General features: G+C 42.4%; 2 protein-coding genes across 2 annotated transcripts; one reads left to right on the forward strand and one right to left on the reverse strand.

The window, feature by feature from the left end:
• Window positions 1–356: 356 nt before the first annotated feature.
• UTS2B (urotensin 2B) lies at window positions 357–7899 on the forward strand. Its single transcript, XM_032192838.1, has 5 exons — window positions 357–489; window positions 2501–2602; window positions 5096–5133; window positions 6096–6189; window positions 7843–7899. Exons 1-5 carry the CDS (start codon window positions 357–359, stop codon window positions 7866–7868), a joined length of 393 nt encoding a protein of 130 aa, XP_032048729.1. The 3' UTR covers window positions 7869–7899.
• A 4870-nt stretch (window positions 7900–12769) lies between these two features.
• On the reverse strand, window positions 12770–18132 carry OSTN (osteocrin). Its single transcript, XM_032192867.1, has 3 exons — window positions 18034–18132; window positions 15612–15829; window positions 12770–12854 (listed from the first exon to the last, which is right to left on the reverse strand). Exons 1-3 carry the CDS (start codon window positions 18130–18132, stop codon window positions 12770–12772), a joined length of 402 nt encoding a protein of 133 aa, XP_032048758.1.
• Window positions 18133–72089: the final 53957 nt, after the last annotated feature.

The following is a 72089-nucleotide window of genomic DNA, read 5'->3' on the forward strand; positions in this document are numbered from 1 at the left end:
TAACACTAAAGCCACGAAAAAATATTTTTAATGTATGTACGTATGGAACGTATATCAACGTGCATGGACAGTGCATGCCTGTGGGAACATCAAAATTCATTAGATCAGTCTGATATGAGATATATTGAACAGGTTCCATCTGACGTCTGTTACTGGGTCGTTCTGTCCACTCCCAAAGGAGTGAATCATATTGACAGGTTGAATTATATCTCAAGAGATATTTTTCTCCCCTCCTCCAAAGGCCATTTGCAATCACGGCACATCCACTGCCTCTTAAAAGTGAGCTCATCTGGCACTGGGTTGCATTGAAGTCCTCCACCGTGCCTGAAGGAAGAATGCTTTTGGGTGGTGGGAACATGGAGAAGATGTGGTCTGTCCAGCTGTCCCTTGGAGTGCTAACCATCTTGACCATGACTGTGTGTGTCCCATCTACACACGGAGAGCCTTTTTTACTACAAGGTAAGCTGGAATGCAGGCTAGGTGACACAGGTAGGTGGCTATCTTTTTGCTTTGCTTTGCTGCTTGTCATGGCCATGCAACACTTGCTAATTCGTGAAAGAAAATACAAGCAACCTGGAGCTATACTAACCAGTCAGTCAACACGGGTGCTACCCAGAAACGGTCGTATTAGCATGTCCTTCTGCTCTGCAGCTGGTCGTATAACACATTTTGCTAATCAGTAAAAATATCAGATCTGGTGATATCTGGTGTTTCTTTTTCTCCTCCTGAAAGAAAATTTCCAAGGAAATATATTAAAATATCAGAGAGTAGCAATTCCAGTATGTAGCATATGAGATCTGACAGCTCCTTAAATGTCAGTAGTAGGGTGCTGATGAACTTTTTTTATTCACGAAACTTCTGTTTATATGTTCTTCTCCCATAATTTAAATTAATCTTAGCTTGAACTTACTCTGCAGGAAAATGTCAATCATTCATCTTCTTTCTTAGAGAGATTTGGCAGCAGGAAAAAAAGAGAAAAAAAAAAAAAAAAGAAAAAAAAAAAAACAAAACAGCTAAATATAGGCTAGAAAATAACATTGCTTTTCAAATGATTTTTCCTTTTATATCACCTATTTATTTTTGTAATAACAACCAAAACATTCCTGAGGCCACTCTATCCAAATACCGCTTCTGTTTAGTTTTTCCTACAGTGTTTATGTATTTTTTTTTTTTTTTTCTGTATCAAATCCCTCAAATGACTAAAGGTAACTATTTTAAAATCATAACTGACTTCCAGACTTAGGAAGGAGGCTTATAGCACTCCACGCTAACGGCAAGTCTTACACAGTGCGTAGCTCTGCTGCATTCCTCGGGCTTATTTCTTGAGATCACAGTCAGCACCCCTGCCTTCAGCCGCCGCATTGCGTGGGGATAAACCTGGCCACGTACCCAGAGCATCACCTGGGCCAGGGGACCTTCTGCCTATGCAGATTTCTGTGCCTGTGGCTACTGGGATGGATTCCCTCACCCTCTTGAGCATCCCGGAAGCTAATCTCTTACAATGTTTTGTCTCATGTGTGTCAAAAATATTTGCATTCGTCCCACCACAGCTATGTATGGCCGACGGCTGTGCGAGACCAATTGCTGCTTTCTCACCTCCTCAAAGGGAGCGAGCAGAAGTCTTAAAGGTCCTGAAAGGAGAGGAAAATATGTATTTCTGCATCATTTCTTTGCATTTTACACGGGTTCTGTAGGCATTTTCTAGGGCTTGGCAAGGTCTGGGCGTGGGGCAGGGGTAAGCAGACCAAAAATTTTGGGGAACGGCCACTCTCCTATTTTATGCCCCAAAATGAATGCATCCCACAGGTTTCAGATGCTCCTGGAAATCTGTTTGGCAGAGGGTCTCAGAGCCTTGCTGGCTCTGATCATCTGATCTCCTGTGTCCATCGGATACTGCTGAACCCCTGACCTTCACAACCATTCATTTGAGGGAATAGCCACAACCACTAGAGAAAAACCACTAAGAATGCTCCCAAAACAGGCCTCGTAGAGAAGCCCAAATTGCTGGGGGAGCCTGGGGAGGATTTTCCTGGAAAACAGGAAAATTATTCATGGCTGACAGCTACCATAAGAGGATTCCTCAGGGAAAAAGAGGCTTGCTTTAAACTCCTCCACACTTTGCCTATGGGCAGGAAGAATCCTGTGCCACTGCAGAATGCCGTAATCCTGCAGTCAGATAGATCAGCCCCAGTGCTGAGCGAGAACAAGGTTAAATGTGGGGCTGCAGGGCTCTCCAGCTAAGGTGCATGCATCCACCCTCACAAGGAACTAGCTTCCACCTCCACCAGCCCTGGAAAAGGATGGGGTTGGGGGGGAGAAGGGGAGCACCCCAGTTTTGAGAAGAGAGGGTGCCGTGGGTTGGTGTCTGGCTTTTCAGAGGCACTTGATACACTCTCCTTGCAGGAGACATCTTAGCCTTAATTTTTGTTTTACTGTTGGGGGCTGGAGGGTCCATGCTTTTTGGCACCAGAGATCAAGAATGGTGTTTTATGTGCTGCAGAGAACCGAGTGCTTCCGGAGAGAGAAGACACAAATCACGAGGACACATTGCTGACTCTGCTTCTTAATAAGAAACTCGCATGGCGGAGACCAGAAAATATCGGTAAGTGAAGGGAGATCCCAGCTTCTTGCAGCTGTGCTCGTATGAATGCAAGGAACCTGCTCCTCAGGTTCCTCAGCACAGTCTGACTGCTCAGAAAGTGGAAGCCCCGTGTGTCAGCGCGATGGCTGTATGTGGTGAGAGCCAGATGCTCTGCATCATGGGGTTTTTGGACCTGCTTTTGCAATAAGGTGTAAAGCTGCCCGAGAACATGCACCCTAGATCCTCAGGTTCTCACCATTGGAGCCACCTCAGCCTTTGGACCCACCTTTCCACACACAGCCATAGAGTCCCACACACTTGGAGCTGCAGCTCCATGTCTTGCTGGTACATTAAAAACAGCAGCATCGTGTGAGCACACAGGTTAAGATTTAAGATTTTGTAGATTTTTGCAGAGGGGAGGTCAAGATTTTTCTGCCTGTGTTATGTGAACCAACACCAAATCTCAGGCTGTATGTTGGGACAGACTCCAAACGCAGGCTCACTGGAGAAAAACTTGGGTTTTTCAGGAGACTACCGCACAGCAAGCAGCCACATGGAGCTCAGAGGTCAGATCTTCCCATGGCCACCACAGTGAGGGAAGGGGCTGGCCCATTTGTGGTGGTCTCAGGGCAGGAAGCTGGTTTTCCCTGTGAAAACAGCAGAGAACGGGGCTCAGCAAAAATGTTACCATGAAAATCCATTCATCAGAGTCACGCAGTGCTCCTCCCCAGCCCCTTGTTAATGCAGTGAGGCAGTGGTAAAATGATCCTGGGACAAATAGATAAATACAAATAAATCAAGTCCTTATACTAACAAAGGCATTCTTCTTGCAAAGGAGATGCATTCAAAAATAACATTTTTATGATTGCTTTATGGATTATTGCACTTATTACTCCTAGAGGAAAGGCTGCATTTTATGCCAGACAATTGAATATAATGAATCTCTGAGCAGAGCACAGACAGAGGATTTACAGCAGGCAGTTTCTCAAGGCATCATCCATAAATTAACTTCCTTCCCCCTGCTTGAGATAATCTGTTCCAAATTTCGACCGCTGTTCATTTTCTATTCATAGCAGCCATTGGCCAAGTTTACGCTTTGTGGGAAGTCGAGCCAAAACAGGCACTCAAAACTCTGAAAGAGGCAAAAATGTATAAAATAGTAATAATAACAACAATAACAATAATAATTTTAACAATAATAATAAGCTGTTAAGTGGCATTTTTCACATATGGATGCGTAACGACATGTTTCAGAGGAATCTGCCTGAGGCTGCTGCTGGCAGTGCCAGGAGCCCAGCCCCACCGCCTGCCTCCCTGACTGTCCCCAGCACCCTTCTGCCTCTCAAACCCAGCCCCGGTGTAAAGGGTCAGTTTAGGAACTGCTGCTTTTATGAATATCTGTCCGAAAATATTCAGGATTTTTCAACTAAATTGTTGCCTTCTTGGAGGAGAAACTATGAACGCAGGCAGCTCTTTTTCTGGCACCCTCCTGCTCAGCCTCAAATTAAAAAAAAAAAGCCCAAGTCTGGCAGGGTGTCTGTGTGCTGAAGGCTTATCTGAAGTCAGGGGAATGATATCCTAAATCCCCTCGGAGGTGCAGAGCAATGCCTGCTGCCACGCTGAGAGCAGACAGAGCAGGCAGCTCCAGGCAGCTCCAGGGCTGGTTTTTGGCTCTTGCAGGCCCAAGCAGAGACATTCTTGAGCAATTTCCTGGCTCTTCTGCTTATTTTAGTGCATATTTTCACAAACTGGCACTTCAAAGCAGCAGATGGCTTTGCGTTCTCCTTCCAGAAGAGCTGCTGTGGTCTGGTCACTCAGCTTTGGCCGAGCTTGTTCCGTGTGGTGCTTTCCATTGTTCCAGCTATCGTGTTTAAAATAATTATCTGCTTTTGGCACCAGCTTGAATCTGGAATAAAGTCCCTCAGCCTTCAAGAGGAGCGAGATGAAGATCCCGCAGCCCTTCCTGCAGCTTTCCTATTGCTAGCCCAGGCATTTCCCAGCTCATGTGGGGGTTTTAGATCCCATCCAGCAGCACCTGGCTCCCCCTGTCCTGGACAGGGTATCTCAGGGGTGCTTCATTCATCCATGAGCACAGGTTTCTGACCGCCTGGTACGGTGCTGCTCAGCTCCAGCTCAGTCTGATGCAGAAACTGCTCAGGGAAGGGCCCACACAGATCCTGCCACATCTTATGCAGCTGCCAGGATAAAACTTAAAATGCAGGGAAGAGACTGGCAGGACCATGTGAGGGCCGATGAGTTTACCAGAGCTGGTAAACCCAAGAAGCCTCCCTTAAAGTGGAGAGCCAGGGGCAAGTCCCGTGGGACTGAGCACAGAAAGTCTGCTTCTCTGTTGCTGTGTCTGCTACCTCTGGTCTGGAGACGACTAACAGGAATTAGAGGTTAAATAGGTCTTTCCCTGTCAACCCTTAAAGATGTTAGTTACATGAGGAGACTGCTGCTGATTTGAGCTTTGGAGAACAATGCCAGTACTGATGTTGCTCTCCCTTCTTGCAGACTGGGAGCTGGCAAAGAAGTTTGAAGAGCTTGAACAGGTGAGAGAAGGAAATACATAGACACATACATGCCTACGGTTGTGTGAGTAATACCTCAGCTACACTATGTGTGCTGTCTCGATGCCCTCTCCTTCTGCCTTTACATCCTGCTACTGCTCATTCTGCTGCTTTCACGTAAGCGTATCCCCCAAAAGGCAAAGCAAAACTTGGGCTAAATGGCTGCAGAACCTGGGAAAGATAAAAGTGGGGCAAAGCTGTAGAGTAATGCGGTCCAGGCTGAGGCAGCATTGCCTCTACCACCGCTGAGGGGCAAGCAAAAACCACGCAAGAAAAACAAAAAAAAAAAAAGAAAAAAGAAAAAAGAAAAAAAGAAAAAAGAAAAAAGAAAAAAACAGTTGCCAAAGGAAATCACCACAGAAAGAGGGAGGGAGAAGGGGAGGTTTGCTGCCTGTCGGTCATTACATCAGCGGGCTGCAGCTGGTACTGTGCTAAAGCAAGGGGGGCAGCCCCTGTGCACCTCACCCAGACTGACCCTTCCTGGGGCTCTTTACAAGCATGGAAGGCCCAAGGCATGGCTGAAGCCCCACCGTGCTGTGTGGGCACGCACAAACACAGGTGGATCCTCATGCTCCTGCTGAGCTCCACTTGGCACCTCTCACTTCTGAGTTAAAAACCACAGTGGGGGGTGCCAGGCAGGGGAGGCTGCCAGCTCCAGCTGAGCCCCTCGCTCCAGGGCTGAGGCACGTTGAGCTCTGCGGGCTCTCCACATAATAACCAAGGGAAGTCAGCAAGAGCAAGGGGAAGGGACACAAGGAGACTTAAGTGCTCCAAAGACAAATCCTGCTGGGATGATCCCACTTCAGGGAAGAGCCTGCTCTCCCCAGGGATGATGCCGGCTTGGCTGCCTGTTCTCCCTGCCTCTCCTGCACTGTGCTTGCCAGCAGGCTGTGGGGCTCCTCGTGACGGAGCAGTTATTCACTGCTGTGTCTGTTTTTTAACAGCTGGAGAAGTTGAAGGATCAGCTCTCAGCTGAGGAAGGGTCAGAGGTGGCCTACGCTTTGGAAAGTCTCTCAGCATCCCAGCCCAAAAAACGCGGTAAGTTTTGGGCTACAGCCCTGTCCATGGGACTGGCTCAGCTGCAGCCATCCCACTCAGGCCTCATGTCCAGGGCTTCCTTTCTGCCACAAGATGGTGACGGTAAACATGCCCCAGACAGGCTCAGAACAGCATTTCCCTCTCTTGTTGCTGAGTTTCACAGCACAGGCCCAGGCCCCGCTGCGGGCACTTAGGGCCACAGCCCCCTTTTCGTGGATGACCACAGGGTTATTCGGAGGTGATTTGGGTCTGAACGCGTCCCCGCAGTGCACCCCTCGCTCTCGGCTGGGCACAAAGCTCGTGCTGAAGAAATAATGAGGCATGTGGTCTGCAGGCGCTCCCCTCCGCCAAGGTCACTGCCTCCCTGCAGAGAAAAAAGGAGCAATTGTTTGTGCCGCTGAAAAGCGGCAAGAAAAGGGATGTGGAAATCAAGCAGGAATGCAGGGAGCTAATATCTAGAAGGTCCCCCAGTCGGTCCCCTCTGCGAGGAAAGCAGGACTGCTCTCTGCAGCACGTCCCCTGAGCTTTGTCTGTATCCAGCCTCTCCGGAGGGAGCATCCTGCACCAGCCCTGCTGCAAGGCAGGACAAGGACAAAGCCCTGCACGCTGGCTTCCAGAAGACTCCTTCACAGAGCAGTGCCAGCTGTAAAAAAGAAGTCGCTGATGACAGATCTGGCCTAAAGCCAAAAGAGCTACCCCACATGCTCTGTGCGTGTGCAGGCTGCTGACCTGCCAGAGAGGTGAGGGAAAATCTCCCTTTGTGCAAGGCTGGATTAAGCGCTTAGGTGATCCTTAGACAATCTGCAATTTATAAGCAGCCCTGGAGGCAGTCATTAATTTGGGTAAACTAATTCATGCCCCCACCGGTCTGGAAGTTTCAACTGTACATAAAACTGCTTCTCCCAGCCAGGTTTAAATCAGATTTTGCCAGATATTAAAGCAGAGAGTGTTTGCTTTCATCTAAAGGTCCTTCCAGTTTGGGAGGAGCTTGTGTCTCGGCCTGAGCACTGCTGATGCAGTAGAAGCTTTCTCCCAAGATTCAGCTCTCAAAAAACAGGTAGAAATCCCTTCTTATACTTGACAACAGAAGACCTGCACAGGGCCCAAAGAACCAGGCATACTGGCAATACAGCTATTTTTTCCATCACCAAAATCCACATCTTTCCCTAATCTATTCTTTTTGGAAGATCCCACGGTGATCAATGTTGTTTGGTAGCTGGTAGCAAAATGCTAGAGTGATTGGGCTTTTGAAAAAAAATGTAATGTCCAGATCAGGTGTCTGCAGGTCAGTATCTGGCTTTTCCAGTTAGTGACAAGTGAGAAACCCTGAGGCTGCAAAACTGCTGGCTGGTAGACAGGAAAGAAAAAGCTGATTCCTGATATTGCTGCAGTACAGCAAAGGAATAGCAAACCATTATAAATCGAGCTACACAGAAACAACTTTCAGACCACTTCTTTGTATTTTAAGAAGCCGAAAGGGTCACCTTCTAGAAGTATTATATGAAATCAAAGCTTATTACTGAGATGTGCCTGGAAATCACAACACCCAACTCTATCAAGACATTAGGCATTTGAAACCCACTCCAGGGCTGCAGTGGGAAGTTGGAAAAAGTCTCTTGTATGCTAAAACCCTTCTCTTGTATCCTTCCCCAGCCTGCTTTTGGAAATACTGCATCTGAAGGCTTGCCAGGAGTGGAAGACAAAGATGGGCCTTTCCCCAAACTGCCTCGCTGGGTATTAATGTTAAGAGTTTGTTCTGTTCTCTCACCGTGCTGCTAACTTGGATGCCATCCTCCATGACTGCACCACAGCCAAGTCTAACAGGCACCGTGACAGGAGCCCGAGTGGCTACGCACGGCCGCTCTCCACTCCTCCCTCCTTCAGGCTTCACCTTCCACCGTCTTCTGCTTGGAAGATGTTTCCCAACTTTCCTTGCTGTCCTGTGTGTGCCATTCAGTCTGCTGCCACCACACCCTCTTCCCCTTCTCATCATGTCCCCCGAGGCACCAAACACCAACTCAGTCTCCCTGAGCTTGGGCCTCTGCCCACATTTGCGGGTGTTGCTCATGGTGGTGCCTGGGCTTCCCGTTGCCTCCCACGAGCAGGTCAGTGATGCCCCAGCATCCTCCGTTGCAAAAGGAAGGCAGGCTGGGTGCAATGAGAAAGGTGCAGGGCTGCCTGCCTTAGCTTGCTGAGCCAGAGCTGTTCCTTGTCGTGTCCTGCCAGCGAGCACAGTAGGTTTGGGGGAGGACAAGCACAGAAGTCTGGACCCTTTGGATATCACTCCAATAAAGATTTTCTGTTGCACAGAAGCATGTGTTGTTTTCTTTCTTGTCACTTGCATAGGCCCAATGGGGGGAGCATGTTTATTACCTGATGGGCCATGTGAAGTTTAGAATGAAAAATACTCCTATTAAACACCTAGCAACGTGTTTGCTATAATATACCTGAGGAATAAGCCCTTCCTTTAGCCAGAACTGCGAATGAGAGCTGGGTCTGCCCCATGTGTGGGCTACTGTACTCATGGGACTGAACCAGTCCCACTCACTTCTATCTGCTCACCCCAAAGAGATGTTTTGAGAAGAGATTTTTTTTCTCTGGTCAGTGCAGATGCTAGCTGTTTTCTCCTACTGCAGAATTATGTCTGCACCTGCCCAAAAGGATGAGATCACAATCCCTCTGTGGGTCCTACATGTAATCATTTTAAGTTCTGTTATCCAAGTTCACTTGCAAAGCAAAAGGACTGTGTTGACTGACTTTGACTAGAATTGAACTGTCTCTCCAGGCCTGTCTAACCACGTTATTTAACTGCAACTTGCATACTATGTATTCTTCAAAAGTTTATCTCTCCCAAAGCACTAATTACCATGCTACATTCATTGCCTAGGGCTCTGGCAAGATGTGCACACTTACCACAGCAGTACATTGTGTGTACTTCATCAACAGGAGATCTATTCATCTTATCACAGGATAAAGCTGGCATATATAGAATAAAAACAGTTTGATTATATAGGTGAGGTCTAATCATATGGAAAACAAAGCGTGGTGTTAGCCTTAATTCATTGCTATTTCCTTAGTAGTGATTCAGAACAAATTTCCCATTTCCTGTTGAATTTGTGAATGTGATAAAGGTCTGTGGGAACATACCTTCACATACCCTTACAACAGCATCAAATTCAGGAAAAAAGGATAGCCTATCACTAAGAGAAGGGTCTCTCTTTCCTTTTAAGTGTTTGGTGCTGCAGGTGAAGGGGAGCTACACTGAGTGCCCCAAGATGGTGTTCAGCACAGGTGTGTTCAGTTTGCAGGACATCCCAGTGCAATGACAGGCTGGAGCAGCAGCGGGCTCCATCTGTTATCTGCTAGCTGGAGCCATGCATCCCCTGCCCGGTGTGACAGCTCACCAGTGAGTCAGGAAAAGGAATACAGTGTCCTGGCTATTTAACATCGTGCTCTGATCCCATACACAGGAACTCCCTGGAGTGCAATGCACCATACTGTTCAGCAGTGCTTTTTAGCCCACGTGATGTTCTGCATCCTACCAGTGCAGTTACTTAAGTGTTCACGGTACCCAGACCACCCCACTATTTCCTATCCTGCTGTGTTGGCTGCTTCTGCTGGGATGATGAGCATCAGTGTCAAATGCAATTCATGTATGAGTTCGGAGCAAAGGTGGTGATGCTCTTGCAAAACTCACCATCAGCATGACACTGTGGAGCTCCTGTCCTTCCTCCTAAACACACAGGACAGAAAACCTTCCTCAGATGCCACCTCCATATCATGGCTGCTTGCACCTTACCCATGCCTGGGCAGTCACTGCTGCTAAAGCTAATGACCCACAGGCGATAATTAAAGGGAATTCACTTAGGCATCCTGGTAGATCATGTTGATTTATTAGCAGAAAATCCTCACAGGCATCTGAATGGGTTTGCAAGCAGGCAGCACAGGGCTAATCTAGTGTGCAATGGATGCTGTAGTATATCCTCACTTCATGTTTGTTGACCTGCATGCTACACACGATGACTAAAGCTATCCAACATTTATCCATGAACAAACCATGGCATTTATCCTTTCAGACATCATTGTACTTTAAATAGTGCCTGTTGATTAATGGATTTTAAAGTGTATTTGAGCCACAGGAGACTGGAGTGTGCTCTGAGGAGGAGGTGGATGGTGCAGAGGAAGAGAAAGGCTGTTTCTTTCTCCCAGGTAATCAATGCAGTGCGACAAGAGCCAAGAGCAGGACTGAAGCTTTCAGGTCATAGTTACAGGCTACACTGCAATGGAGTCCTCCGTCCTAATTTGCTTTCATGTTTTCTTTCAGATGGCAGGCATTTCTGCACCCAACTCTGGGCTATAAAACCCCTCTTTATTTAGAAACCCACACTAATACTAACTGACTGTTGGAAAACTTTTACGATCAAGCAGATCTGGTATGTTAGCATCGAATTCTTCTGATCGGAGTCTCCCAAAATATGTCCTGCAATGAGTGTGACCATGCTGCTGTTGACTGACAACTGTATGAGTGGTCAGGAACACACGACTTCCATAATCTGCCCATACATATGGCTGCATCACAATCAGATTATCTGCAGACTGTCTGGGTGAGCTCAGTACAATAAGATAACCATTTACTAAATCGCAGGACACACTCAGGGTAGGTGGTTGCAGCATGCTCCAGAGGACAGGGGCTGAGACTGTCTGGGATTCCATTTGCGGATTCTTTTTTAGCATGGACAGAAAATCTTGTCACAGGTCAGCCACTCAGTCCCAAACCCTTCATCTGCAAGCTTAAAGGTAGAAAATGAGCAGTGGGACAAGGAGACATGTACCTGATGCTGCCTGCCCTTCTGAATGGGGACCTCTCCTCCCACTACGGCCTATACTGGGGCAATTGCCCTGAAGTGCCAATCCTTTGAATAGCTTTAATCTCAAGGATGCACTGACTTCCCAACTCCTTTCCTACAGCTGATTGAGAACCTGACTGTATTTTTCCCTGTCTTGCTAGCTGATTGTCAGTTTCTTTGTGCCTCACTTAAGATCAGGAAATAAACACTTAACTTCTATCCCTTGCCTTACTACAACTCTCTGCCTAACACAAGGTAAATATGTGGCAAGATGTATTTTGTTTTCCTAGTCCTATATAATCCTTTCTCAGTGGATCATCTTTTGCAATTCTAAGGATGATTTATACCCAAGAATAGTAATCCAAGGCATTTAGCTGACATGGATCATAGTCCAACAAGGAGCATGTGAGGTTTAAAGAAAATCAGCTAAGAATCTGAGCAGTGAGATGTCAGCAGACAGCTTTTTTCAGCAATATTTTATAAGCTGGAAAAAAGTGAAAAGAAATGAAGCAGGATTTAAAATTACCTGTTTTACTCTGACTTGAAATGGAGAGGACAGGCACACGTTTACATGTTAGCAGACTAAGAAATGCTTGAACTTTTACAGTTGGACATGTGATTATGCCCCGTGCATGCATCAAGAGGCTAAAATAAGGCATACGATGCAGATGGCTTAGGAAGTAGATGACTTCATATTTGGACGCTATCCTATGTTATGCATAGGGAGGACTGAAATGTATTCATCAGCTTAGAGGAGGAAACTAAAAGTCTCACCACATTTCAGGATATGCTATACAATGAAAACATTTCTAAATTTGGTGTGGAGATATGAGAAAGACTGTTAAAAGCATCAGTACAAATCCTAAGGTATTTTCATTTTTCTTATTCAGACCAACTCCTATGATATCAGTGGATGTATTTTTTTTTTTCCCAAATAGCAGTTCAAATAAAACCTGGGTTTGTCCCATAACTGTTAAAATCTCCCTTCACCTACCAGACAAACACCCTCTTGAAGGAAATGTGCAAAGCAAACTGTCTGCTTCTCATGGACTGCAGTTGGCTTCTCTGAAAGTTTTATTTTAAATCAAAAAAAAAAAAAAAAAAAAAAAAATCTAACAGTCCTTGCTAGGAAAATGAACTTCTGCAGGTTTAGGAGAGAAATGCCATGCAATTAAACTATATACATATTTTCTGTTTCCTCCTATCAGTGGCACTGTGCACAACTGTGAGAGCATTCTGACCTGATGAATTAAATTTGTTACTATCTGTAAATGCAATGTTTGTAAAATGCAATGTGAAATAGATTTTGCAGGAGGTCATTTCCTTGAGTGTTGAATCATTAGTCAATGACAAGACATGCTCTGGTGCATCTTCCACGTTTCTATGATGTTTCCAGTACAGCATCAATCATTCAAAACAGAAGAACCTGTAGGCAGAAAAGCAGTAAATGTTACATTTTCCCAAATCAGGACTGCAAGGCTTGGACAAAGACATAATAAGGAGATGGAAAAGCTAAGGGATACTTGTTTTCTTTTAAGAGGGTACTGAGTTCTAATTTAGGGGCTTCAAGGTAAGCTGCATCACAAACCATGTTATGAGAAGCCATCCTTCCCCTGGGCTCCCTACCCAAACCTACTGGCACGACTTGAGTACCTCCGTGTGACAGAGCAGGTGGGGATCTCCGTGCCATGCATACCCACCCCTGGAGTACTCTGGCTTACTTGCAGAAACTGCTAACCCTTGGTGTTGCCAAGACGGCTCACTCCGATCCGGTCAAGAGGAATCCCAAACCGTCTCTTAGGCAGCTCAACCACTTTCCTGCAGGGGGAGAAAGGGAAAGAAGGATGGAAAGAATTGGGAACAGACATCATAGGAATAATCAGAAGTGTTACTAAATCTTTGATTCCTCTGTTCATCCCACTCACAACTTTATTGTACAGACAGAAGAGCTGTGCTGCAGCAGCTGAAAATGTGTTTAAAAGAAAAAAAGCTTCACTTCTCTCAAAAACGAATAGTCAAGAGTTGCACCTGTTTTACAGACTGACTGATGTTGATGTGCTACCCCTGCTTTTATCTGACAGCAAACAAACAACTTCACGGGTTAGCTGCTATTAATAAAAGAAAGGAGATGCATAGCCCTCAGTCTCCCTTTCTCAAAAACCTATATACATCAAGCACTTTTGCACTAAGCCGTAGGGAAATCAAAGTGGCTCAGGGCTGCTCCTCAGCTCATTGCTCCCCAGGCAGCTCTGCCCCCGCACAGCCTAGGCACAAGCTGATGGGGGCAGGAGGGACCTGGGCTGCTGGAGTCATACTGAGCCTGGTTTAATAAGAAGGGGACTTCACTTCCCAGACTGGTTTGTGTGGGGGTTTTCTGCATCTGCATCACTTGCAATACCACCGCGGTCTGTAGTTAAACAGAGGAGACTGTAAAATCATGTCAACGGGGAAGGCTGAGCAGTCTCGGAGAAGTTGTGCAGCTGAGCTTCCCCTCTTGTGGCCGTCTGGGGCCATAACAGGACCATCTGCCTCCACAGCCTGCCGCTCATCTTCCAGGTAAAGCTGCCGATTTCAGCACTTACTAGGGACAGAGCGATCATTTCTATTTAAAACAGCCTTTAAAAAGATTTCCAGAGTCTTTTTCCTTCTCTTCATCTACAGAACCTTCCACCCTCTTCTTAGAGCCCATCACTTCTCGCATGCTTTTCCCTTGCTTTCAAAGCTTCATAGATTGATGTTGACAAGCAAGATTAGGATCTACGGTCACCTGTAACCAGTGGATGCCACAGCAGTGGTTGCTGTTAAGTGGCCCTGCATTTGTTAAGTGGCCTCTTCCAAAAAAATCTGTTATTTTTGACAGGTACTTTGCCTGCTGTATTACTTCAGAGGGTTAAATCTATTTAACGATTTTCATGCTTCAAACGTCATTAACTAAAGTCTCTATAGGTAATCCTCTCAATAGTATGTGAGTGGACAGTTATCTGCTGTGGGCACAATGACAGGGTGCTCAATCCTCTGTTTTATTCCTGTAAGTGCAGCAGCCTCTGCCTGTTTCCACATGAAGGTCCAGCCTTTCGACTGCGTCACAGCACGCATCTGATCCATGGCTCGTGCTGATGACAGTGTCAGACTGTCAGTGCAGTCATCAGAGCAGCTCAGGTGATTCTCATAAATGTGTCAATCCCAAACTCAAAAACTAGTCAGCTCCTCAGAAGTGATAACCTCAAAGCCAAACTGCAAACTGTGCTGATGATGCTGGTAAAGGAGAAAAATTTTGTGCAGTGTCTCCCTCACTTGCACGGTCTCATTATTCAGAGACAAGCTGTTATAAAACCTAAAAATTTTCACCACAATTTCCCCTTTGAATGTTCCCCCCAACCCTTGTGTGGCACGTAGAATGAAACAAGATTTCCACACAAAAAGCACATGACAAATTGGGATTACCATGTACTTCTGCAAAAAAGGCACTGTGGCTTCAAAGATAAACTAGAATTTCTTCCCCTCAAAAGGAAAACACACTAAAAAAGCAAACAAAGAATGAACTGATTTTGATCTCTTATATACAGACAAAATAGTTCTACTCAAGGATTTAAAAATTTTATACTTTAACACTTCTGGCTGCGTTCAAAAAGTCCTAGTAGCAGGCTGGACGGATAAGTGGAAAATGACAAGAAAATATTGCAAAACACTGTTTGGAGGGGAAGAAAGAAAGAAAAGAAAAAAAAAAAAAAAACCCACAACCAAAAAACCTGTAACATTGACTGGCTCTTGTGAATACTTTCCATTTTCAGATTAAGCTTTAAGCATGTTATTAAATACTGACTGCACTGGGGATTCCATTCAAAAAGAAGACAGTTACCAGAAGAAGGGAACAAGACACTTAAGCTCTTTCAGGTACAGAGAGCATCTCCTTGAGCGTTGCCCCAGACATGCTGACCTTCCACAGCCATACCAAGCCATTCCTTAGCCCTCAGTTATGAACTTGCTTATCTTCCAGCACGTACTGTGAAGGTACTGGTATACTGTTGTATTCATTAAACCTTGATTTATTGTAAGTTGATCAAGATATTGAAGCTTTTTTCCTTGGAAACCCATTCTATATCCTGTCCATTTTCATAATGTGATGTTCGTCTTGCCATTCAAGATGCATACCACCATACCTTCTCTTCACCCCAGCCTTGGGAACACCTAACCTTGCCCCTTAGCTTTTGAACCTCAGGCATATTTTGGCTTTAAATGATCTCAGAACCAAAAAGGGAGATTTAAACTGCATGTTAGCTCACATCAGAGCAAAGAAGTGTACTAAGAAAATGCATGTCTTTGAATGTTCTTTGTTAGCTGGATGGCGCTTTGGGGATAAAATGAACTACTGCATATATTATTCATCACAACTGAAGGATTACATATCGTGCTACCAGAATGCTTTCTGAAGAGTTTCTGGTACCCTGTTCAGAGGCACCCTGTGACTGACTAGTGAAATTGGTAGTGGCTAAAGCTAAGCCATATGTATCCAGGACAACCTGCCAGCAGCCTTCTTCCAACTTTATCACTGGTAGGAGCCATCCAAGAATTTACCTCTGTTTGCCTTTAGTATCCACAGAGGTTGCAGAAATTCTGTCGATTGGGGAGCCAAATCCTGGGAAACTTCTTTTCTTTTTGGTCTCAGTCACTTCATTCTCCAGAGACACCAGCTCATCAAGCAGGAACAGTTTGGCTGCCAGGTTGGAGGCTGCCTTCTCCTCACTGGCAGTTGGGTGTGCTTCCATGCCCAGAGCAGCAGAAGGCTCCAAAGGCTGCAAAAGAAAGCAGGGATGGTTGTTTACTGCTGAAGGTCCAGAAAACCTTTTTCAATCAATATCAAAGCAGCAGCCCTATAAATACACAATTACTAGGATGCTAAACCTGGGCTTTTTTTGTTTTAAAACAAAGTTGTTGTTTTTCTGTGAAATTTGGTCATAGGCCAGCAACAGGAGTTTGATATAAAAGGCTTTTTGGTAGAATTGAACTCTTCATTATTATTGAAAGAGTCATCAAAATCATAAAGACTTGGGACTTCACAAAGCCCATTTTTTTGTGGGCGAGGTCACTTTTGTTATCTCAGCAGTGTGACCACTATCACTTAGAGCATGAGCTGAATAACCATCACAGGGGTGACATAATATGCTTATATCTACGTGCTCCACACCATAGTTGTGGTGGTGACACTTCTTACTACTGGTGGGTGGCATAACGTGTGATGGAGCGTATAAAACTCCAACCAGTATATAAGGAAGAGCACATGACCACAATAATCATAAGAATGAAGCAACATTTAATATTTTTGTGAAGGATCTCATATTGTCCTCTGATTTTCCTTTCTATGGATTTCAGGTGCCACTGAGTGGTCCTTTCTGTTCCTTTTCAGGGCTATAAAACTTTCATATAGGTCTACAACAGAATTATACCTTAAAAAAATGAATAAACTCTCCCCTCTGATTAGTGGGGATAAATATCTACAATAATGCTTGAAAATGGAAAGTAAAAAGTAGCCTCTGTTCTTGAGAACTATGTGCAGTTTTACTTATTTCATCTTTAAAAGGGTATTATAAATTTGAAGAAGAGAATGCTAAAATGACAATCAGAGGTAGCCAAAGGTGTTCCTGTTATGAATCACCAAACAAAGCACAACATAACAGATAAGCAAAGAGAGGAGTGTAGGGGAGAGGGTACAAAGGAGGGTTTATAAACTTATGGATAGAAGAGACATGAATAAAAGAGACTAGTAAAAACTAGTAATTTTTCATTTAAAACACAAAAAAAAAAAAGAAAGAAAAAAGAGAGTTCACTTGTTCACTCATTGAAGTCACCAGATTTAAAATAAATATGAGCAATTATTTTTTTAAATGCACAGATGAAGTAGAATGCATTGCCAAAGGATGTCAAAGATACCAAGACTTTGGTAAGAAATTTAAGCTCCCCATCAGCAGCTAAATAAAAAGCCCTGGTCCAGTGCAGTTTCTGCATCAGGAAGTCTCTGAAGATGTTCTGTTCCTAGATTCTTTTCACAAACATCTGTCTGTATTAGAGACAGGATACCAGGTCTCTGTAATATCACAACAGCAGCTGCTGCAGCATTAGTATGGGGAGTGGTTCCCCCAAGCCCTATTTTCTAAAACAAATATTGTTTCTTATAATCAGGGCATGCTCACTTGAAGCCAGAGAGCAAGGCAGAAGGATCCATCAGCATTCTCCAGTATGCATCTAACTTCTAAGCTCATCTTAAAAACCTGTATAAAGACCCTACAGCCAGACAGTGCTACTTTGATTAAACTTTATATCCTTGATTTTTATGACATGAAACCGTTACATAAATATCTTTGCTGCCACATCTGTTTTATGTCAGGATGACATAAAAGAGAATGCACTAGAAGTATTTTCAGGTGCAATCTCTACATATCTTACTGGATGAAATGTGAAACAGGAGTTCTCCCATTTCATCCGCTGCTTTCTTTTGCAAGATTAGGCAAGTTACTTTTCTCCTTTCCTCTCCTGATCTTATGTCTCCTTTAATTTCTAAGTTTTGAGCAGGGGGTCTTCTGTCCAGGCTCTCTTTATGGCTCCTGGAAGCTGCTGACTCCTCGGGCTATTTGTCTTTTCAGAAAAAGGAGGAAAATCTCCCTTCAGTGTTAGCTTGTTTCCCCCCTTTCACCACATTTTTCCCTTTCCAAAGAGTTCTCTCTCTGGAGTCACTGGACAATGTTTTAACACAGGGAAACATGACTGTGTTTGAGGAGAGCCTGTGTGAATCTGGGTGAGACTTCATTCCACCTGTCCTCCCAGCATCACGCACTTTGCATCACTCTTTTTTTTTTCACTGGGGAAGTTCTCCTGCTCCTGCTTTGCCTTGCACAATCAATATGCACTCTTCATCTTTCAGCACGTGCCCTCCACATGCTGTGGCCAGGAGCAACTTCAGAAGAGCAGGGCTATGTGACAGCTACCAGAAACATTCACCTACCTCTGGAGCTGCCTCTGCTAGGAGCATCGAGCTGGAGTGCCGCTGCAGCAGGGTGATCACAAGGGCCAAATGCACCACAACAAGCTGAAGCTGCAGCATCTGCAAAGGAGAACAATCTGTTAGTGGCTCCACAGCCACATTCCCAGATGAGAGAGAGAAGGCAGCAAATACCCATGAAAGGCTTTACAGACTGATGGTGGAAAGTTGAAGAGGGTATCTCACTTCAAAGGTCCTTAAAAGTGAAAGGGAGGCCCTGTTCCCATGGTTGTTCATAAATCTTATCTTACAGAATCACTGGGTAAAAGTCAGCAGCCAGTCAGTGCCAGCTAAGTGCCCTTCTTTTCTGGGTGCAGAATCAGCTCCCTCCTCTTCACTCCTTTAGGTCTCTGTAGATGTTTTAATTCCTTTCTGCACAGTGGCCCACTCCTTGCAGCAGAAGTAGTAACAAATGCAAAATTGGGTTAAAATGAGGTAAATTAGACACTCACTTGTAAGCAGAGAGAATTTGGCTCAAGACCACCCAGGTTAATCTTGACCTCCCCATGTGGTGGACAGGTGCCTGGAGCTGTTACAGAAATCACACACCTCCCCAGCAGCATTCTGAAAGCAAGGCTGGATTTCACTAGTCTCTAATGCGAGTTAATGGTAGCCACAACTTCCAGGATCTTCTTGGGATCTTGGAAGGAAGCTTTATAGCTCCCACAACCAGGAAGAATACGCATAGGAAGCCATTGCTGAGACTGGTATTGTTGTGACCACATGCCACCACTGCAGAACTGCAGATGCCTCCAGAGCCTTCAAGTAAGGCAGAGAGGTTCAAGGTTTGACAGGCTCAAGACCAGAAAAATGCAGGGATTTCATTGCCCATGGACTTGGGCTAACATTGTTTAAGTCCTTGACTGGATCTAGCTCTTAAAACCTGACTTTCCTCTGACTTGACCAGGTGGGAATCTTTCAGCTGATGTTAATAAGAACCAGCCTGTTTCCAGGTTCAGCCCCAGAGTATAATTCAAGCCTGCTTCTACAACTTTTTGCCGACCCTTCTCTCAGCAAAAGCAAAAATAGAAAGGAGGTATAAATATGTTTATATGATGTACAGCAGTTGTTTTATCCTTTGCTTAGCAAATTTCCCATAAGACCAGGCAGAATACACATGGTAAAAAGCATTTGGCTTTGCACTTTTTCCTGCACTGCAAAAGAGAGAAGCCACAAAAGTGCTTGGAGTCCAGTTTTAACAAGATATATCATTTATACAGTTTCTTGAAGCTTTGTTTCTTGCTTGGTGGCTTGTTTCTTTTTAATATGTTTTGCATGTGCTTCTGTTATTTGGTCACCCTATTACGTATCTTCTTTATATTGTTTTTGAGGATTTGTTATAGTGAGAAACATAGCAGCTAGTTGTTCTGTAGGGGTGAAGCAGACAAAGTTCACTGGAATCAAAGGACAAAGACAAAGCAGCAAACGAGGTGGTACCACTGTCTCTCAGCTTGATAAGAAGAGCCATTAAAGCCAGACAAGGGTTTGGGTTGGTGTTTTTAAAGCTGTAGCCCTCTACAATGTATATTTTTGTACGTGGGTGTGCATTGAAATTCGAAGTAGTAGTCTACTACCTTCACAGGTAACCACATCCTGATTATTTGGATACAGGGACATAAAAATAAATGGCAAGGTTAAAAACACATGTTTATTATGGTTTAAGGTCTGTGCTGGTATTCATTCATCCCAAGGACCAAAGAGCTAAAAATAGCAACTGGTACACTAATCAAAATAAACATTAAGGCACCTGCAACACAAAAGACATTTGATTAGCTGGTCAGAACTTGACGCCAGTGAAATTAGAAGCAGAGGAAATTGTAAGGACTTAAAACTTGGCTCTAATTCGCATGGAAATCAGTAGCTGAGAAGAAATGTCACTAGTTTAACAGGGAGAAAAACTGTCCAGCAGGACCAAGTTGTGCTGGATTTTCATGCGGTGTTGCGATCAAGGCAAGATAAGGGAGCAGTTCAACTCTAGAAAAGTGTCTGCAAAAGTTGGGGTGCAATGAGGACTATGGAAACATAATTAAAATCACACTGTCTTCTGCCAGAATGGAATTTAGCTCGCCACCTTTAGCCATGTCATAGGATCTTAGATGTTAAAAGCAGTTGTTGCTTTTTGTACTCGAGCTTATCTGTTGTGATTGTGCACTCAGAGCCCCCCCAGCTGAAGAGGGTTTCCCAAAACTTGTAGGTACCCCTCCCAGCCATACACTGGTTATTGCTTCACCCTATCTACATAACACCTTGTCCTGTTCCCAGAGAGACCTAGAGCAAGGTTTGAGAGCATTTGTTACTGAAGGAGAGAAAAAACAAAGCTCTGATGAACACGTGGGCCTTTGCAAGATGCACCCTCCCCACTTGGACTGGATTTCCAGCCTTCTTACTCATTCTAAAAAACACTTTTCCACTGGTTTCATGGAGACAGGTCAAGGGATTGGGGTATTATTCCATGTCTTTAGTATTTAAGGGTCTGGCCTGGTGTTATCTGACATAAAATATGAGTTACCCTTCACTAAATGTAATTGCAAGTCTGAAAAACAGACATATTTATGTGTTTTAATGATATTTTAGCTTGAAATGTGTCAAAACTCAAATTCCTCATACAGTTAGGTATCTTTGTTGCAGCTCCAATTAAAATACAATCAAAGATAAAAGGGAGAACATTATTCTACCTTATCAAAGCAGGATAAACATTCAAAACTTTTTAAAGGAATCAGTGCAGAGACATTTTCCAAGAAAAGATCACAAGAAAGCAAAATTCTTTACCAAACAGAAACTGTTAAGTCTCCAACATCAAACCAAAAGACTTAAAAGATGTTTTTCTTTAAAAAAAAAAAATTAAAAAAAGCAAACCCACACCACAAAACTTTCCCCCCAAAACAAAAAAACAAAGTGACATCCTGAAGATAAGTGGGCTGAACAAACCCCAGACAGAGCGTAATTCATCACCAAGCTCCAAACCCATTGCCTGTCAAAAACAGTAACAGCTGTCATTGTTCTTACCCATTTGAACTATCATATTTCACATTACTGCAGAGATTACTCTGCAAGTATAAATCACAAGAGCTTTATTTTTCTTGCTAGCCTGTTAGCAAGAGAACTGAGGCAAGACATCATGCCTTGCACTGTAATCTTTCACCCCAGCTGCCACTACACGTTGATGACTGTGCTCTGGCTGTTGTCACAGCACCAACGTGGGACGTGTCGAAGCTCACCTGCAAATGAGGACCTTGCTCTTGCAATGATGTGGCTGAGCCCCGAAGCCCCTGAGGCTTTGTGCCATGTAAACCCAGACTGAGCTGCCTCAGAGCCAAGCCCTAATTGTCCCCTGGGCAATGGGAAGCTCCCGGCAGCACCCATTAAGGCTCCAGTCCTTCTGCTGTACGAGCACTGGGATGGTGCTGGAGAGCCTCCATCACCTGATAGCTGTCAGGATCTCATACTGTGCAGGGTCCAAACAGTTGGGGGAAATCATGGCTGTGTCTGCAAGCCAGCTACTGACTCATTGTGTTGCTGCTCCAATGCCATAAAAGAGGAAATGAAGTACTGCTACCCATCTTAAATCTATCACCGAGTCTTAACACTGGCCTCACCAGCCTTGGATCGGACACCTCATGGGAATCTACCTTATAAACAAGATTTTGATGGGTGAGTTTCTTACCAAAAGAACAACTTATAAATAGTTCATGTGAAGGTCTGAGAATAAGCCGGCTCCTGCTAAAACCAATTTGCCCTACTTTTAAAAGTTGTAGGATGGATCCTCTGAGCATATTCATTACCACAAAGCCAAAAATACGCCCATAGCAGCAGTCCTAGTGATTTCAGAAACTCCTAAGAGACTATGTTTATCTGAAGTGTAATTTTCTAGCCGTGTAAATATCAAAGAAAAGGGAGAAAAATCAAAATAAATCCCACCCTCAGAAAAAAAAAAAAAAAAAGGCAGAGTCCAAAAATAGGTTAGAGTGGTGTTTTTGTTCTCACCCCACAGATGAGATATAGAGCACTTCTTACGTCCTGCTTTCTAAAAAGATACTGAAGCACGACATTGAAGCATGGGGGTTTGTGGCAAAAAGAAATGCAAGCAGGCAGTGTCAGGCACTTTGTGTTATTAATAATGTGCTTCCTGGAGTAGGTTTAGGTTTTTAAGTAACGCCATATATTTTATTAGATATATGGTATAGACACTGTCAACTTCTACAATGTAAATTTTCCTCTATTTTCAGTTTCCCAACTATGTAGATAAATAGATGCAGACAGGTTTCTTCTGATGTAACTTAAAATTTCTGAACTTATGCAAGAGGTTTAAGTGACTAGTGACTAGACTAGCAATAGGACTAGTGATTTTCAGAAAATGTCTTGGTGTTTTTGTGTCCTAAATGAAATGTTTTCCTGTCAATATTTCATGTCAGTATTTCAAGGACAAAAATGTTCCACTTTCTGAAAATGAAGTTCCTTCAAGGTTTCTCAAGAAGGCATTTGGGACCAGTCATCATTTCTCAATGTCTTTATTTTAATAATTACTTTCACTGTAATGATACAGCTTCCAGTGTTTAGTCCTATCTACCTGTGTTTCATCACGAGTTATCATAGCCCACATTTTACTGCAGTTTCTGTTAAAAATGCTGACCCAGCTACTGATAGTTGGGCTTTTGGGAGCAGACGTGTCCAGAGGATGCTCACACATACAGCTGTTCATCCCATCTTCACTGGTTTGGTGATGGTTTTGGTGGTCCCTGCAGGGCCTGCCCAGGCTTCCCACTGACCCTGCCCTCAGGGGGCTCAAAGGGTGTGGGAGCAGTGCTTAAATCACACCGCTCGTACCAGGAAAGGCTGAATACGTGGCACCCTGATTTCTGTGCACAGTATGGACACCTTGCAAAAGTGACTACACTACCATTTCTAGCAACACATTTTAGCAAACTTGTTTCAGGACCATGAAAGTAGGGGACTAGGAAGCAGCAGACAACCAGAAGTGATAAAACACATCTAGAAGCCCAAGGACTATCAAATAAAAATGATGCCATGTACTATAAGAAAACATCCCTTAACAAGAAGAGCCTATTTCCACCTTTCCTAAGTGAGATGGTTGAGTGAGCTACAGTATTCTTGGTATGCACAATGGAAAACAAAACATTATTAGATTATTATTCATTGCCAACAAACTCTCAGCCCTAAATCATTTATATATTTATGGAATGAACATGCCAATTTTTCTGAATGTTTCTAATAGCTTTACATTTAATTTTCTTCCTTCATCTTTAGCAAGAGAACTAAAGCCTTCATTGTTGGAGTGCCATTTCCAGCATGTAAGTTAAAAACAAGAAGCCATTATATCAATAAAAATTGAGAAATATATTGTGTTTTCCTACATTTGGAAAATTCATCTCCTTTTCTAACAGCATTGGAGTGATAAATGGAAATTCTTCATGCTTGGTATGATGAGTACATTATCATAATATATTACCAATACAAAGACATTGGACATTTAAAGTCCAGTAAAAATATCCTTCAAGATGAGCCTTCAAGATAAGCTCTTAAGAGGCAGGAATGGCATTGGAATTTGTTAGCAAGAGAATCAAACCCTTACAGTGATTTATTGGATAAACATTTTTTAAAGTTTTGATCAAGGATATTAACATAAGAAGAAGAAAAGTCAATTACTTGGAAGAATTGCAAATGGAAATTAGAGATTAATCTGGTTCTCTGGGTTTACTTAGAAGAAAAAGAAAGCTGCAATCACTTGCAATTTTGGCACGGTCATTCAAGAGAGTTCTTATACCACTTGTACGGTTCAAACTTTTAAATTTATAGCCTAAAAAGCTCAGAGAGGTAACTTTGTCGTTAATTCAAAGAGTGACAACCAAGCCCTAATCTGCTGAAATCAGCATGGCAGGTATTTATAAATACTGACAAACATCTGGTCCAGCTTGATATGTTTTGCAGCTTTTCCATCATTTATACCATAGCTTTGGTGTGTTTTTTTGTTTGCTTGTTTGTTTTGCCCATTGCTCCTTACAATACTCAAGTATGTTACAATAAAAGTAGGCTGAGTTGTATCTTGAACACAGGTGAGCAGAGATAGATAAGTGTTATAATTTGCACCAGGCTCCCTAAAAGAATCAGTGGGCAGGGGCACAAAATGTCCTCGCAGTTCCTCAGCTTTCAGCTCTGCACTCCCCATGAGAGGACGGTCATTCCAAATTGAAAAACCAAGTAAGGAAAGCTAAAGGCAGTGTGTGCTTCTGCTTCGAAAATTAGTGGGATCTGAACTTTACAGTAGCCTCTGGACATCTAAAGCAAAGGTTATACACATGTATTTACTTGTATGACTCCAGTCTGGGAGGCAAAAAGAAATGGTGAAATAGTTTTGAACCCAGAATGGAGAAATTACAAATGACTATCACTGAATCAGTCTGACTTCATTTACAGTGGTACAAAGCTGAAGTAATCAGATCACTGGATAATGATAATTACTGTGTTAGTGTAGGAATGTTTTTGCAGGATTATTCTGTTATTGCAGGAATGTGATGGAATCTGGATCATTTTGCTAATTTGGGACATTTAGCTAATATAGGACTTAATAAAACCTTTTGGCAGATTCATAAATTAAAGCAAAAATATTCCCCTAAATCAATAGTTTATATTGTATTTTACAACATACTACATGCAGCTAACTTGTCTACTGCAAATGATACTTAGTAATGCAAAGGAACTATTCTGTCATAGCTCTTCAGCTTATTTTAAGAAGTATTATGCATTTGACAATAAGACACAGAGGAAAATCCATAACAATAAAAACAGACAGCAGTTTACTGCAAAGCACTGCAAAATCATGAAAGCAACTAGTCACTGTTGTAAAATGCCCTGACACATCTTGTTTAAATATTGGCTGGTTAACTGAAGGAAATAAGTTTCCACAGAATATTATTAGTTCAATTTTAGTACCAAAAATACTAGGTGATAGGCACCTTAATATCCTAATCTCAGGCTGGAAAAAGCAGCTATACTTTTCCCATCTGACAAGGGCATGTGTGGACTTTGTGCATGCCTGTTAATATACAAAAATAGAAAAAAATAGAAAAGAAGAAAGCACAGGAGAGAAGAAAGCAGAGAAGTAAACAGAGCACAAAGACACACAAAACATCCCAAACCCCTCTCTGTCCTCACTCATCTTACCTTGCATTGGATACAAGCAATCCCAACCTTAATGGTCCTGCTATGTTCTTTCCCTTAACTTATCCCTAATGTTCAGCTTTCTTTCAGAGTTTTTATAGTCTCTGCTGTAGGCTACAAACTCCAATCCCTGCCTGTGCTTTCTCTTACATCATTTCTAAAGATTTTCCACTGATCCTTGCCCTAAACCTTCCCCTGTCTTGCACTCTCACACACATATTTGCCTCACAATTTTTTACATTTATTGCTCTGATCAAGATGATTAGGTTATAATTAAACGTCTAGGCTTTTGTTGTGTGTGGTTTTTTGTTTTGTTTTTTTTTTTTTTTCTTTCAGAGAATGAGACAGACATGGGAGTGAAAATATTTTCAGCATCATCATCATTTCTATAACCTCTCATTTCTGCAAACAGCTATAGAGAAACCCAATGTCCTGAAATATATTTATTATATATATATATATAACTTTATTTCCTGAGGACAACAGAAATAACTTCAGAAAGGCTGCCTTTACTTTAGGAAGAAATTAATTACTATGTTTACCAGAGCGACAATATTGTAAGCTAAGCAGTAGAAAAGGAGTGTGCTTTGTAAAAGCAGGTCACGAGAACTTAAATCTTTCAGACACCTTATTTCAGTTAATGAAATGACTACAGTGAGCTATGGAAGTGTCTTCCCTAGGCAATACCAGAGGCCCTTTTCTTTCTCTCTTTGCCTGTGCACCAGAACAAGTCTATCTTCTCTTTCGCCCCTTTTTGTTTATCTCATTTCTTAAGTAATTTACATAGAAATTGTAGAACAATTTGGGGGTCTACAATTCCAACCTGTGCAGACTCCTTAGCAGTTTATTCATAATTACTTTATTCTCATAACAGATAGTTACAATACTTTCAAAATAGTCTGACTTTCCAAAAATCCTTCCTACAAGCAACAGAGAATAAAAGGAAATTTCAAACATAGCTTTGCATTAGGTGGCAAAATGTGCCAGCCAGGAGCTGAGCCTTGGGTTTCATCATCTGTCTTGATCAGAGTGATTAGAAAAAGGCAAGAGGTTAATCATATTTTAACACAGCTCATTTCCTAGATGAAGATGGCAGCAGAATTTTGCAGAGCTGACGTGAAGTGCCAAATCAGGGTTGTTCATTGCAGGGCATGTTTTTGCCACACTCCCTGAATGAGGTATCAGGAAATAAGAGCAAATGGAGAATGAGAGGCTGCTTTGGCTCCTGAAGACAATGCAAACGTACAGCTGCAAAGGAGCTGCAAAGCAAGTATTTTTACAGCATCTCTCAGTACAGGCAGATAAATTTTAAGTATGGCCTAGTCTAGTGCTGCAAAAATACACATTAGCTAAGGAGCACCCACGTCACGCTGTAGCACATAGGTTAGGACTGTTTTCCACTACAGGGTATAACAGAACAGTAGTGGCAGCAGCAGAAACCCAAACGGGCTCTGTGGGTACTAGAAATGCAGCAGAACCAAAACCACAGAGCCAAACAGCACTGAATTTAGGAAACACAGCTCAACATGCTGCCACTGGAAGAGCACTGGGGCTGCCTCAGCTTTATAGGACTACCTGCTTTAGGTGGAGGCTGGGTGCCTGAAGTCTAGGGACACAGCAGTACTTGACTGATCTGGATAACAAACACAATCAGGATCTCAGGGGGAAAGAAAAAAAAAAAAAAGGAAAGAAAAAAAAAAAAAAAAGATAAGCATGGTATAATCACAAGTTATTATTAGACGTATGGGGTACTTTTGCTACTGTGACCATGAGGTGTTGCTGAGCAGCAGCTGCAGCCCTATCCACTTGTTCACTTGGTTTCTTTCTTTCTCTTCTTGCTGTTGGACAGACACAAGGCAGCACTCACCAGCGTTTACTCCTCTTGGGGGAATTTTTACAGGTTTTATCTCAGGCTCTTTAAGTAAGGTCTCTGCAGGGCTCCCTTCTGCCACCACGTTTGATGTGGATACGGCTGGTAGGAGACACAGGCTGTACCCATGCGAGTACGCTGAGCACAGACAACTGAATGCTTATAACAAGCATTTCAGTGTTTCACATCAAAGAGTGAAGCCTGGAGCAGGGCTGAGACTCAGCCTGCTGGGTCTCAGTGCCTCACAAGACAGGAGCATGCTGGGCTGGGGAAAAAGCAGGAGGAGAAATCAAGCCATGTTGTCAGCTGCTTTGAATCTAAGAGGATGTCCAAGACTAGGTTCCAAAACTTGCTTTTAAACCTTCTGCTGATTGATGCTCTTGTAACAAAGCTCCAGCTACTTTTCTACCACCTGGACCTACTATGAGGTCATGGCTCTTCCTTTTAGATAAATAATACACACTTTCCCTGTTTCAAAACTAATGTATCACTGTTCTCTTCATGTAAAAGCATACAGTCTAAAAGAATTCAGAAATGGATACTGATACACACAACTATCAGGAGCTCTGACCAGGACGGCTGCTGATGACCTTAGAAAAGCACACGTGGTACCAGCACACACTTCTTTTTTTTTGGGGGGGGGGGAAATAATAATAATAATAAAAAGTAGAGTGTTAACAGTCAATTCCCTGCAATTCCCTGCTCTGAAGTGACTTAGATTTAGCAACAACTTGCAGATATCTTTTTGACACCTTCTGAAGAAGGCTGATAAGGAAGCTCCCCAGATAATGAAAAATGTATATGGCGGTTACTTGGCTGGCAGAGTGCCCAAGGAACAGATGTCCTCAACACTGCTACAGTTTAATTATACTTCCAACGTACTTAACTAAGTTAGGGCAACCGAGAGTTTGGTAGGAATCTTTATTGTCTTAAATCCAAGTGAATAAACAAAATGTGATTTTGTCTGAGGGAAGGCACAACACTTGAAGCTCTTTTTGTCACCATTCAAGAGAAAGACAAGCTTGCCTCCCTGCTGCCATCACGCTCTTGCAAGTATTTTCTGTATTTTTCAACACCAGTTTGCAAATCAGTTGATCAGGCTCAAAAATTTCCTTAACTCCTTCAATAGACAAGTTCTTATTCAACTCAGGAACTGGTGGTAGCAAGTGCTCACCTGTGTAAGTGTTGAGCAGTCTTGGTCTTCATCAGCCTTGCCTGTAGAAACTATATTTGAGTTTGTCAGACTTTGTGTTTAAAGTCTTAGGAATGACACACAAACATGGTGATGAATACTCCGTGGTTTTGCTGTATCATACCTTTAATCTTTTTCTTCTCTCACCAAAACCTGTGTCAGTACTGTTAGATCACTGTGGCCTAAGTCACAGAAGTTTTCCCCTTCTCTCACTGTTACACGGGAAGCCTACCTTCCAGCCTCTTCAAATCATGTCATCCTTTCCAATGATCACTGATTACTCACAAAAAGTCACACATCTGTCACTAATAAATCAACACGAACAGTGCTGGGTCCAGATGGTGTTCTGGCCAAAGCAGTAGATGTGTCCTCAAGAATTCCTGAATTGGCCTGAAATAAAAGCATGGGACTTGACATACCGATTGTTAGAATTTTTCAGTTTCAGTGAACATTCTAGTTCACTAGCAATAGAGTATTGTATTAGAAGTATAATTCTGGTTTTAGTGTGGGAAATAAGGACAACACTGAAGTCAGAAAAAGTGGATTTTGTTTCCAGTTTTGAAAGTTTTGACTCAAAAGTCTAAGAAATAATCAATACTATTTATTATTTCAAATATCAAGAAATAATCAATGATATTATTTTTCTTTTCAAGTAAAAACAAGTGTTTTTTTGTTGTTTGTTTGTTTTGTTTTGTTAAAGAGCTGATCTCTGTAAGTTAGGTGCTCAGCCAGTATTGATTCATATGGCTCTATTTAAATAGCTGAGATATTGTTATTTATGGTGTCTTCAGTCTATTTTTATTTCTTAAAACAATCAACAGGTCTGATAAAATGGGCCCAATTCTGACCAATCTGAAAGTGGAATAGCATTCACCTAGGTTAACCAAACACCCAACATTTTACAGTTACATCACTGATTCAGGGAGAACATCCAATATTACTTCTGTTGCTGTTCATCTCTTGTTGAGAGAAGACATTTCAGAATAATTATCATGGATTCTCAGTTAATACGTAAGAGGAACTTTCAGAAAGCAAGCTATTCCCACCTACTCTCACGTAGATAGACGGAGACAGAGAGCAGATGACTCACTGCAAGACAGAGCTATGGAAAAGAGACTCTACATTAACCATGTGCATACGTGTTTTCCAATTAAAGGTGTGTGTTACCTCAGAAGGAAGAACTATCTTACCACAGCTATTCTGAAACCTGCAAGCTATCCAAGTAGCTTTTCTTGTGTCACTTCCATTTAAGATGACTCCTTGCAGCTAACAGATTTTGAGAAGCAAAGCCCACAAAGTGGAGGTAGCATATAAAACTGAAGTCAGTAACATTTTGCTAAACTTCCTACAAGCAGTTTCTCTGTATATGCTTTTAAGAGGTCCTTTGTGCCATAATTAAGTGCTTGTGACAGGCTCTGGGTCATGACAACTAAGAATCCATAAAAAGTACTGGCAAACTAATGCAAAAAATCCCAAACAAGGAGAGTTAATTTAAATGCAAGCTTCTTTTGTAACAGTCATGCTATGATGCAGAAGGATGTGTTTGGAAATAAAACAAATACAGATTATCTTTTGTGCCCATGCCACTGGCTTGTGGCCCAAGGTGTTCAGGACAAGTGATGGGGCCTTTTGTGCTACGGACACAGCAGTCCACAGGGCAACAAAACCATCCAAAGAAGTCTCAAAAGTACTAATCAAACAGCAATCACTCTGAGCCATCACCAGGCTGGCAGTAACTCAAACTGGCAAGACAATAATGAAAGCCAGGAGATTGTGTTTCCATCCCCTGCAGCCATGCTGCTTGGAGTCAATGCTCAATATAAAGACACCATACGGAGAAGCAGCCCCATCTTTCTGTACTAACAGGGAGAGGCCTTGGTTATGATGTTTTCACGCTGCCTCTCTTGTCAAACACAGACATGTGTGCTGATGTCACCTGTCACTGAAATAAACCTTTTGACCCATGAACCCCTGTGGCATGGTGCAGTGCCACGGAGCAGCAAAGTGTGCATCTTGGCTCCAGAGCACACGCGTCAGCCCTGAGCTAATTACAAATTTGGCAATGTAGCATAGATGAATGCAGAATGCACGACAGCAGCTTAAATTCAAAGAGATGCTCACAAGAAAAAAAAAATATGTCTGTCCTGACTTCACACCTCTTTTTAACACAACTGTTCACCCTTTTCTGCTCAGAGCTGAGAAGTAAGGTGGAGTTTGGTTCATTGGCAGCACAAGAAAGGATATAGAACAATTAAAGCAAGCAGCTAAACAGCAAAATGCTGACGATATTTGGGGAAAAGAGGAAGATGAGTGTTGTTCGTCAGACACAAAGAGTGGTCAGGAAACTGGGCAAGGCTACATGTGGACCACTCACACATCACAGGAGGCTGCAGCAAATGTCACCACTCATTTCGTACCTGGCACGCAGGTGGGGCTGGGCAGCTGTTTCTGTCTGGAAGCAATTCACATCCACCAAGTAACATTAATAAGGCAGGTACTGTCCTCCCATTCCTGGTAAGGCTGTCCCTGGAACAGCAGCTTGCACACTGAGACCATTTTATGCGGGCAGCCAGCTGGAGCAAGTTATTAGCAAAACCCTAGGAGTTTAGAGCAACTGAGGCAGACTGATTTGATTTCCTTCCCTGTTTTGCTCTGGTTTAAATGCACTTATGGCTTGGTCCCTGCAAGGAACCTCACAAGCAAGTGAAGTTCTAGAAGTGAAGGTCCCTGGTATTTCTGATAATTAAAGATCTCACAACAGTTTGTAAATTCATCCTAATGTTCTGGCCAAACTCTGCTACATTACTTGGCCACATTTCCTCTATCATTTCAACTGGACAGAGACGCTTTCTTGTCGGACTCACTGCAGCTTTCTGCGGTGAAGCTGTAATTTGCTAAACGGCTGCAGCATCATAACTGGATTAATCCAGGATAAACCAGCAATCATTTTCAATTACAGCACAAACATTAATCAGTCAGTCACCGCCCTCTAGAGGTGGCCACAGCTCGGGCTGGAGCTGATTTGGCTTGCTGCACAGGAGTTATCTGCCGGACCAAGCACTTCTGTATGCAGCAGGAGGAAGATACTTGCTGATTAGAGTAGATCCGTGTGCTGTTACAGGGACAAATTACTGATTGTGCTGATTGTCACCGCCTCAATTATTCTGTCCCTTTCTTGCCTGGAAGGTCACCCAACCCACAGCATTTTTCATTCGTATATTTTGTAGCCATGGTTCTGCAGGTAGCAGTAAAACTAATAGAGAGCTATATGACACAGCTATCATAAAAAGCAGTAAAAATAACTCTCAGACCCATCTCTCTTCTGTCACAGCTTATTTTTCTCAAGCAATGTGTGTAAATTATGCCACTGGCACAACTGAAAGAATTGAGTCCCCACAAGTTGGATGTGTTGATGTCACAGAAGCAGCAAGCCTTTATGGATAAACACAACTACATACTCTCATTTCTTTCCCTTGGTTGGAATTGCCAAAAGGTTTTATAAGGAAAAGTACAAAGAGTGATAAATAGCAAGTAACCCACCACTGCAATCAAATGATGAATATACTGTTTCTGGTGTGTGAAAACATTATTCGAGTAGGTATTTATTCAAGGAGAAATTGTTCTGTGCAGAGAATTAGCACAAGATCCTGGAGGCAGGAATAGCTCATGTCCAGGTTTCCCCAGACACATCCTCTTTTTTTTCCAGCTGGAAATTCTGTCTAGGTGGAGTTTAGTAATTTTTCACATTTATTTATTTATTTATTTATGTTCTGGCAGGCTGGCCAGAGGCTCTGGCTTACCTCTGTATGCAGGGATTCTCCAGGTATCCACACATGCACAGACCACCTGCACATGTGCAGCCCCACACCTGAATGTATATATCTGTTGGCAACAGTGAACTGAAAAAGAGCAGACATCCAAGATCCCAGTAAACATTTCATTATGAACACTGCTCCGGCATTCAGGAGGCTTTATTCTGTTAAATTTATTCAAGAGAAGATTCTATTAGAAAAGAATCACTGCACCTTGGAGGTTGAAAGGGACCCCTGGAGACTGCCTGGTCCAATGCAAAGTCAATTAAAGTAGCTCAATTAAAACAGAGCTTGGTCAGTCTAGTTTTGAATATCCACAAGGATGGAGACCCCACAAACTCTCCAGACAGTCTGTTTCAATATTCAGTCATTGTCATGGTAAAATAAATAAATAAATAAATATAAATAAATTCTTATGTTGAAGTGGATTTTCCTGTATTTATCCAATTTCAGACTGTTGCCTCTTGTACTTTTACTGGACACCACTGAAAAGAGTCTGGCACTGTCTTCTTTACTTCCCCATCAGGTATTTATATGCATTGATACGATCACCCCTGCTAAGCAGCCCCACCCTCTCCACTTATACCAGGTGCTCCAAATCCTTATTTATCTTTGTGGTCCTTCCAGTATGTCCATATCCCCCTTTTAAAGGGGAACACAGCACCCCAGACCTCTGCACACACTAAGACACCGTGGGATGCTGTTGGCTTTCTTTGCTGCAAGGGTACTGCTGTTTTTTGGTCAATTTGTTGTCTGCTAAGACCCTCAGGTCTTTTCTGAAAGCTGCTTTCCAGCAGCTCAGCCCTCAGACTGTGCTGGTGCATGGGGTTGTTCTCACCTTCACTTCTGCCTTGACCAGATATCCCTGGACTAAGCTCTCCAGGACTTACTGTCCACAAGTGTGATACAGTGTTGATGATACTGGTCATCTTTGTAAATAGATTCCATACTTTGGTTGTCTGAAGGAGGTATCACTTTTATTTGTTCTTCACAGGTAATTATCTTATTGTCCTCTGTTAATGTGTGGGCTTTCATACTGATAACATTCGTTTCCACATGGGGCATTATAGAAGTCACTGTCCTGCTGCCTAGATGCCTCACACACTAATTAATTTATTTTCCCTGCTGTGGTGTCCTTTCTTTAGGAGCTTACACACACACATTATTCTGCTATGTACACTACAAGTTTAGAAACTGAGACAGAATACCAAGCAGTGTATAGCATCCTACAGCCAGGGGCTATAAAGTCCTCTTCAGAACACAACGACAAAGGATCTTGGACCTTACCAGCTTTTTTCCTCTGTTGCTGCAGTACCCTAGCCTAACCAAGAAGCCAGGAAGAACTTCTTATTTTGTTCTCGTACAGAGTACAGGACAGTAAACATTATCCAGTCCCTTCTGCATGGAACTGAACAATTTGTACCTGATTAATGCTGAGAGACTGCCAACTTCAGAAAACGCAAGGTCCTAGGACTGCCTGCTTATTCTCGCTGTATGTTTCTTTGTCCTTCTCTGCATCACATCAGCCACTTTGCCAGATCCTTCCCTTCTGCAGGCCTAAGTTTGTCTTTCATGAGAATTTTCACAAGTATCTCAGTAAACTGGATTCCTTCATGGGTTTTTCTCCCCCATTTAGTTGTACTGTCCAAGTGCTTTGGAAATAAACAATGATTCATATATTTTCACAACACCTTCAGGGGCAAAGACGTATAATTATCCCCTGCCAAATTTCAAAGCCTAGCTCTAAAAGTGCAGGTTTGTCACAGCTTCTCAACATAATTCTTTCCCCAGTCATATGCAGCAGAAAGCAGGCTTGTATCATGTGCGGCATTAAGTCACTATAACTATAGGCACTGCTGCTGGCATGCTAATGAAGCTGTATAAATCATTATTGATTCATATGAGCAATGTAATCCTCTGGGCTTCAGTTACTCGCACCAAGCTGGGCCATGTCCAAAAACCACACACTGCCCTCTTTGAAATGCAGCTGCTCTCCAGAGCTCTTCACCCGAGCCTCTCCTTACCTGTCCTTCTTGTATCCATCTCTGCAGAGGGCCTCCACCACTCAGTCCTTAGAAGAAGGGAAAATACATCTTCCTGCCACTTGGCTGCTCAGGTTATCCCAGGTGTGAATCAACTGACTTACATGTGGGAGGAGATTGGCCCTCTACCTCCGTTAGGGCAGACACAGAGGAGTTGTGCTTACTTTACAATTAGACTTGGAACCCAGGAGCAAGAATGCAATATAGTTTCTTATGTAACCATATATTTATTTTGGTTACGTGCGGCTTCAAGACAAATCTAAAATGGTGCTGGACCGTGCTGCTGCCCTCAAAAGAAGTTTGTCAGCAGAGTAACAATAATGTTCTGCTTCTGAAAATGATGTGCTGGGCTTTATGGTCAGCTTTTAGGTTTGAATGCTTTTTTTCCGCTTTGATATTTGAGCCCTCCCCTCAAAGCAAATCCTTCGAGTGTGTACATGGCTCTCCAAGCAATGGTCACGGGAGGACATAGACAAGCGCAAAAAAAGCCGCTGACTGCATCTGAAAATGATTTGCAATCTCTTAGCCGCATGAGCTCAGTCGCATTAACATAGTGATTTAAATACTGTGGATGGCTTTTCTGATGTTCTTTTAGAAATTTCTTATTGGAATTATTAGGCATCCAAAATACATTTAAAACCAGCCAACCAGTGGAACGAAACACAGCAGATAATACTGACTAAGCACTCTGAGCCCTATCTTGCAGCCCCAGATCAAGAGCACTGCCACCGAGCACACAGCTCCAGTGACTAGACAGGAGAGGATACAGAAGTGGGCTACTGATGGCATCACGTCACAGTAAGTTGGGCATCAGGTCACAAGTAGATCCTTCATGGGTCCGAAGCATCTATGCTCACTGTAGCATTGCCCTGCCATAGCCAAGCCCAGTTATCTTTGGAAAACAAAATGACATCGTGAGGTTTTCAGTGCCTTGCACACTAAATGTACTTCAGGTAACGCTAGGAGAAATGATTGACCCTTTTTTTTTTTTTTTTTTTTTTTTTTTTAAATACTGCAATAAAATTACAAATAATGACAGCAAGCTATGAAGGTGCGTTCTGAGAACAAAAAAGCCATGGGCTGCTGAGGCTGTATGGCACTGGTTGCACACAGACAGTACTGGATGTGTAATGATGCCACTGATGTAAGTCCTACTTACATCAAAATGCTTGGAGACTCCAATGCTGTCAGGAGCAGAGTGACCATTTCACTGAGGACTGAATTTGGCTGTCACTGGATCCAGCAGGGAGCCAATAACTGGAAAATACAGCCTGCTGCCTGCCAGTCCTCAGCTTCCCATCCCATGTACAGGACTGGATTCTCTGCAGCCAGGTTACAAGTGGAATAACTGCTCTGAAGTCAAAAGCCCTGATAACAAAATGCGCTGGCATCACACTGAAGTCAGTGGAGTTATCTGTGATTTTCACAAGCACTAACAAAATCAAAGCCTGGCTGCTTGGAGTGAATGGAGAGAAAAATCAGACCCTTCCTCAAGGCACTTATGTCACAAAGGCACTACCAGACGCACCTCATTCCTGCCCTTCTTTCATCCCTTTTTCTACCTGGCACTTTAAGCTCCTCAGACCAATGGCTGTCTTTTATTATTCAGTGTTTTTTTCCCCCTTTCCATCTCCAGCCGGTCCCTCACTGGACTGCCATGCAAATACTGCAGTGTAACCTGTGTTACCCTCGGATGCAGCCAGGGTTAATGAACAGCATTTGAGTGAAGTGTGAAACCTCTCCCTTAGCCTGTTATCTGCACAGGCACTCAGGTCTCAGGCAGCTGGACATACAAACCAGAGGCTCTCCAGGTTGTTTGGGGGGGGGCTTTGTCAAATATTCTGCATCAGAAAAAGGAGTTTAGACTAAGCACACATAGTTAGAAAGCAGAGAAACCTCAGCCTGGAGCTGACAGTGACTGATGACTGTAGGTGCTGTGAGTATTCACTGCTCCTCATGTTACCAAAATGTCAGGGTTTTAAAGTGATGTTATTAAAGCACCACAGGAGTGCAAAGATCTGTGTAAACTGAGAGGATAATCACCATGCAAGCGGAGCACGATCTGTTTGACTGTGTTGAAATTATGTTATTTGGTATCCCTCTAATTTGTCACATGGCTTGATACACTGAAAAAAATCACCATATTGTGCTTTTACATTTTGGGTCTATGACAATTGCCTTTCCTGCAGCAGACAATGATTTGTAAAGTGACTTTTCTTATTCCCAAACCACTCAAAATTTTGCAAATTGGTTTCCACGAATTAGAAGCAGTTTAGAAATAACCTTGGCTCTGGGACTCGTTCTGCTATGGGGCTTTCACTGCCATGACAGCTAGCTGGGGGAAGACAGTTATTTCTAAATTACTCTATTTTTACATTAATATTTCTTTCAGAGCCAAACTGCAGTTAGAAGCAGCATTATCTCCATTGCTTGCTCTGAAACAGGACTGGTTCCTAGGAAATGCAACTTTTTATCATTCTATCACAGGCATCCCTGGTCATTTCCCACAAAAATTTATCCCCTGTCTCCCCAGTCCCAAGCCCTCAGTACAGGAGTGCAGGGAGCAGCCCCTTTTCTCCACTCTGCTAGCAGCTGCCAGCAGAATATATCACACACTGCCAGACAGCCTTGTGTGGACAAACCTCACCAGGCCAATCTCACACAAACCAAGGTGGCCTTTTTCATGACACTAACAGTTCAGAAAGATATGGGTCAAGTTTCTCATTTCCCAGGAACCCATCAGTTGGCTATGAAGCAGTGATAATTGCTGTGCGCGGTGGCTTGGGGCTGGATTTGAATCCACAGAGCAGAATTTAAAATTGCTATACTTGATTCACGTAAGTAAGTCAGGAGCACTGATACCCAAAACCACAGATGTTTAAGCTCAGAGGGGTAGAAGAGCATCCTCGTCTACAGCTCTACAACCCAGATCAATCCAGAGCTGTCCTGTCCTGTTCTATTGAGCACCAACCTGTTTAGAACGGCACAGAAACCCTGAACAGAAAAGGTTGAATTGATGCTCTCAGTCAGCATCCTGGTCCCTTTGCTCCTGTTTTGACTGCTCACTGCCTCCTACAATCAGGGCCTGATTTTGCAGCCCAGTAAGGACAGCAGCAACAGAAATAGCAGGGAGGTGCCACCCGTCTTGTATTGACACAGAGGGAGGGGAAGCACAATATGCTGAGCACTTCCCCATCTGCACAGAGATTAGTTTACATGGACAGCTGTGACACCTCTGGATCAAGCCTGACATTTTCAAATCTCTTGTTCCCGTAGCAAGGACCCAGATCTGGTGTCTTCTGAGTGCTCTGAGATCTGAGATATGTCTTGGTCTTGGTCATTTCACTGGGCTCTTCACACTTCAGGAGATCAATTTTAAGGTTTTCAAATGAATTGTAAAGGTGATTTAATGTCTCATTTAATTTTAAAATATAATGAAGAGAGGAGTCCAACAACTTACTGTGGGGAACAGGAAGAGGGGAAGGGAAATGGTAAACAAATGAAGAGAGGCACAAGACCAAACTGTATTTCAAGCACACACAATGGAAAATGCAGGCTGATGCCAGCAGCCTGATAATCCAAATTCTCTTTCTATGCACCGACCTCTTCTGAGAAAAGGAAAGAATTTAAAGGAGCATAAATGATAACTGTACACATTCTGGAAGCAAACCTAAGAGCACTGCCAGGAAAAATCCCCCTTCTCGTTACAGAAACATTAACACATTCCCTTCCCCTCCCACCCTGGATAGCAGGGAGCGCACACATACCAGCGGGAGGACAGGGGGACACTTCTCACCCAGCAATGCACAGCCAGTCCTCAGCACAGCAGGGTGATGGACATTAAATCTGAGCGACTGACACAGATTACAGAACTGGCAGGATAGATGCATGTCAGGGCAGCTGTCTGGAGAACATGCGAACAGGCAAGCACTACACCTAAGGGAGCTCTCTGCAGACAAGGTGCAGGTCACTTGTTCCTTCCCTCCCACGACGAACAAAAAGCACAGCTGTAGGTACTGACCTCCAAAGAGCTGGGAACTGGAGAAATTGTCCTAACTGCTTCTCTGGAAACCATGAGCTATGAGTCACCCCTTTTGCATGCTACAGATGGCTGTAGTAGCAACAATAGATTCCCCATAACACTGGCAGCTACATCCACAGATAACATAAATCTCTGCAGTTTTTTTTTTTTCCCCTTTTCTTCGCACAGCTGTATCCCCACACTTGTACTCTGCATCACAACTCTCTCTTCTTGCCATGCCATACCTCCCCTCAGCCCCAGTAAAATGGAATTCATGTTCATTTTGCACACTCATTCTGTGCACATTTTCTGGCCAGCTTACATCCTGACTAGGTCTGATTTGCATAGATATTCAGGACCACAAAATTTCCAGTGGAGGATATTCTTGTCTACCCCAACTTTGTATTTGGCCTACTTGCCATGGTCCTTGCACGGCTGAGGCAGCATCAGTATTACAAGCCATGAACTAAATGTTCTTTTATTCTGGTGAAAATCCAGATACATTTATTAAATCGATGGAGATATTCCAGATGAGAGAGGTATACAGCTCAACAAGAATAACGGAACAAAAACCACCCACAGATACGGGATACAGGAGATGCTGTCCAGATGGTTAACCTCGCCTGGTGTCTGTCACAAACACATCCCTTAACACCCATGCAAAAACTTTTTGCACTGTTAGCCCATGACACTTATCTCCCTGTCACTGGCCCAAGACCACTGAGTTCAGTGCCTGACGCTGACTTTTGCTGGGTGAAAGCTTAACAACTGATATTACCTTAAAAACACATCTGGGGAGGTGTTCAGTGGGGGTACCCTGGGTACCGCTGCCAGTGGGCTCCAGAGCTTACCCCACTGGCAGTCAGACTGACTTCACAGGGAGGAAACCTGTGACTGATCCACTGTACTGAGACAGGGTAAAGGACACGAGAACACGTAAGGACAGGGTGATGGATAAAGTAGAAAAATAAATAACTTTTTTTTTTTTTTTTAATCTCACAGTATTATATCGGTGCTACAGCTTCTCTGTTCTCAGTAACATTTACTTTAGCATAACTGAAATCAAGTTGTGGTCCAGGAGAACTGGAAGACTCTGAGACCAGCTGAAATCAGAGGAAACACCCCTGTACTCCACCAGCTCAAGCAAGTTTCCAGTGGGGCAAGTAAGCACAAGTACCCTGAAACCAAGTGGAAACAAATCACGGTACGGAGCCGCACGGATTTGCACAAGGACTTTGAATCAGCCCAGCTTTCCAGCAGCTGAGACTTTGGCCAATAACCTTGACTGGAGCTGAGCCAACACATCAGGCTGGGATCCTGCCTTACAACAAGTCCTCGGCAAATCCTGAACCCAGTGCGAGACCCAACTGCGCCGAGTGTGACAAGTGAGCTGCTGATAGGTTGGAGTCTGAATACAAGCCAGTATCTCCAAACAGAAATCAGAGCTCTGGTTGCAGCTGCAAAAGAAAGGATACACATGGCTGGTCATTTAACCACCAGCCTGTTTTGGACACATACACCTGGACTAGGCAGTTTAGCTGGTGAACTCTCATGTTTCCTCAGAGAACTAAAGTCTGTGTTTAATGCACTCATCCTACCCGGATTTGTCTATCAGAACATTAATTGGGTAAAACAACAAAAATAACAAACCCGGTCATCAGACGTGGGGTGGTGAAACCAGGCAATCTTGCTACTTCTGGGAGTTTACTAGGTATGTATAAATAAACCTGGAAGACTGCAATATTGCAGCAGTTTAACAAAGTGCTAGAATCCCTTCTGAAATGTTTATGAGGTGAAAATAAATAAACAACCTCTCATTTGCCCCTGCAAAACCAACTGACATTTTTCAATTTATGAGGCATCCCATCTCCCAACGTCTATTATTTTACATGAAGATTTTAATTTAAAAACTGCCTTTCTGAGCTATGCTGAAATGGGAAGGCTGCTGGGATTCTGGGCTGGCATCCCAGGAACTGCAGTAGATTGCCTGGTATTCACAGTCTAGTTTTCTAATAAAGCAGTGCACATTTCCAAAATGTCACTGCACAAATGGCCACTGGTGGAGTTATTTTGAGACACTGGTTCAGGAAGGCACTTAGACTTGTTGTGCCTGTTCCTGAATCTACAGACATGCATTCCTTAAACTTTCTTAAGACCCTGCTGTGAAGAGAGACTTTAATGGCAAAGACAGCTCCAAGATTACTTACTGGAAAAGATTTTTATCACTTGATTTTCTCCTCTTTGTACTGGTGTCAATTAGAAAAAAAATCATTGATATCCAGGGAGCTAGGTCTGGATAAAAGCAGACTGAAGCCTGAATTCAGCCATCTAAAGCAGCTTCTGTTTCACACCACTGGTATTTTCCCCTGATAATCCACAGCAGGACAGAGGGGAGCTACAGGGAAACAACCAGGTGGACCACTGCTACCTGTGGAAGTTCCTTCATCTTCCTTCACTTCTGACAGTTACGTGAGCGTGCTCTGAACCAGGGCTGCTGGTGTTTTGGGTGAGATGTGCCTCTGCTGCACCTCCTCCTGAGTGTCAGCAGTAGAACCACAACTGCTGCACATGGGGTGGCCACGTGAGAAATGTGCACGGTGCCTGCATGGCCCTGGCTATCAGGACAACCATGGTCCCTGCAAAAGGGATTTCTTGGGCCCAGAGGACTCTCCCAAGAAAGCCTTATCTTCTGAGACTCATTTTACCATGCAACTTCAGAGAACAGATCTCAGAACATTGCCTAACATAGATCCTGCGCGTGTTGGTACATCATTAGGAACCACCTACACAAAGCTAAGGAATTTCTTTTGTTTTTTTTTTTCTTGTAACTAAGTCTTACCTAATTACTCCCACTATCCATTTCTTGCATCACCTTTGTACTTCAGAACCTTGTCCCTGAACTGAGACCCCACCAAGTTGGATCCCTCTGAGATAAGTCAGCTTTCCCCAGCTGTGAGCAACCCAAATAAAATAGTTACACCTGCACAACTCTGCACACTTCCTATTTGTTCAGTCTTTCCAGAAATTAGTACGTTAAATTTTACTACTGAACCTTGAGGTATCTGCTGTTGTCCCTCAAGACGTATTGAAAATAAGTTGATTTCTTTTTTTGTCCACTGCTCATTATTTTATCATTCCTTCCTGACTACTCAGTTTCTCTAAGAACATTTTGTGACTGACTTTGTCATAGTATTAAGGGTGCTGTAAACAAATTACATCAGCTATGTCTCCTTTAACTACTGCTTTCCAACAAAGAAAAGGCAATTCATTGTCATTTATGGAAGAAAATGCTTACAATTTTTCTCCGGTGCCTTTTTCATCTGTATAAGCGTAAGCCTTGACTGTCCTCTATGAAAGAAATTAAAAAGCTAGAAACAGTGACACTAGCTTGTTACGTATTCTTCATACTGGGGGAAATGACTACAGGAGGTGCATGCTTTGGAGAATGACATACCTATATTCAAAAATTAAGTGTGCATGGTCACAACTAGTATTGAGAGGGTGCAGCAGAAGAGGAGCAGAACCCCTACAAGATCTCCCTCCCCTTGTCACCCCAGCCTGTGCTTTGCCACCCTGCACATTTCTTCTGGGCTGATTTATATTCTCTTTTTTCAACCCACATAAACTGAACTTCCTGTCCCCACTTATCCCTGCTTCTACTTCAGTTCAGTCATCTTCCTTTCTCCCAAGAAATTTATCAGAAGGAGGACAGTTTTATGTAGCAAAAATAACACACTGAAAGTGGAAACAATAGCTTCAGGGACTGGGTAAAGGGACATATTGGGACTATTTTCATTCCTTTCCTAGTAACTGGAGTCTTCCCCACTTCTGTTTTTTCTTTTATGTTGGGGAAAAAGTATCATCTGAAGGAACAATGGCTTCTGGCACACCTCAATATTCCCTTTCACCAGCAGGCTTGGGCTGAAATGTCCCACTTAAATTTGCTGAGAAGTGACAGCTGACTCTCTTAGGAACTTCTGAGAATCCCATCTCTAACAAAGATATCCGCTACCTTTACAGCTGGAAAATTTAAACTGACTCAGCACAGCAGATAATATTCTAGTAGAGATTTAACAAAGGACCAGATAAAAGGAGGTTCAGGAGCCCCAGCTATCATTTCTGTGGCAGAGGGGTGCTTTACCTTGTACAAGGTGGCAGAGGGGTTCTGCTGTACAGTCCCTCCGCCTTCATACAGGAGTTGTGATATCTGACTGGCAATCCTACACAGGCAGTCCAAGTGCCACAGAAGCCATTAGGATCCTTCCGTGTCAAATTATCTGGAAAAAGGAATTTCTGATCTGTGAGAAATTCCAGCATTTTGAAATTTGTTTTTCTTCCAGATAGGAATGAGAAGCCAAAATTCCACAGGCTGCGTGGAACAGATCTCCTGGAAAGGAAGGAGAGGAAGGAATGGAGGCGATCAAGAGACTTTATTTAAAAAAAAAAAAAAAAAATCCTGTTAATATTTTTTGATGAGGTTCAGCAGGGGCCAAAACAGACCCCCCACAGAAGACCCCCACAAGGGATTCTGGGAGAAATACATGAAAATGAAGCAAACAACTAATGATCAGTCAAGGTTGATAGTCAGAAGCATTCTGATAGACAGGTTACTTTCAACCTACCCCTGCTCATACATTGCAAACTATTCACATATTTTCCATATTCACAGATTATGCCATCCCTTAAGGGGTCCAGTGAAGCATTTAAGTTTGGTTTTCGATTTCAGCATATGTATCTCCATTGAAAATGTTTATTCCAGCATGTATAGTTAGCCATTCACTCAATTGCTGCCCTGGACTTGTTCTTATTCATTCTTAACGCAGGGACATTATTTTTATAACACCCTACTGATTTCTGAGCAAGTCGCAGAAGTCTCTCTCAATTTCAGTCACTGCTGGGTCTGCTATTTTATTCTTCAGGCAAGATCTTCTGATCCTGGGTATCTAATGTCTTTAAGATTATATAAATAAAATGGACTAATCTTTCAGTGAAGCTCAACATCCATAGTTTCTTTAATTATTGTTAAACATCTGCAGCATTCCCTTTAACATGACCCATGACATCTTGTGATACTGGTGGCAATAAGAAAACACGTTTATGGCAATACTGTCTCCTACTTGAAGCGTCTCTTCTATCATGTGAAAGGGTAAGAGCTGCTCAAAGAAAACTTAAAACTTCTATCTTGACAAAAATACGCTTTATGCAATGATCTAGAAAAGACAGACATTAGTAAAAAGACACTTCACTACTGATAATGGGGTATTCCAGGTGTTTAGGGATGATTATGAGAAATTTCAGATGAGGACGACTCGATGGAGTGTCTGGCCAGAAAAAGAGCAGATGACATTAAGATTCAAGTGTGAAGTGATGCAGAGAGGAAGAAACATTCTTAAATATTTCTAGTTGTCTGCATGGCAAAGGGCTCTGAGCTGACTGTTACTACTCTGAAATGAGGACTGAGATAGGGTTTGGCAGATACAGGCCTTCTAAATGATTGCTTCCAATACAACAGCTTGGGACCTTCAATTGAAAATGACAGGAAATAAGCTCAAAAACCAGAAAGGAGCTGTCTTCAACTAGTGTGTATTTAAACAGTGGAACTCCTCACCATATTCTAGATGCCAAAAGCTTGCACAGATTCAAAAACAAAGTCACCAAAGGAGAATCCCTCAAAGACTATTAAGTACAAAATATCGTGTCTGGTTCTAAAATCCCTCAGCCACAAATTGTTGGAGGTTGCGAGAATATATGAAGGAAGTGTCAAATAAGCTTGCAGTGCTGGCCACTGTCACTGAGCTAGACAGACGGCTGGTCTGACCTGGTATGACTGCTCTTGCAGTTTTATAATGCATTTTTCTGTTTCTTTATTTTCAGAGATGGCTTAAAAATATTAACTGAAACAATCATAACATTTACATCTAACATTCAGCAGAGTTGGCATGGAAAATTTCAACCCAAAGACTTCAAGATTAGTAAATTTATAACTAACCAAAGAAAGGCAAATGCTAACTGTTTTCAACTTTAATAAATAAATGTTATCATCCCTACCTTTAATTCAAAAGAATGTATTTTGAGTTCAAGTAAACAGTATGCATCAGCAGTTTAGGATAATATTCAATACAGTGATGATATAATTATCCCTAAAGTGAGCTTTGTATACTCAAGACGTTCAGAGTTAATCTTAAAGTTCAAAGAAACCCAAATATGCTGAGATACAAAAACACATACATATTATGCATCCAGACATAGTGTGGTAACATTTGCAATGTTTCCCACAGTCTAAAAGACTCTAGTGGTTTTAGAGATATTCTTTGCAGTTAAAATACAGAATACTAGTAAACCTGATAATATTCATCAGTTTGGTTGGAATTTCTTGTATGTGCCCATATATGCAATGTCTTTGTTTGAGAGGCTGGCATCTATTAAATTTAACTGCTTCCCCTATGGATGTAAATCAAGGGTGGATACTGAACTAGCATATTATTATATATAGTCTGTTTATAAGTCATTCTTGTTTAGCAGTCACACCTTTTCCGTGTAGTTCAGAATAGAAGCTGCCCTTGTTCTTTAGCACAACCTTTACCATGAAATAAAGAGAAGAAAGTAATTACATTTAACAGTCACCACCCTTGTTTAATGGTGTATAAATATCCCAGTGCCAGTCCTATGCTTGGCACACAAGGAAAGGTTAAACACATTAAACATCTGCAGCTCAACTGAATGCCAGTGAAATGCTGTAGGGTATATGATAACCATAGACAAGTCCAGAAGAAATGGAAACACTAAGAATGGAAGAGCATTGTTTAGGATAATACCTACCCACAGAAGGATAATTTAAAAGTAAGCACAGAAAAAATGATGCTGGAAATATTTCCTAATGGGGAGACCTAATAGGCTGTGGAATAATCACCCAAGGGAGATGGAGAAAGTCCTTTTGACTGAGTCATTTCTTTCTGGACTGGGCAAAGTGTTAAGCACACTACAAGGAAAAAAATGTACTGGCAGATGGAAAGGCTACCAGGTCTAGTGCTCAGAATCCTCAGACAGCTTTGTTCTCAGCAGTAGCAGTTTTGCTCCAAACAAAACCAAGCTCATCAGAAACCTTTTTAATTGCGTGTGAAGAGATAATTGACTTGTGTAATCTCTCACATCTCTTACTCAAATGTAATATATTTACATGTATTTATGGCTCCTTCTTAAATTCCATTTCCAAAACAGACTTTTCCCCTCGAGTGTTCCCAGATCTTCAGTCACGTATCGCCTTTGTCCATCCGATGCTGTGTAGTGAGAACGGCTGCAGCTTTATCAGAAACTTGCCCTGATCAGGCTCTTGCCAAGCGTAACTAGTTTAATGTGACAAATTATAAAAGGAAAGAACAGTGAAAAGGGAGGAATTATAAGTGCCAGGGAAAGATTAGGTTCTCCACACATTTCTGCATTTATTGACCTTTTCTTCTTCAATATACCATTAGTTACCAGATTTACATCTTGGGATGGCAGACAAGCTGTCAGGTGTACTATTTAAGTCATTGATGATGTTATGAACTCTACTGGAAACCGATTTCATTAAACAGATGTATGTGACTTGACATTTGATACAGCAAATATCTGACATTTTTAATTGCTACTTGTACAAATCCTTTGTAATTACTGAAATCTTGTTAATAGCTTCTTCGGGACTTAAAAAATAACATCTCTGAAAAAATTACATACTGGGCATCGACATCCAGTATATAGCATCCATGTTGGAAAGTCATTGCATATGAGCACAGTTTGGTGTCAGAGTATATAAAGATACAGGTCAACCTGCAGAGAAGCAACATTTTATCCTGAAGTTTCTTGAATTCTCTTTTGGATGGCGTTCTTTCAGCAACCTCTACATCAAGTCTTTAGTCACAAACTGGACTGAAGTTGCAATTTATTCATGAATAAAACACCATCTCTTAGACTAACCTAACTATATCTGGCCAGCAGAAACACAGTTCAATATTCAGGACCCTGCTCATTGAAAAGAGCAAACAACTTTTCCTGGTTCTGATCAGTTCATAAGTGGTATGATCTGATGTGACTGCCCATAATAGAGGAAGCAAGACTTGATAATCTTCAAGCCTTCATTTCTAAAGGCAAAAGCTATACCTTAGTTAAAGTAATGAAGCGATGGAGGCCTGTACCTGTGTTCTCATTGGGTGTTCACTTTACTCGTTCCATTAAAGCAATGTAATTCTAATATTCCACAAGATCTCCACCACTGGGACTAGATTAGGAGTTTCATGCTGGAGTCTTCAAAACAGTTACCTTTTTAAAACTCTTTCAGGCTATAGCAGCCCTCTCCCAAGAAACTCTTATCACCTAATACCTTATAAACACAAGCACTTGGAGAAAAATTATTTTCATACCTGTTCATGACATAAATCCAGTATGCTGTGTCCTGACCTCAGTACAAACAAGGAATAACATCATGAGAATCAATACAGCAAGTTTCATTGAGATATAGATAATATGAAAGAGATCAGGCTGTCCTGGTTTATCTCCTTTCTGTCAGCCAGATACAAAGACTTTGGAAGACATAAAATCCAGCCTGGTCCCTGATACCACAGGAGCAGGGGCTCATCCCAGGGCAAAGCAGGTGAAGAAGGCTGCCACTCTTCGCACGGAGTTAGGGCTAAGGGTAGCTACAGCTATACAAGAAAAGCACCCAGCAGGGCTGCAGAAGGGACCCTCTGCACCAGCCACAGCTGCCTCTGGAGAGGATTCCTCCTTCCTTCAGGCCTTAGCAAGAAGAGTACAAGTGTCACTCCCAGTCTTCAAAGAGTTAAACGCAATGACTGGCACCTAGCTCTGCACTGAAGTTTGCTGAATTTTAATCTCCGTGTCTGTGTAATGTGGCCTGTCTGTTTCAGGGCAGCCAGAAGAGCCAAGTCTAAATTCTAAGACTCCTGTTGCTGATGACAGTTCCATGCAGCTCTTGTTTTCCTCATGCTGCAAGACCTGTCTGGCTTTGGCACGTCCTGCCTAACTGCTGCTGAGTGATGAGGAAATATTTGCTTTGAGCTGGAGCACTAAACACCTCCTCTGTGGTTAGAAGAGATGTAGCTTTCTCCACGGTGGGGTGGTGATTATATTGAACCGTTACCTCCATTTTCCACCTTTGCTGCAGTAATTGCTTTCCCTTGTGCCCCTCACTGGACAAACGAGCTAAGGAAATATTCTGAGAACAGCAAGGACTTTTGAACACGGTGTAACGTGAGCACACTGGCTTTTGGAAAAGGGGTTGGCTCCGTATTAAGTGTGAGTGGAGGAAGTCTGCTATTCCGCCCTCAGGCAAGAAATTAATTGCTGTGACTGTGGTCTCTCTTTGCCATATATACAGTTGGCAAACCCTTGCCCATGGCCATCATGTGGGGTCAGTATTAGATTCTGTTTTTTTTTTTTTATGCCTTATACTTCAAATGAGCATTGATGAACTTCATAGGAATACTACCTGCAGGGCAGAATAGGTCCCTCTGCCTTCACTAAAGGATCAGAGCCTTAAGGGGCAGCAGAGATTTAGCTTCTCTGTGCAGAAAGCTGAAGATGACAAGTCAACCTTGCTTGCATGACAAGCAGAACAGAATCTGTTCTACCCCCATGCACAGTGGAGGATAAAGATGGTTTGTTGCACCATGCCTGTTTGTTGGGCTGTGTTTGTCCATGGCCATGTGTACCTTAGGAAAGCCTTATCATCTGAAGTGTCACATTCTGCTGGTCCTCCTGGAGCTGTTGGCAGTAGGCACCCAACATTCATTAACGGCAGACCAGGGGATTCAACTCACCTCCAGAGCTCAGCACCAATGCTCTCCTGCACCTCCTCCAGGAGCAGGGCAGTCCTCCAGCTCCTTCCCTCTCCTGCTGTGCTGTGAATCAAGGCTCAGGTAGAAAATTACTCACCCTCCAATTCTTCATGTGCTCTCAAAGTAAGAGAGTTTCCACACAAGATGTTTGCTGCAGTTTTAAGCAAAATGCAGGATTATATTGCTGCTCATTGTGGTCCCAAACACAGATCACAGCCCTGCCATATGGTGTCAGAGCTGTATGAACAGGATGGAAAGACCCTCTCCTGTTTCACAGCCTTACAGTCAAAGGCTTTGGGTACAGTTAAGTTACCACAGCTTAACTGTGCATTAGCTGACTGTAGTGTTTCTTGTTTGTGCGTCTTTAGTTTGCAGCAGGATGACCTGATTCAGCTTCACCTTCCTCCACTGCAGACTAAGCAAAACTGTATTACATCCCTTCAGGCTCAGAGTGCCCTGGGCAGACAGGATGTGGGGATGTGTTAAATTCTGGAACACAATTGCATGTCTGAGTACCTACAGACAGACAATAATACATACAGGATGTGAGTGTTACATTAGAGACATCGCCCATGTGGCAGAAAGCAAGCAGAAAGCCAGAGAAATGTCTGAAGCTGGCATTCTGGCTGCCACCTCGATCATAAGAAGCAAAGGCATGACTTATGCTTCCTGGTTTACCATAGCCTGAGCTCCACCAGTTCCAGGACTGGTTCCAGGCTGAAAAGCTGATGTGGTGACTTGCCTTTTCTGCCTGGCAAAGGGACAGTATTTCCTTGCAGATGATGAAGGAGACAAGGCCCCTGAAGAAAGGAAGGAAACACTGCATTCCCTGTTTTTAGGGACAGAAGCATGACTCACTGGGATCCAGAAGAAACAGCATGGCATTCTAGTTAGGCAACGGTTCTGCTAGCTGCAGCACCCACAAAACAGAAGAACTGAGCGGCACTTATCTTTTTACGACACCGCATGTGCCTTCCAATGGATAACCTTCTTGCCATACCCACATGTTACAGATGGAAAAGACCTCTGATTTAAGGTTCCTGCTCCAACTCCAAATGCCACATGCCTTTGAACTTGCTTAGATCTTGAGCCAGTATGAATCAGCGTAGCTCTATTGAAGCCTGACTCATCAACACTGTGTCCATTACCTTCACAGAAGAAAGCTGACAGTCCATAACAAAGCTGAGGCAAGAAAAGGCAAACTTCTTATGTTTCAAACAAATTTTAATAAATGATTTTAAAGTGGGTTGCCGCATATCTTAGCTGGCACAAATCCTTCAAGTACTGCAGACCCTCAGTGATGCACTCCAAAGTGTTAACTGAAAAGATTGTATACAAAGAGATTCTGCAGTCTCGGGATAAACTATAAGGGTTCCTTAATGGTGCTTTTATGACACTGTACAGAGACAAAAGAGGAATGTCATGAGATGTAATGGTGCTAGGGCTGATACAAACGTAAAGGAAGAGAAATGAGTCCAAGAGTAAAGGAATGCTTAAAGCAACTAAAGGAAAAAGTAGATTGGAAGGTAAAGTTGGAAGCTGCTATGACATGCAAGGATGTTACCCCCATCATTGAAAAGGCTGAGAGATTTTTAGTAGCCTAACATTTACAATATCTTCTTCAAAATTTGATTATTCTGATGGAAAATAAATGCAAGTCCACATTTTGAAAATAATGTTAAGTTTCCTGCAATGATTTCAAATATTTTTCCCTTCCTCTGCCCAGAATCTTGTTTATTTTTACATTAAATAGCTTTAAGAGTTGAAAAATTTAACCCAGCTCTCACTGTATTTCACTTTCATACACTGCTCAAAGAAAGAACCAAACTAAACCCAACAAATTATGCCTATGAAAACCTCACATATTTATCTGCTTGGATGTCAGTAAGAAACTGCTTGTAAGTTACTTAAGGTGAAAAGCAACTTCTGAAGAACTAATAGACTCCTAGAGCATCAGGCCACCAGATCTTGAGTTGATCTCTACAGATAATGCTAACATTTTACTAAGTCAGCGTTCATTAACTTTTGTTAAGTTAAAACAGAGGCATCCAGTCTGAATATGTAGTCAGATAATTCAGCACTTCCTTAGGTAAGAAATTAAGAAATGTATAAGAAACCTACTTCATGCAACTGCAATATCAATCTCACATAAGAGCTGATTATTATATGATTTATATGACACACACATCTGACTTTTTATCATCCGAAGGAAGAGCTCATATTCCAGCAACCTGCCATAGAAGACAGAGGTGTTAGCTTCTGGTTGTTCTCCTCTTCCCTCTGAGGAGGCTGCCCCAAGGACCTAACCAAGACAGGACTTGTAGTGGGCTCTCCATGACTTCAAATGTCCCATGGATTGAAAAACCTTCCTCTCAATCAACTTCAGCTCTCCAGTCTAAGATTGTCCTACGTTCCAAGGGCAGCTCAATCCAGGTAGCCATGCATTGTGAATCACTGGTGATGAGCAACATTTTGGGAGGGAATGGAAGAGAGGTAAAGCAACAAATACACACTGTGGAAAAATCTCAGCTTTTCTTGAAGCAGGTAGGGAAAAGAGAGCAGGAGACAGCACCTAACTTTTACAAAGAGTTGCAAGGGGGACAAGCTGACAAGGGGGAGAAGCAAATTGCACTAGGACTTGCCCAACAACATCAGACATATGCCTGCTTATTTGAGAGCTGCTGTCAGCTGAGAATGAAGGAGGTGTAGAGGGCAGAAACTGCAGAGATGTTAGGAAGTGGAGAAAGGGGACTTTTGAGTCTCAAGGCTGGGCAGCAGCAGTGGCAAAGAGTTGGGGGTACCACGCCCCGTGATTTTGTTGGCATCTATCATACTGCCACATGTAGTCACTTTCCCAGGATGGAGGGTCCCAGTCTGTCCCACCAGCCCTCATAAAGGGTGTCAGAGACACCATAAAGACTTCAGCACAGAGGGCACTACCCCGCATTGTAGCTGAGCTATGCATACATTGCCTTGGACTCCCTTGGAAATCTTAAAAGTAGAAATATCTCCTTACTAAAACAGAGTGTTTCTTGAATGGGGATGGAAGAGAGGAATGGGACACTCTCCCAACCACACAAACACACATAAAAACTCCTTCAATCACTAAAGCATTCCATTAGAATTAGCATGAGGAAGATCCACATCTAGGTAACATCAGGATTCCTTTCTAGGCAGAGTTCGGGTTTCTTTAAGACAGTTTTTCTCTGGACATCACTGAACTTTCGAGAAATCTGCCAGAGCCATAAAGGGAAAATATAACTTACAATACCAGTGGAGTATCATTCTCTGTGTTGTCTTCCAGAAGCTAAATAGCTGTGATTTTATTAGAACTCTGCTGTTGCAAGACCACAGAGTAATATGCTGACATTTTGAGCTGCATTTAAACCCAATATATATTTTTAAAACTACATTTATGTTCCATCATAAACTGACACTGGAGAGAACAAGTCACTATAGCTACCATGACTGCGCTTGAACTTAAAATGGAAAAAAATCAACTGAGTGGATTGTCAGGAAAAGCCCTTTCTCTATGTCAGGGTCTATTGAGGGCTTTGCAGCAGTGCCAGTCTCTAGTTTCTGACCACCTCCCTTTTTAATTAGATTGCAAAGCAAGTTGCCAGTAGGGCTTCTGGAAGATTCAGCTTCTTACCATGCCCCATTTACAAGGACTAGCGAGTTCTCTAGTTACAGAGAGGCGGACTGCATGGACTGCAGTGGAGTCCAGCCCTTGTTCAGATGCCTTGTTAAAAAAGGAAGCTCCTGCTTAATTTCATAAGGATGGTCAGACTCTATTGGCTATGTATAGCACTTCTCCTGTCCTGAGAGTATTTTTGCTCAGTTTTTTATGATCTTCCCTGTCTACAGCTGCCAGGGCAATCTGGTAGCATGGGACATCAGAAAAAAAATGGAAAAATGTTTGTTAGAAATGATGTTGTGCCGAACTGAGATGAAAAATCACAGAGACATCATTTTTCTTTGCTGCAAAAATTTAGGGTGCCCTCTACACTCCTCCTCATACATGGATTTCAAGGTGCATATTCTTAGAGATATTAGTTACTCAACCTGTATTAAAAGGATGAAAACTAAGCCAGTAATCACACTAATTTTCTTAAGTTCTCCACAGGTATATACAAAAAAGTTGGTTGGTGCCCAAAGCAGCCTGCGAAATTACACCCACTCACTTTGGGGAACTACAAGGTTCAGCCTCCCTCCCCTCGTGCGGTGCCAAGCAGGTACATGGTCTCCTGGGACAGAAACTGCCTTCTTATTGTATAACTGCAATGAGATCTTCACTGAAAAGCAGGGTACTGGCACAGGACAGCAACTCAAGTAAAACAATATATACATACTAGGTGCTCAATCCCCTGTAACAATTGCGTATACAATAATAAACAGCTAATAATTGTCTAAGACTTCCTACACTTTATTGCTTTAGTCATTCATCCCGAATGTTCCTGATACGTTTATTAGGAACATTTGGGATGTAACAGAACAACAACAAAAGAACACTACCACGACCTTAGAAGAGGGCTGAAAACCAGATCCAAGTGCTACTTCTAAAGAATTCTGAGATGTTCTCAGGATTGCTGTCATTCCTATTAAGATTTTAGACACTTACATTTCAGTAGCCCCAGCAATCCAGGGAACAGGATTGCAACAGACAATTTGTGTACACGCTTATTAAAGCAAGATAACTCCCAGACATCAGTCTTATCCTCTTAACAGTGTATTCACTGTTGCTAATTGTTTTCTTACTTTACCTGCCAAATGAGACAATCATGCTGCCCAACACAAAGCCAGAAAGATGACAAGAAAAATGCTTTAAAAAAAGATTTTTTTTAAAAAAAGATATATCTTATAGCATAAGCCTGGAAAGGGAAGAAACTTCACAAGGGACAAGAAGAGCTATACAGCAGATACATGACTTAACAGAAGAACAAATATGACACATGAATAAATGTAGTGCATTCCAAAAAAAAAAAAAAAACAATCTAATACTTCAAAAAAGAGCAATATCCCCTTCACGGCTCACTGGTACTCCCTGAGGAATTTTGGAAAACATTCTATTAAGACATGCTTTGGTTGATAATATCATAGGGTTGCTGGGATTTGATTTGACATTTTCTGTCCTTTTTTTTTTTTTTTTTTGGTTTCTTGTTGTTTTGATTTGTGAGAATGAACACTTGTCTCAAAAACAGGATCTTGGTTACTGAGGAATCTGTTTATTTCAGGCCCTTTTTCCTAACTTGGTATCAGTTGGAATCACTCACTGCTCTTGGTATTCTAGGGGCCTAATTTTAGGCCCCAGTTTTTCAGATGTTGGCCAGAGGCCCCACTCAGTGTCTCTACGTAGAAAAAGCATATTGGAAGATTTACTTTTATCTTTGGTGAGGATTCAAGGCTCCAGAAGATTTTTTTCCACCGAGTTCAATAGCTCTAGGTCTGGCCTCCCGTTTCTGACACTGGTTAGCTTCTGAAAAAACAGCTCTGCTGATGGATCGACAAGACTGAGCGTCTGCAAAGGACATGAGATGGACATTTAACTCTGAGTTCACTTCACTTCAGGTACTTGTTAAGTAAAGGGCTGGCTCTGGTTGGCTGCAATAAATCTGGTGTCCATGGCTATGGAAGCTGTGACACGGAAAGTCCATCACACTCAGGATGCAGCACCCTAGCACCTACACGACACAAAGAAAAGTCAACACAGCACAAAGAAAGGAGACTGAACCCAATCCTCTTCTGACAGACCTGGCACCAAGTCTATGAAAGATCTGTGTCCTGACTGAGCTCCATACTTAACTGGTACAAGCATACCAGGGAGTTTCTCAGGGATAAGGGAGTGTGCTTTTTGACAGGAACAAAACTTTCCCATAACAAGCAGATGTCATCCTAGATATCAGTGGCAAGACTTACTCTCTGGAAAAAGATCCTGGGGCTAGCTTATTGTCCAAAATGCACCTCTGTAAAGAGCCATATCTCCCCAAGACACTGATATGCTGCAAAGAAGACAGCTTTACTGATTCATCCTTCACAACATCCTTCACAATCTGACAAGCTACGCAACAGCTCAGTGCACAGCTATGATTACTCCTCTTATCAGAGCACTGCAATATTTCATGAGCTTAAAGATCTCATGGGGCAAGTTGTGGCTGTCAGGACTTTCCCCATGCCCTCACCAGTGAGTGGTGCTAGTGCTGGGCTTGGTTTGTGTCTGCCACACAAAAAATGAGATCTGTTGACTCTTATGGAAGCATAATTCCCTCCTCACTCAGGGGCATGCATATGCTTAAGATAGGATTAAACTAAAGAAGGAAGAAAAGACATCTGGAGTGAAAACATGTTTTAACTAATTTACCTACTGCTACTTTGATTTATTTCCGCTTCCAACATGTCTGTGAGATACCATCTGTCAGTTCCTTACCTTTTCCACCATTACCTTTCCCTCTGCCCCCAGCCAAGGGGTATATGGACCACTGATAACTAACAAGAGCTGGGAAGGAAAATAATGAAGGCCCCACTTATAACCAGAGGAGAAGGGGTGGTAGAGAGGATTATTTGCACAGAATTCAGCTTGGGTTTTCAAACCAGTATTTATGGGTTTGGAAAGAGCCAAGAACAAAAGCTTTAAAATAGTTATTAGGGGTTTTATGGAAACTGGATGAATGGATGGTTTCAATGAGAAGCCAAATAAATATAAAAAAAAAAAGATAATTTAGGACTGGCAAGGAATCTTAGGATCTTGAAATAATAAAGCTAGGAAAAAAATAAGAAAATAACACTTTTGAAAAGTGACAGTCTCTGGAGTTCAGAACAAAACCATCTGTCTTAACAGCAAAGATGCTATGCTTGAATCGAGGGATAACAATTGCTACTGTTACTGCCTTCTTATTAATTATTATTATTAACACAAACTATGCTGTCCTATGCGTTGCACTCCAACCACAGCAATACAGTCAGATAAACCATCCACTAAGCACAAAGATGGCATTTCAGAGAAAAGCTGGAATCATCCAAAAATAACACGAAGCCATATCCACTGAGTGGCTTCTCCTGCTTTGCTTTATCTTTTAAGCCATGCGGATACATTTAAGTCCTTAGATGGTCACAGCGGTGCCTGTACTAACCACAGCAATATCCCTGCAGAGGTGACCCTGTGTTATTTGGAGCTACATTTGCAGAGCTTCTTTAGCTGGACACCTCTCAAAACCAACCTACAATTCATGGGGGAAATGGAAAGCTCCTTGCTCCCCTCCCTTTTCTGAAAAAAATCAGGACACTTATTCAAAGTAGTGACTGTGGCTTCTCTGTACCTGAACACCTACAGTGTAAGTGATGCTGTGGTCTTTTACAAACACAACTGCTGGGGATGAGCAGAGCGAGCCAGGCACACAGACAGAAGCTGATAATCCTCGTGATATAAACTGGCTTTATGCTAGCAAAATTGCACCTCTAGTGGAGTTTCCAAAGTCCCCTAAAAAGAAAAAGCATCATAGGTGTAAGTTAAGCTTTACTAAGTAATATGAGTACTTTATAATTTAACAGCTGTAAGGTAAGAGTAATCCTCAATCTGTTGCACACTGTAATAAATAAGGGAAACTGAGGCAGAAAGCAGTAAAGAAATCAGCCAAACAGTGGGAAAAGCAGGAATCAACCCAGGACTTCTGACTCATGTGCTTATCCTCATTTGGATGATGCTCCTTCCTGTGAGCCAAATCCCGGTTCTGGTCTCATTGAAGCCAATGTAAAACTTCCATATATGTGAACGGAGTGAAGATTTGAGACTTCAGTCTGTCATCTGCACTTTATAGGTTCGTGCCTTTATAGATGGGGCAAATATTTCATTCTGCTCTGTGCTTCAGCCAGCTGGACACTGCTCTGTTTATTTTTCTCATTGTACCCTAAATATACAGTAATTAAGAAAATTTCTTTCTCCCATATGGAAGATTTTAGTATTTTTAATCACAAAATTGCTTTTCTTCATTTATGGCACTTCTACAGAGAGATCAGTTGCTTGTAAACGTTAGCAGCAGAGATGGCTGTGCTTGTTCTCGTCGGGGTCTGCTACAGCAGGCAGGCAGCTCCCTGAGGCCACAAGAGAAGGGCTCCTGCCCACCTGTACCCCCCCCCAACACACACTGCTGTGCTCAACTCTCTCTTCTATCGTCTTCTGGCTGGCAGACAGCTGCCATACACTGTCAGTGCACAGCAGCTAAGCAGGGCTCAGGTAAGAGGCTGCCACAGCTGGCAGATTAAGGGCCTGGTCACCTCGCCCTCACCTGATGCTGAAGCAAATGGAAATTCTTCACGTGAGACACGAAACTCTGATCTGGGCTATTTGGTAGGGTGCTGACTGATAACCACGCTGTATACCAGGGCATGCATCTTCACCATCTGTTCCAGGACCTGCTCTGAGGTCGATCCAGATGCCCCGTCCCACTGCTGTGTAACACCTAAGGCAGTAGTTTGTACTCAGGGTGAGCTGTACCTCACTGGAGCAGGGCAGCACGGCCTCTCTGCAGGAAGGGTTACAGCTATCCACTCTCCTTCCCATCCCTTCATGTCTGAGTACTGCTTCCAGAGAACAAGACTACAGCTTTGGCCATCTCCCCTTCAGGGAGCAGAGAAATGGGGACTCAGACTCCAGTTATGTTCCCTGAGACCTAGCCTCACTTAAGCTTTTATCAGCTATTACATGCTCTATGACTTTTTAAAACTATCAGCATGTGCCTAATATTGCTCTTGTTGAAGAGAAAAGAGCAAGATTGTACAAGCAAAAGATGACAGAACTGAAGATTTAGTCCCATCCCTACATCACCTGCAATGCAGGAAAGAAGGAGCTATTTATTTAATAAGAATGCCTCTTCTCCACTCCCCTCACTCTGTCAGTGCAGAAACATTGATGGTTCAGCCAGCGGTTAGCTGCAAAAATACTCATCTCTATTTTATTCCAGCATATACATCAGTGAGCACCACCACTTGGCCAAGGAACATGGAGAGTATTGAATTTAGTGTGAGCAAACCCTGTCGAGAGTGAAGACAGTGTCTATTGTAATAACCCTGCTTTGAGATGCTCATTTCTGAAACATTTCTTCTGGGCGGAAACTTTCTGTGCCTTATTCCTCCTCAAAAAGATTTGTGTCTTTTCTTTTTGAAAAGACTGTGAAAATTCTCCTCATTCAGTTCCAAACTGTGGGAGGATGAATTAGGCACGAGACTTCACCTACTGATAAGGAAGCAATTGTTAAAAATTTGGGAGAAAACTATCATAAATGACACATTTTAAGAAAACTTACTGCCTTAACTGATACTTTTTTAGTAGCTGGTTATAAACAATCAGACACACTTGAATTACAGTCAGCATCTGCATCAGTTGAATTATTTCAAAAGAATTTGTTATATCTGCTCTACTTTCAAATACCTTTCCAAAGAAGCCAAAGAGAGAGCTGCTGATTTGCAGAAGAGGGCTGGCAAGCTTCTGCCCAAGAAGACCAGGTTTCAAATACAGTGTTTGAAATCAACACCAGAGAAGTCTGTAACCACCAAGAGACACATTCTCCCTCCAACTCCAGAGGGAGGGGAACTATGCTTTTTTTTTTTCCCCTGCATCATCATTTTAATTTCTGCATACTTAACTTGCATAATCCTTATCTCTAATCAGATAGGATTATAATGAGCAGCCTTCAACTCAGCCACTTTAGAATCACCCTTCTTGAAATAAATATAGTGATCATGACAGCATAGAGAGCCAACAGCTCTCATTTTACTGTGTTGGGCAGTCCTGCAACTCGCAGACAAAAAGGGATGTTATCTGCTGCTTGCTCAGACAATCCACTCTAGGCATCCTTTGGAAACCCAGAAGCAAGGGCAAATTCAACCAATCTGGAAAGAAAGGCAAGTCAGAGGAAGACTGATTTGTGTATAAGTGACATTGAAAGGGGAACAGATCTCTACTGCAGCTGACTCGGTTGCTGATGCGTCAGATGAACAATTCCATTTTGCATGTCTCTCCTGTTCTCACAGGTGAGGGCACAAGAAGCATATGTGCCTAAGTTTAGTCCAAAAATTAAGACATATCCAGATACAACTTTTCCCATTAGCGTTCTGCTCCAATATACAAAACACAGGAGGCAAACACAAGCAACTTCACTGGGTCAAGCTACCCACGTCATGACATGAAGCTGAATATAGTCCAGAACCCTGCAGGTCAGAGGGATGGAGCTGGCACAAAACAAGCAGAAGGACTCGCCAATTTAAAGCTTCTTCCACAGAAAGCACTATCTCATCCCACCAATTCCAAGATTTTTAAAGTGAGACGTGGGTGAGAATACCCTCCCTCTGTCCCCAGAGGGGTGGATTTCAGTCATTGAACAGTTCAGACTTGAACAAAACGTATGTGCAAATACACTCATACAACACCAGCCTCCAAATACTCCCAAACCCAGATGACATAAAGATTTTCTTTAATTGTTGTATTTTTAAACCCTTGATTTTCTTGTGGTGGGGGCCTCAGAACCATTGGAGACCTTGGGGGGTGGAGGGGTGCCAAAGACAATTGTGGCCTGGGAATATTTGCCAGCTGGACTATGAGATCTATTTTTGGTTCTCAATTCTCTCTCTTTTTTTTTTTTTTTCCTCCCCTCCCTGTTCTCCTTGCAGATCCTGTGTTCTGGCTCACCAGGATCTGCAAATGCCCGGTCTCACCAGCTGCAGACCTGGACTGTGCTGGTGTGTCATTCCCTGAAACTGAGAGGGCTAATGCAACAGGGAGTAGCAATTTGATCTATCAGGAAACCTGCCTTTTCACAAACTGCACTCACCAGCTAGGATTCCTACTAAACTTTGAAGGCCCAGTGTTGCTCCTATTTACACCCACTCAGCTTTAACAGCTACCGCAGACTTATACTAGGGATACAGAGTTTGGAATCTGGGATTCATTTCCTATTATAAAGAAAGAGAAAAAAAGCACACTTTGAATCCAGCTATCTTGCAGACTGAAATTTTGTTCTACATTTTTCCTTTCAATGCCACAGTCTCCTCTGTTCTTTCTGCCTACTTCCAACTTTCAGATGAACTGCTGAGATGCTGAAATTCAAACTACAAGAATACATACCATATAAAACAATCACAAAAACTGCTGGTTCAATATCTTCCTATCTACCCTTCCTACATCAAAGCAAGAACCTCTGGTTGCCTGACACGGCAAATAAGATCCTGCAAACATGACTGGAACTCTGCTCAGAAGTGGTAAGTGCCACAAGAGCCAGTCCCTGAGGCTGCTGCCCACCACAAAGACGTACGAGAGTGTCCTGAACTCAATCCTCAGCTGAAGTGCAGCACAGAGCACCAAGATGCCTCCTTCACAAACAGCAGAAAACACAGTGCGACACAAAAGGCACTGACCTGCTTCACCTGGCAAAGAGGCAATGATATCTACCAGCTGCATACAGAAAGGGGAGTGAGGAAAGGCTTTTGGATCACATATGTCATCATCATGGAGAAGGGCAGAGAACAACACTCTTGTGTAATAATGATAAGGTACTGTCAGAAACAGAGGTCTGAAAGGAACGTCAAGAGCAGGAGGAGGACACTAAGGATGCTGATAGGCAGTAATCACACAATGGTGTGGGAGAAACCGAGGCTGAAGGAGAGGAGCTCCTAGAAGGAAAAATACAAAATCTCATTAATATGACCTACTTCACAAGGGACTGAAAGGAAACACAGCCCTTACCACCCTTAGAACAAGAGCCTACATATTATACATATGGGATTTCCCCCCCCCCCCCCAGACTGTGTATCTCTAGCAGAAGACTACCTGTGGCCACTTTGTAATCAATTACCTGCAACGTCCTTTCTTAATTCTTTCATCTCTTCCTCATGAGTCAGTTTCTGCAATACCTGAAGCAAAATAGATCCACAGCTCAGATACAAGAGAGCTTGTCCTATACACCAGTTTTATCTTCAGTAACCAGAGCCAGCTAGATAGCTGAAAACAGACAGGTTTTCACAATCCTGTTAGAAAGCAGACAGGTAAAGACTTAGGGGAAGGCAAATCTAGACGATAACTGCAAAGAACACTATTTGCATCTTTCCCCCCTCCACACCCCAGAAAGCCAACCCTGCCCCTTTGTCCCCACTGCATTTTCAGAGCTTGAGCTATTAACTGGACACAACATGCAAAACACCACTTGGAACCCATGGTCTTGTCTGCAGAATTTGTTTTAATCCTCTTCCTAATGATGATGTTCTTCTCGAAGCCTTACTGACAGTGCCCATTTTACCACATTTCAGTCACTCCTTCCAGAGTATCATCTGGATGTGCCACAAACATCAAACGAGGAACAGCTTGCACAAACAAAAGCAGAAGCACGCTACATGTGCTTGTCCAAATTATCTGGCAAGCAACAGCTATAATAGGAACAAACAGATAAATGAGGAAAAAATAGAGAAGTTATTTCCTTACAAACATTATTCTTAATAAATAACTTGACTCACTGTCCTAAGAATAATTTGTCTGGGACGTGGTACTTAAACTGTTTGGAACTTTTCTTTTGAACTGCTCTTCACACACAGCTTTTGTCAGAATTTAATTTGTTTTATTGGATCAGAGGACCAGAATTACATTCTAGCACTCTGTAATTCTTTCTGTATACAGTTTGAGTTGTGGAACTTTTTAGCATATCCATCTGGGTCACACATCTGTGGGTAACACCCGTACAGGATTAAATACCCTAAACAAGAATTGGGGGCTTTGCAGTCTGTGCCTGTGTTCAGATTAAAGCACCTAATGGCAAGGTTAGGCTTAAGCACACGAGTAGGATTTGGACACGCAGGCTCAACCAGCAGCCAGTATACCCTACGTGCTGCCACTGCTTAGAAAGAAGACTTCCCTACCATCTTCTGTGTGTCCTTCTTTTCCTCCCCTGAGACCTGATGTCAGAGAAAGGGAGTTTAGAGCTTCTCTCTCTACCAGTGGGTCATTTTCACTCTTTTACATTAATGGGAATTGCAGGTGCACTGCAGGCAGAACATTAACTTCTTCAAACAGTAGAGAAAAGGCTACATGCACCTGGGGAGGAAGAATATACATCCGTTTGTGCAATCTCAGCTTTCAAGGGGAAATGTGCAGTGGAAAAAGAAGGAATGATAGGGGAAATTAAATTAAAGTGCAGGAAGAAGAATATTAGTAACAGAAGGGAACTTCTACCTGTGATGCTGGCCAAAAGGCTTTCAAGATGCTCAGTGAGAATACACGGGTGTGCAGGAAGCCCGTCAGACTATCCAAATACGATGCTGACTCGGAGACTTCTGGAGAAATTGCTCTACTACAGTCTCAGAGAACCTCGCTGCTCAGTCCAGCTCTGACATCAGTGGCTCTCTTGTCCCTTGTTTCTCTGGGTCAGCAGGAGCTCACCAGAGCTGGGCAGGACAGCCCTTCAGGCACGCATTCCTCCAGTATCTCTTGGCTCTCCTGCCAAACTGCCTGGTGCATGTTCAAAGGCACTGCGAGTGAAGCAGGGCAGCATTCTGAATGATGTGGCTTCTTGATGCCAAATCCACTGGCATGTGAGTATCTGGGTATGATTTTCCTACGTATTGTGTACCAAAGAACACGGGAGGTTATGTCCACTTGCAGTCCAAGAGGTTTGCTTGGGCCTGCAAAACTGTCCTCCCCAAGCCCCAACAGACATCCACCAGCCTCTCAGAGAACAGCACAGGGATCTCAGACATGCTTATACTCCTCATACCCCTGTAATGATCTTCTTCTATGCCTTCTCAGAGTCTTTACCTAGGCTCTGGCCCAACACCTGTTCCTTAAGCTTCTCATCACAGGGTCAATCCTGTCACTCAGCCTACTCTGCTCTTTGCCCAGCTGGTCTCTCAAAAATGTTAATTAAATCACGTGGAAGGAGCTAATCACATTTGTCCCAGCTGTCTTTCAACCCAGTGAGGACCAGTTCTCTCTCTCCATCTTGTTTCATTTTGAGATATCTTCATACATTATTCTTTCCTGTCCCACTGATTCCTCATCCCAAACAACCTCAGCCTGCACACAAATCACTTCCAGAGCCTTTCTGCTCTGCACTGCAGCTTCATTTCCAGGTATCTTGCTGGTATCTTGTGCAGTGTCATTAAAACGTCCCTATCTCCACAGGTCACCTGCTTAATACACCTGGATTGTATTTGTACTGGCAGAGTACTGCCACCCTATGAGCACCAACACTGCACACTGATGTTTCAGTTCAATTTTAATATGGAAAATTGCTTAAACAAACAAATAAAAACCCACAGCCACATGTAAATGATAGAATAGGACTTCCTTTCCCACTCCTCCCTTTAAGTTCACTGAGGTGACAAGGTTTCTGATATGAACAGCAGCCCTTTGAGTAAAACTTGGCAGGTTTCATGCCATTTATTTCTCTTAGGCCAGCACAGGGCTGCGTGACATTAACAGCTTCCAGCCATACCACTGATGGGAGGAAAATAATTTCTTCTGTTAGCAACGACCTTCCAGCTGGTATGCTTGCAAAGCATACTAAGTGCTAACAGCCTTTCTTTACATCATTGATTTTCTCAAATCATTGTCAGGTTTTCTGGTAATAGGTTCATTAGTCTCACCACAAAGAGGTGATGAACATATCCACTAAGACTAAACCAAGAATTTAAGGACATGAGAGCTGTGTGATTTAAATGATAGACCAACTTGGTGCACAGGTCGTGCTGCACAGCATCACCCTCCTCTCTGTAACGTTATGAACTGGGATGCAGTCAGGCTACCTCTGATCTGACAGAACTGAGCAGCTCCCAGTCTAATCATGGGCAGTGCTCACTTTGGGATCCATGTACAGACTCCCTTATTGAAGATCTCATGGTTTTGTCATTTAGCTCTGCACATTTCATTTCACCACATTCTGTTTACTTCCATCCAAACAAGTTACTTTTATTCTCCACATTTATCTCTGTAGATCAGCACTATCTTTAGCAACTCTCATTCATGTAAGAGAGAAAAATGCTCTAGCGTGTTGAGGGCACGTCCTTGTGTGGTTACACAGTCCCACAGTAGGTGACCCTGAATCTGGAATAATGCATGCATACTCTCTTCCACTTGGATAAATTAATGCTGCTGAAAGACACAGAAAATGAGGCTACTGCAGGACTAGGCTGATGTGGCAGAGCTACAGGCTCCATACAATACTATGCTGTGCATTACAAATACAACAATTTGTTCAGACCTAGCTCAGGTATCTCTAACTTGGCAGTACTCCACATAGTACACTCTAGCCCATACAGATGCTTGGTAGCATCCTCCAGTACTCTGGGTAATCACCACAAAACAGACATAAAGGTGACTGAAAATGTGCCAGCCTTTGCATTATCTACTGTCACCATTTGACCATTTTTGTAAAGTCCACATCATTCACCTCGTTTCTAAAGTGGCTATATTAGCAGAAGAGAAATGTCTCTTGATATTTGGTTATAACACAAAATGGTAAAAACAAATGTTCAAGGAAATTGTGTCTTGCATTCTCAAGTAAATAGAGGAAAGTTTGGCCAGAGTTTGCTGTCAATGAAAAACAATGAAATCATACCATAATAACAATTGTTCATATCACTCTACTGCAACTTCTTTAAGATTGAGATTGTTTAATACTTGAAATTTGTATGGCACCAACCACATCTAGACATGCTTTATGTAATGCATATTTCATGTTTCACTCCCCCATATCTACATCCTACTGGATTGTGAAGTTTCAAAAGTGTTATTTATCCATTTCTCTTACATGATAGTAGCAAACACAAATCACAACAAACTACATGGTTTATCTCAAAATCCACAAGAGACAGGAGTATGTTTAGAGTAAGAGGTCCCAAGTTCAGGGGACTCAGTAGTAGCTAGACCATCTGTGCTATTCTCTTCTCATGATCATTTTTAATGCTTTGCTGAAACCACACCTGCATGCCAAACTGGACAGATTCACATCCTCATGACCGGAGAGAAGCACAGTTTTAACACTCTCGTGCAATCTTTTCTGGCTTGGTTTTGCTATTTGTAGTATCACTAGGGAAACCAAACTTGAGACTGGTGATCTTTATTCAACATGTGACTTCCCCAGATGTGATCTCAGCAAACTTATGTATCACTTAACTCCAAGCTATTCTTTCCTATACAAACACCCATGAAACCAGGTTGAACTGGAAGGTAAGTGACTACTGCTATGATTCTGAGCAGCTTTCTATATCTAGTACATAAAGAGCTACAGTGACCTCTAATGGCAGGCTGCCAAGCTTTTGGAACTACATTACCTGTGATACTAGACAGCATGTGTTGGATATTTACTCTAAAGATAACGGATCACACCTAGCTCTCACTGGAAAGTCTCACAGCACTTTACAGCTGTGAGATGTAATTACCCATGGGAAACACAAGGCAGAGGGGTATGATGTGACTCACCCACAATCAAGCACCTGGTCAGGAACAGCCACAAAGGATACATGTCAGGGCTTCCGAGTTCCAGTCCAATGTTTTCTCCATGTGAAACTGTCAATAAAACAGGTAAGATAAAATTCAGCACAGATTCCATCTTAAATCCAGGCATAAGCCTAACCTTCTGTGGCAGCTAGCACTCTCTTTTCAAAGCATTCACCTGCATTTTTTAATAGCATGACCACTGTGTGCATGTGCTTGATATTGTTTTGTGTCTGTAGAAAGACAGAGTTTTAGTTACAGGAAATCAGAAAATGAACAAAAGAACACTTTACAGCCAGTACAGCTGCCACTACAGCTGGCTTGCAGCACATCATGTAGCAGAGGCAAACTTATGCTTAAGACAAACATCACATAGACAGAAAGACCCAAGGCACCAGTAAGCTAGCAGGTACCACTGGATTTGGGTGAACCAAATCCATGAATGCTCTCACCTCTCAGCAAACACACAGCAGTAGAACTTAGCTTAGCATGCAGTAAAAGAAGTTTCACTAAGGCAGCATGACCCTACACAAAGAGAGGGCTGAGCACCTGCATTGAGACAATTACCACAGCTCCGACAACATGCAGTAATTACCCGTTGAGCCACAGCAATATGAGCATATATTTGAATCCAAGCTATTTTCCCATGGCTACAAAAGAAGCCCAGAGCACACCAGAGTGCAGGACCTAACAGCTTCCCAGAACCACAAATACAGTGCCAGTGTTTCCCTGCTTCACTTGATAATGAAAAATAACATACAGGTGTATCCCTTTATCAGAAGACCACTCTTTCTGTAATTGCTTCAATATGGTAGTTGTTGTTTTTTTCTTTTCCTTTCCTTTTTTTTTTTTTTTTTTTTTTTTTAAGTATTATTCATTTAAACGACTACTGAAAGCATCAGATCAGTAATAATACAGATTTATAGCAGACATGCAATAACAAAGCTTATAAAGGATTCTTTCTAGACATGAACATCTTGACAAAAATAAATTTTCAGCTGTGCTTAGCTAATTCCATAGTTATTCACTGTCGAGTTTCTTGGACTTCAGTAGCAAACATACTGCAGGCCATGGTCTACAGGACTGGATGGAACCCCAGACCTCAGGTTCCAGGTAGGCTATAACTGGGGAGATCAAACACAAAGCAACACCTCTCCTGTTGACGCTCACTCTCTTGAGTATTCTGCCCAAGAAATCCAAATACAGATTACAGGGGACATAGGCTGGAAAAACAAATAACCTCTAGGTATTAAAGAAAATTAATAATTCAGGAAAATTATTAGGGAAAAAGAGACAAGAATAGGGAAAAAAAATAGGGAAAATTATTCCTTTTTGTTTCTCTTGCTCCTGAGGACAAGTTCATCAGATTTCTCTTGGTCAACAGGTCTGGCTGACACTTGTATCTCTTGGCAAGTACCTGCAGCCAAAGGGGGGCATTGAATTTGCATCCTTCCATGGCTACCAATAGGCATATAACCATTTTCACAACAGTGCTGTTGATTAAATGCCCTCAGTTACTTCAGGTTTACTTGTAAATTGACAGCTCTCTGACACTTTTAGGCAGTATTAAATACCTCAAAGAACTGGGCCAAAATCCAGGGCACAGATCTGGCACATGATAAATATTAAGTGCAGTATCTCCTTGTTACCACAGCAACTTGAAAAATACAGTGGAAACAGTACATATCCCTGCAGAATTCCTGAAGATGAACAGACGTACTCTTTGAAATATTGAAACAAATATTATAATGATGTTCTTGAATTGCAGAATAAATTCTACTCCATGCAGTCATGAATGTCAAAAAGCCAGATGTTGTTCATTGATATTGAAACTTCCTATAATCTCCTAAAATCTGTTGGATAACATCCAGGGAACTGATTGTACCAAAGCAGCAAGAACAGCACTGACAGCTAAACAACTAAACAACCTTTGGGGAAATACTGATTGTATTGCAACTTATTCTTAGCCATGTTTATGTGCTTTTTAAAATAGATATATTTATTTACTCCTGTGGACTGTGTGATACAGACTTTATCCTACCATCTTAGTGGGCTTGATTCAATCTGTTACTTACCATGGGAAACTAAGGATTTAGTCTCTTAATGAAGAACACTTTTTTTTTTTTTTTTTTTTGGTCTTGCAGTACCAGTCCCTAATCCCTGGAATTTAGCAATAATCAGAAAAGACTACTTAACAAAGAATCACATTCCTCAATTAAAAATAAAATAAAATAAAATAAAATAAACATAATTACTTAAAGGAAAAAACTCTTAAAACTAGAGATGCATTTTATTAATAGCGGCATGGCATCAGATTAGATTTTTCTGCATTACAGAGATAATGCAAGAAAATATCTGAAGACTGTAAATAAGAACAGGTTAAATTCATACAGCTCCATGTTATTAGGTACGACACAAAAAGCTCCCATTTTCTTGGGGAGCGACAGTATTATTCACCTTCCAAACATGTTATTCTCCGCTTAGTCAAATTGCTTCAGTTTGCATCAAGATAAGCATGGGTTTGTAATGCAATACCAAAATAGAAAGGTAGTTGAGTGTCTCGAGATAGATGATCTGATACAGGAAATCTGAAATTAATATGCAGCTCCACCACCATGACTGAAAAGCAGAAAGTATAAACTAACTCTTGGAGATAGAAAAATATAAACGTAATCATAGTCAAAAATACACTAAAATAGAAGTGCCTATAGTCAGAACCAAAGTGACCACAGATAGTACAAGACCCTCCTGGGCCTTGCTGAATTACAGCTTTCTCATGTTGAATATTCTCAGTTATGAGGCTAGCCTTAATTATTTTCTGGATCAATCAGATACTACAGCAATAATTAATACAGTCTACTGAGAATTCTCCAGAGACTATCTGATTTATTTATTTATTGATACAGTCAGGGTGGAAGCACACTCAATTAGAAGCAGAACTGAGCTGAACAATCATCCAAAACTTGAATCAAAGCATTGGGAGCTCACAGACTGTTCATTAATATTTTCTCCTCCGATAGTTAAATTGTTGTTTGCACTTCACTGACTTCAGCTATTGTTATTAAAGGTAGACACTACCCCAAACTCAGGATATAAATAATATTGAACTTTTAAGAATTCTACACTACTAAAAACTTCCTTAATCTGTGGCTGTCCCCAGTGATTAAAAGGAGAAGTCACAAATAAGCATAAAAAGCTAATGACGGTAAATACTTGTGACTGGTTCTATTTACAAGAAGAAAACACAGTATTTCAAGTCAATCCATTTAAGAACTGCTTTATCGCAATGGTTAGTGAACCTAACTGAGGGCATGGCATCATTGTGCTCATTGCTATGTGTCCTAGTTTCACAGAATCCAAGACTAAACCAGGGGCAGAGGGTATCCCAGGTGGTCAACCCCATCCAGACAAATATCTCCAGTGCTGCAGTTCCCAGGCCTTTCCTGGTAAATTCATACCTGAACTTTGCTGCCTTTCTATAAGAAATCTTTTCTGGACTAGCAGTTAGACACAAGACAGCTATGTGCACATGCTCTTTGCTGTTTCACATTAGCATGTGCTGCTTTGACTCAGGTTTCCCTGGTGATCCACTCCACCATTCCCAGAGGCTAACAAAAGACGATGAAGACCCCTGCTTTTTTGGAACTGGACCACTGAGAGATCAAGTGAGATGGCTAAAAGTACACATGGTCTGCACCAGAGCCAGAAAAAGAGTCACCGAAACTAAGTGTTGTCAGGTGCATATTGAAAAACTGCAGTTGTGTTTCCCACTGGAGAGCTTCTGACCATAAACCAGTGATCTGAGAGGAACATAAATGCCACAGGCTGTTAACAAGGTCTGCTCCCATCATAAAGATATGTTTATCTAATCACCGTTGCTCTCAGACCTGGATTCTTTCACTGTAAGTCACTAACGTGTCACAACAATTACCTGAATTGATGCCAAAGAAAATGTTGCTTGTGATGGCTTTGAATAGCTCTGCCTCGGCCTTTTGTTGTTGTTGTTTAAAATATCCTTTACCTGTTAGTGTTTGCCTTAGACTTAGCAGCTCAGTAAGAAAATACACCAAGAAAGCAAAATAGTTTCTTCTAAGAGATGAAGTGAAAGTCCTAATTTAAATTAAATGTGCACGCTGAGAAAAGGGTCTCAGTGAATGTAGGCAAGGAAGTCACAGCAAAGAAGTGAATCCCACGGAGCTGTAGCCAAGAGGATTTAGAGGAAACCATACAGTGCTTTACTTCCATGGATCTTGAAACATTCTGCAAATGTTCATTAACCCTCCACACTGCTGGGCTAATCACTCGTTCGCTGTGAAATGCAGGGGTGAGGAGACTGCCAAGGGTCCTGAAGAACAAGTCACTGGCAGTGCCAAGGAAACAAAGCTCTGTGCTGACCAGACACACTGGCACATTTTACCTTTCACTGTAAGATCACCCAGTAGAATGCAGGTTATGGTCAGTCTGGAAAAGAAGCAAGAAAGGTTTCCAGTGCTTCTGCTGTCTTGAAACAAGTGAAGAGAAAGGTATGGTTAATAGGAAAAAACATGCCCTCCCCCGTATGGAGATGGGCCTGAGTTTACTCTTCCCTCAGAAAAAGCCAAGAACTACCTTCAAACATCTCAGGAACAGTTAACAGTTTGTTTCCATTTGCTTATTTTTATTTTTTTTTTTCCTGTCTTATCTTTTTTCTTCAGACTCAACTTGTGTGGCAAGGACTAAATTAAGTCTGACGAATTCAGTTTATCAGGGAAAAAAATGAATAAGATAGCCCCATGCAACAACCCATTTATATTCTAGACAAAATGATACCATAACCTAAGCAATCACTACCCAATATTAATAAAATACATCACAGAGACATGGTATTGATCTCTTCACCAGGTGCTAAAACAACAGAAAAAAAGCACTGTAGTGATTCAACTGAGAAGAACTCCTAACACAAGGGAAGCTGAAAATGTGCAGTTCGGGGAAAATGCACCCAAACACCTTTGGTCCCACATTAGATTAAGCTGAATTTAAAAGCTGTCATTTTCCCTTTTACTGGTGCTGTCACTGAAAAGGCTTGCGGGGTGAAGGGGAACTTGACGAGTCAAATTTGGGAACCCAAATTGAGTTGAGGCAAATGGACCACAGAAATGGCAAAGTGTCAGTGAGGCTTAAAACAAAAAGAGTTTATTTTAGTAACACAGGTTAGGAACATTAATAAAGATATATATCTCCAAACGAATACATATAACGATTTTTCATGTTGACAGCATCTGTTTAAAGAAGATTTCTATGGCTGTTAGCCAAAGGTTTGGAGAAGTGTTATTTGGCCCTGTAAGTCACTATTATGGAGACAAACCACATTCTTTTGGGTTATTTGGTGTACATGACAGCACAGATGCGATTTTTGCAAGGCTGGCTCTGGCTTTCTAATTAACTCTACTCTCCCCAAGGCAAAGCTGATATTTACCAGTGCAGTCCTTCATTTTGGTCAAATTCCTCCCAGAGCTGATGGTAGCAAGCAGCAAATTCTCATCTTGCTGCTTTTCTTTTAAACCATTTCTTTCCTCTGCCTTTCACCTATGAGTAAAGGGGAAACCTAAGCCATTCAGCTGCTTTAATACTGCTGCTCTGCTGAAGCGTTCCATCACTCTCAAGCACTAGCAAATCTAATAAGCAAAGCAATGCCAACCGCCCAGTGTGGTAGTAACCCTTTCCAAATAAGCATTTTCCAAGACTGATTTTTCCATTAGGTTCCTGATCCCTTTGGCATGAATTGTTCTGACTTTAATGAAATGAAATGTGAAGCACGCTGCCTCTTAAGGAAGAAAAAGTCTTTGCACACCATACAGTTACTGTTGCAAAGTGGCTGCCTGTGGGTATCTGTATGCGTTCATGTGCACCATCTCCTTCTGCCAGACAGTAGGAAGAACATCTAGCAAGGAACTATCAAGATTCCTTCTGTAGCAGAATGTTGCGAGGACATTTGTTGTCGACGGAAGGAAGACACAGACGCTCAATATGAGTGATCAGTGAACTTCGATTTATCGGATAGCTCAGTCGTCTTTTATCTAATTCAATATAATTAGCTCATACATATTGCAAAAGCTAAGCTCATGATTGGTTAGTGCATTTCTCTATTCTATCAGCTAGTTTCTCATTCCCATCAACCAAAATAACACAGTTAGTACTTTCCCAGACCACCAACAGATATCATGTCCTTGTACCTGGAACCTCCCTGAAACCTCCCTGAAACCTCCCTGAAACCTCCCAGATTTTACGTACTTTCTCAGACTCATTTACGCACTTTCTCAGACTCATATGAGCTGCGTTCGATACTTTGTTAGCTCGCGACCTCCTAGTTGCTCAATATTCACATGACCTACTTCACTTAACCATTCCTCCACAGCAGAAGACCCTGTATTTTACTTTTGCTATCACTTTGAAGTTTTAGGTGTCATGTCTGCACGCAGACAGGCAAAATCAATGTACGTCTTGCAACCTAAGCAACAGCTTTAGCAGGGAGACCACAAAGGACCAACCCTCCTCTCTTCAGGGTGTGACAGAGTGGTGATCTAGAAATTCAGAAAGGCAATTTCTGCTTCCTAGATATGGTGGGGATGGGGCTGCAAGCAGAAATTAGCACGCAAGGGTGCATAATTAATCTGTGCTAGCATTTTTTGGTAAAGAGAACAGGAATTACCAGATCTGATCAGTTCAATGGCTAATTTTAAGCATGACTAACAGGCTGGGTCTGGGACCTCCATCATGGACTGTGATTCACTAACCAGCCCAGAGATGTTTCATTCCACTAGTCAGAGGAAAGCCTGAAGGAAAAAAAAAAAAAAAAAAAAAAAAAAAAAAAAAAAGAAGAAAGAAAAAAAAAGTTTACTTCCCTTCTGTTTTTCATTTTCTATTTGTGGTTAGCCTTGAAAAACATATAAACATTTAGCATGTCTACCGCATAATTCTAAGTTTGCCTGCATGTATGGTAGCTTTAGGGAGCAAACACCATCACTCACAACAACAGACCTTAAATCAAACAGACAGTCCTCTGTCTACACTAGAGAAACCGAGAAACCATTTTTTTCCTCCAGTGACAGTTTTCAACCCCTAATACATTAGAAATCAATCATAGAAACATGAAAACAGCATGGAAAAATATATGTTTGCTATAATATGTGTGTGCTTACATATGCAGATTCAATACAGCGTGAAATCTTCCTGCAATTCATTCATTCTAGATGTTTTCCAACTGTTAAGACATGTCCCAAATCCTCTCCTACTGCAGTGAGTCCAGTCATGCAGCAGAAGGCTCCTGGAATTATACCAGTGTATTTATACCAGTGTATTTTTGATCACTTCACACATACTGATACTCATACTCTCTTAAATTATTAAGATGCTGCTATTTTTAAATAAGCTACAGGTCTAATGCCAGCCCAACAGCCTGCCATACAAATGATCTATGCTTAAAGCCACTGCCGGCCAAAAGCCCAGAACACAGTTTCCCTTGGCTTATTATGGTTTCCCTTTCCTATTTCCAGAACCTCTCTTCCTCCATCACTCATGAGCCTAAATAACACATGACAGGTCACGTTAAACCTCTGTGTGACAGCCCTGA

The sequence above is a fragment of the Aythya fuligula genome, chromosome 9 (assembly GCF_009819795.1).
Source record: "Aythya fuligula isolate bAytFul2 chromosome 9, bAytFul2.pri, whole genome shotgun sequence".
Lineage (NCBI taxonomy): Eukaryota > Metazoa > Chordata > Aves > Anseriformes > Anatidae > Aythya > Aythya fuligula.

What these genes read in the sequence shown, in the direction of transcription:
- UTS2B (XM_032192838.1), top strand. Translation starts at nt 357, where the DNA reads ATGGAGAAGATGTGGTCTGTCCAGCTGTCCCTTGGAGTGCTAACCATC. An exon ending in GCGGAGACCAGAAAATATCG is followed by an intron (nt 2,603 to 5,095) that starts GTAAGTGAAGGG and finishes CCCTTCTTGCAG; the next exon opens with ACTGGGAGCTGGCAAAGAAG. An exon ending in AGTTTGAAGAGCTTGAACAG is followed by an intron (nt 5,134 to 6,095) that starts GTGAGAGAAGGA and finishes GTTTTTTAACAG; the next exon opens with CTGGAGAAGTTGAAGGATCA.
- OSTN (XM_032192867.1), bottom strand. Translation starts at nt 18,132, where the DNA reads ATGCTGCAGCTTCAGCTTGTTGTGGTGCATTTGGCCCTTGTGATCACC. An exon ending in TAGCAGAGGCAGCTCCAGAG is followed by an intron (nt 15,830 to 18,033) that starts GTAGGTGAATGT and finishes TTTCTTTTGCAG; the next exon opens with CCTTTGGAGCCTTCTGCTGC. An exon ending in GATACTAAAGGCAAACAGAG is followed by an intron (nt 12,855 to 15,611) that starts GTAAATTCTTGG and finishes CTCCCCCTGCAG; the next exon opens with GAAAGTGGTTGAGCTGCCTA.